Source organism: Zea mays, chromosome 3 (assembly GCF_902167145.1).
Source record: "Zea mays cultivar B73 chromosome 3, Zm-B73-REFERENCE-NAM-5.0, whole genome shotgun sequence".
Taxonomy (NCBI): domain Eukaryota; kingdom Viridiplantae; phylum Streptophyta; class Magnoliopsida; order Poales; family Poaceae; genus Zea; species Zea mays.
The window spans coordinates 154290081-154362169 of record NC_050098.1 but is presented as its reverse complement, the minus strand read 5'-3'; the positions used below and the strand labels follow the sequence as shown (position 1 = coordinate 154362169).

General features: G+C 46.6%; 1 protein-coding gene and 1 long non-coding RNA gene across 2 annotated transcripts; one reads left to right on the top strand and one right to left on the bottom strand.

The window, feature by feature from the left end:
* Window positions 1-49054: 49054 nt before the first annotated feature.
* On the bottom strand, window positions 49055-56390 carry LOC103650766 (uncharacterized). The gene is made up of 4 exons (XR_564373.4): window positions 55871-56390; window positions 55648-55742; window positions 50805-50841; window positions 49055-50651 (listed from the first exon to the last, which is right to left on the bottom strand). It is a non-coding gene; the product is annotated as an uncharacterized lncRNA (long non-coding RNA).
* On the top strand, window positions 54721-57511 carry LOC542507 (cytokinin oxidase 2). The gene is made up of 5 exons (NM_001112056.2): window positions 54721-55521; window positions 55629-55756; window positions 55847-56107; window positions 56181-56443; window positions 56543-57511. The coding sequence occupies exons 1-5, from the start codon at window positions 54939-54941 to the stop codon at window positions 56865-56867; spliced, it is 1560 nt and encodes a 519-aa protein (NP_001105526.1). The 5' UTR covers window positions 54721-54938; the 3' UTR covers window positions 56868-57511.
* Window positions 57512-72089: the final 14578 nt, after the last annotated feature.

Here is a 72089-nt window from a genome sequence, read left to right as displayed (position 1 = left end):
GGCAGTTCAAGCCATCGGTCAGACTCTGACCGCCATTCAGCAGCAGCAGCAGCAGCAGGCCCCACCTCAGCCTCAGATGCCTCAGATGCCCAGAGACAAGCGTGCTGAATTTATGAGAGGTCATCCACCAACGTTTGCTCATTCTTCTGACCCCATGGATGCTGAAGACTGGCTGCGCACTGTGGAGCGGGAGTTGCATACCGCTCAGTGCGATGACAGAGAGAAAGTTATGTATGGTCCCCGTCTGTTGAGAGGAGCAGCTCAGTCCTGGTGGGAGTCTTATCTCGCCACCCATGCCAACCCCGACACTATCACTTGGGAAGAGTTCAGAGGAAGCTTTCGTCAGTACCATGTGCCTGCAGGTCTGATGACAGTGAAGAAGGAGGAGTTCCTGGCCCTTAAGCAAGGGTCAATGTCAGTCAGTGAGTATCGAGACAGGTTTCTGCAATTGTCTCGCTATGCTCCTGAAGATGTCAACACCGACGCCAAGCGACAATACCGTTTCTTGAGAGGCTTGGTTGACCCTCTGCACTATCAGCTGATGAATCACACCTTCCCGACATTCTAGCACCTGATTGACAGAGCAATCATGACAGAGAGGAAGCGTAAGGAGATGGAGGATCGTAAGCGCAAGATAAGTGGACCCCAGCCTGGAAGCAGCAGTCGCCCTCGTTTCTCAAGCAATCAACCTCAGCAGTTCAGGCAAAACCAGCGTCCACCTCAGTAGCATCAGCAGTTCCAAAGGCAGTATCCTCAGCACCAGTATCAGAATCGTCAGAACAATCAGTCAAGAGGAGGTCAGTTCCATAGGCAGAATCAGCAAGTACCCCGTCTTCCTGCCCCAGCAAACCAGCAGAACAGTCAGGCAGCACCAGCTCAGGTTGGAAACAGAGCATGTTTCCACTGTGGAGAGCAAGGCCATTGGGTGATGCAATGTCCGAAGAAGGCAGCCCAGCAGCAGTCAGGCCCCAATGCCCCAGCAAAGCAGAATGTGTCTCAGCCTAGAGCAGGCAACCACTCTCAGCCGCGTTATAATCATGGGAGACTGAACACTTGGAGGCTGAAGCAGTCCAGGAGACCCCCGGCATGATAGTAGGTATGTTCCCAGTCGACTCCCATATTGCAGAAGTGTTATTTGATACTGGAGCAACGCATTCTTTCATTACTGCATCATGGGTAGAAGCACATAATCTTCCAATAACTACCATGTCAACCCCCATTCAGATTGACTCAGCCGGTGGTAGAATTCGAGCCAATAGCATTTGTTTGAATATAAGTGTGGAAATAAGGGGGATAGCGTTTCCCGCTAACCTTATAGTAATGGGTACTCAGGGAATAGATGTCATCCTAGGAATGAATTGGCTAGATAAGTATCAGGCAGTTATCAGTTGTGATAAGAGGACAATCAAGTTGGTGTCCCCACTAGGAGAGGAAATGGTGACCGAGTTAGTCCCGCCTGAGCCAAAGAAAGGAAGTTGTTATTAGATGGCCATTGATAGCAGTGAAGCAGACCCAATTGAGAGTATCAAGATTGTGTCTGAGTTCCCAGACGTGTTCCCAAAAGACTTACCAGGTATGCCACCAGAGCGGAAAGTTGAGTTTGCTATAGAGCTTCTTCCTGGAACCGCCCCCATCTTCAAGAGAGCTTACAGAATATCCGGACCAGAGTTAGTTGAACTTAAGAAGCAGATTGATGAGATGTCAGAGAAAGGTTACATCTGGCCAAGCACCTCGCCTTGGGCCGCCCCTGTCCTATTTGTGGAAAAGAAATATGGCACCAAAATGATGTGTATCGATTATCGGGCCCTGAATGAAGTCACAATTAAGAACAAGTACCCCTTGCCCAGAATAGAAGATCAGTTCGACCAGTTGAGAGGAGCCAGTGTGTTCTCTAAGATTGATCTGAGGTCAGGTTATCATCAGCTCAGGATCCGACCTTCGGACATTCCGAAGACGGCATTCATTACCAAGTATGGGTTGTATGAGTTCACCGTGATGTCTTTTGGTTTGACCAATGCGCCAGCCTTCTTCATGAACTTGATGAACAGCGTATTCATGGACTATCTTGATAAGTTTGTGGTGGTATTCATCGATGACATTCTGGTTTATTCTCAAAGCGAAGAAGAGCATGCAGATCATTTGAGGATGGTATTGCAGAGATTGCGAGAGCACCAGTTGTATGCAAAGTTGAGCAAGTGTGAATTCTGGATCAGTGAAGTCCTGTTTTTGGGTCACATAATCAACAAAGAAGGATTGGCTGTGGATCCGAAGAAAGTGGCAGACATTCTGAACTGGAAAGCGCCAACAGATGCTCGAGGGATCAAGAGCTTCATTGGAATGGCCGGATATTATCGGCGATTCATTGAAGGGTTTTCGAAGATTGCGAAACCAATGACAGCGTTGCTAGGCAACAAGGTCGAGTTCAAGTGGACCCAGAAATGTCAAGAGGCCTTTGAAGCGCTGAAAGAGAAGTTGACTACCGCGCCTGTCTTAGTCTTGCCTGATGTGCACAAGCCCTTCTCGGTGTATTGCGATGCTTGTTACATGGGTTTGGGATGCGTGTTGATGCAAGAGGGAAAAGTTGTGGCTTACTCGTCCCGACAGCTGAAGGTTCATGAGCAGAATTACCCAATCCATGATCTAGAGTTGGCAGCAGTGGTTCACGCACTGAAGACATGGAGGCACTATCTGTATGGACAGAAATGTGATGTTTACACAGACCACAAGAGTCTGAAGTACATATTCACTCAGTCAGAGTTGAATATGAGGCAACGAAGATGGTTAGAGCTGATCAAAGACTATGAGTTGGAGATCCATTACCATCCAGGTAAAGCGAACATAGTGGCAGATGCTTTGAGCAGGAAGAGTCAAGTCAATCTGATGGTCGCTCATCCGATGCCCTATGAGTTGGCCAAGGAGTTTGACAGGTTAAGTCTCGGATTTCTGAACAATTCGCGAGGAGTCACACTTGAGTTGGAACCTACCTGGAGTGGGAAATCAAAGAAGCGCAGAAGAATGATGAGAAGATCAGTGAGATTCGGCGACTGATTCTAGATGGCAGAGGCATAGATTTTCGGGAAGATGTAGAAGGTGTGATATGGTTCAAAGACCGCTTGTGTGTTCCCAATGTCCAATCCATTCGGGAGTTGATCCTCAAGGAAGCTCATGAGACAGCCTATTCGATTCACCCTGGTAGTGAGAAGATGTATCAGGATCTGAAGAAGAAATTCTGGTGGTACGGAATGAAGAGGGAAATCGCAGAGTATGTGGCTATGTGTGATAGTTGTCGACGGATCAAGGCAGAGCACCAGAGACCAGCTGGATTGTTGCAACCGTTGCAAATTCCTCAGTGGAAATGGGATGAAATCGGCATGGATTTCATAGTCGGATTGCCTCGCACTCAAGCCGGCTACGACTCCATTTGGGTAGTGGTGGATCGTTTGACCAAGTCAGCCCACTTCATGCCTGTCAAGACCAACTACAGCAGTGCAGTATTGGCAGAGTTGTACATGTCTCGGATCGTTTGTCTTCACGGTGTGCCAAAGAAGATAGTGTCAGACAGAGGAACGCAGTTCACCTCTCATTTCTGGCAGCAGTTGCATGAAGCCTTGGGCACACATCTGAATTTCAGTTCAGCATATCATCCGCAGATAGATGGTCAGACCGAAAGGACCAATCAAATTCTTGAGGACATGTTGAGAGCCTGTGCATTGCAAGATCAGTCCGGATGGGACAACAGATTGCCTTATGCAGAGTTTTCCTATAACAACAGTTACCAGGCCAGTTTGAAGATGTCACCATTTCAAGCGCTCTATGGAAGGAGTTGTAGGACTCCGTTGCAATGGGATCAGCCTGGAGAAAAGCAAGTATTCGGGCCAGACATTCTGCTTGAAGCTGAAGAGAACATCAAGATGGTCCAAGAAAATTTGAAGATAGCGCAATCAAGGCAGCGAAGCTATGCAGACACAAGAAGAAGAGAGCTGAGTTTCGAAGTTGGAGACTTTGTCTATCTGAAAGTGTCACCGATCAGAGGAGTCAGAAGATTCGGAGTCAAAGGCAAGCTAGCACCCCGCTACATTGGCACGTATCAAATTCTCGCCAGGCGTGGAGAAGTGGCTTACCAGCTCAGTCTGCCAGAGAATTTGTCTGCCGTGCATGATGTCTTTCATGTGTCTCAGTTGAAGAAGTGTCTGCGAGTGCCAGAGGAGCAGTTGCCAGTGGAAGGTCTTGAAGTCCAGGAGGACTTGACCTACACAGAGAAGCCAGCGCAAATCCTTGAGATTGCAGACAGAGTCACCCGAAGGAAGACCATCAGAATGTGCAAAGTCAGATGGACTCATCACTCAGAGGAAGAAGCAACCTGGGAGCGTGAAGATGATCTGATGGCTAAATACCCTGAGCTCTTTGCTAGCCAACCCTGAATCTCGAGGGCGAGATTCTTTTAAGGGGGATAGGTTTGTAACGCCCTGAATTTGGGGTAGAATTTTTTTTCTTCTTTTCTCTCACCAAATTCGGGCATTACCCTTTCCTTTTCCCTTTTCTCCTCGCTAAGCCTTGATCTTTTCCAAAGTTATAGCGGGTTTTGGCTTTAGATCTCGTGTAAAGCAAAACCCTAAAATGCTTTATTTTGCTTGCCGCACCATGCCGAACTATGCATTTATTTTGATTGGTTGAAATTGTGGAAATCATTCATCTAAAATTAAAGAAAAGGAAAAACCTTTTCCTCTCTCCCCTCCCCCCTCCTTCCCCATTTCGGCCCAGCTAGCGGTCCAGCCGCCCCCCCCCCTTCCCCCCCTTCCCGCGTGGGCCCCGCGGCGGCCCAGCCGTGCCTCCCTCCCCCTTTGGGCCCAAGCGGCCCAGCCGCCCCCCCTCCCTTTTCTTTTTCCAAAATTTCCCTCCCCGTGGGCCCCGCCCGTCATTCTCCCTCCCTCCCTCTCCCTAAACCCTAACCGTCGCCGCCGCCCTAGCGCCGCCGCCACCGCCCCTTCCCCCGCGCCGCCCCCACCCCGGTGAGGCCTCCCCTCTCCTTCCCCCTTCTCCCTCCTCCTTCCTCGCCCGCCCGGCCGCCCCCAGCGTCCCCCGTCCCGCGCCCGGCCGCCCCGCGCCGTCCTCAGCCGGCCCCGCCGCGCCCGGCCCCAGCTCGGCCGTCCCGCGCCGGCCCCGCCCTGCCCCGTCCCTGACCTCGGCCCCCCATCCCCGACCTCGGCCAGCCCCGCCTTGGCTCGGCCGCCCCGGCTCGGCCGTCCCCGCGCCGCCCCGCCCCGACCCTGCCCTGTCCCGGCGAGCCGCCCCTCCGGCGAGCCCGCCCCGCCCCGTGCTCGGCCCCCTCCGGCGAGCCGCCCCGCCCCTCCCCCGCCCCCCGGCGACCCGCCCGCCCCTGTGCCCCAGCTCGGCCGCCCCCCCCCCCCCCCCCCGGCGACCCGCCCGCCCCCGTGCCCCGGCTCGGCCGCCCCGCCGCGCCCGTCCCCGGCGAGCCCCGGCCCGGCTGCCCCCGCCGCGCCCCGGCTCGGCCGCCCTCGCCCGCCCGTGTCCTCGCCCGCCCGTGTCCTCACTCGCCCGTGCTCGCTTGCCCCGGCGTGCTTGCCCGCTCGCCCCGCCGTGCCTTGCTCGCGTCGTGACGGTCTCGGCGTGGCCTCGAGCTCTGCCCAGCGTGCCTATGGCGCGCGACCTTGAGCTCGGCTAGCGCGTGGCCCCGACGTGCGCATGGTTAGCTCACGGCGCGTGCGTGCGACCTCGCGCGCGTGCCCGCGTGATGCGCAGTGCCTTGGCACGGCCGTCGTGCCCGCGTCTACCCCCAGACGCCCCCGTCTACCCCCCCCCCCCCCCGTATCCTATGCGCGCTAATCACGTTGTTTATATTAATAAGATAGGAGTCTCAATTTAGAAATTGGTTACGTTAGTTAATTTGTATAGCTAATCGTCTATCTCATTCAATGTTAATCTACAAAAAGTGGTCACGTTTACATTAGTGCATGTAACTAATCCTTATTATTGAAGCTAAGCAGAACTAGAGCACGTAACGTTTAGTTATTCGTTTACCCGTAGTGCGTCTCGGGCATAAGCTTTAACCCTCGCGAGACCTTTCCCCGCCTCTTTCTAACCATGGTAAATTCATTATCGTATGTGATATTCTATGCATATTTACTTTATTTGTTCTCTTGTATGGTGTACTGTTTGTTTCCTAATTTGAATGGATGGATGTATGTATGCTTGCAATCGCATAGAGAACGATTCGGTCGAGGAGCCCGAAGAACTAGCAGGAGAAGCCCCTGAGCAGCAGTCGGTTGGTGGAGGCAAGTGTCCCTTGACCTATCTCTGTCCTACTCATTCTTTAATTCACCTCCCACATTACACATTTATGCCTAAGGATTGACTAGCTTTGTTATCCATATCCTTGTTTACCTATTTGGGTTAGATTATTATTGTTTAGCTTTATGCTATTGCTTCACTCTAATCAATGAACATGATGAGATTATATATGATACGCTGTTTTCCCCCTTCTTATTATGATGTTGTACTTGTGGCCTTTAAGGGGGCTCGAGCGGTTTCTCGAGTGCCTCTCCGTAAGGACCTGTTCTATGGATGACCGCCCGGGAAAACAGTGCAACCATGAGGGTGGAGTGGGACGCCCTTAGCTGAATAATTAGAGGATCTGGGGTGTAGTTCGCTTAGCCGTTGTGCCGTCAATGGGGCTCGGTGTATGCGGCTCGCTCTGCCAAGGTTGATTTGTCCCTTGGGGAGGAGTGCGGTACATTTAGGAAACCTAACGGGCGGCTACAGCCCCGGGGAATCTTTGTAAAGGCTACGTAGTGATGCCCTGCTGGGTCACCTTGGTAGTGATCAATGGAGAGTCATGATCTTCGGGCAGAAAGGGAATCACAGCTTGTGGGTAAAGTGCACAACCTCTGCAGAGTGTTATGAAAAACTGATATATCAGTCGTGCTCACGGTTATGAGCGGCCAAGGGAGCTCTAGTGATTAGTGGTACTTGATTAGAGATGTTCGGATTACAGGTGGCAATGAGAATGATGGTTTTGGTATTTATTATGGTAATGGTAAGTGGTATTCTTTCCATTTGGAAAGGGTACGTTTGGGTTAATAACGTGGGTTAATTCTAAAACTTGGCTTTTCTCTACTAGTAATAATAATCTGATCAACTAAAAGCAACTGCTTGACTTACCCCCACATAAAGCTAGTCCACTACAGCCAAACGGGATACTTGCTGAGTATGTTGATGTGTACTCACCCTTGCTCTACACACCAAACTCCCCCCAGGTTGTTCGCATTGCAACCACTGCTCAGGAGAAGATGAAGCCGTGGAAGGAGACTTCCAGGAGTTCCAAGGCTACGACGAGTTCTAGGTGTGGGTTAGCGGCAAACCCCCAGTCGGCTGCCTGTGAAGGCCGCGTTTATCTACGTTTCTTTTCCGCACTTTGATTTATTGTAAAGACTATGTGGATGTCTCAGACATATGATGTAATCGACTATTATGTCCCTTTTTAATATTATTTGAGCACTGTGTGATGATGTCCATGTTATGTAACTGCTGTGTACGTGAATTGCTAATCCTGGCACGTACATGGTTCACATTCGGTTTGCCTTCTAAAACCGGGTGTGACAGTTAAGTTTGCAACGAGCTCAAGAACAAAGAGAATAGGAGAATCGAGATGAAAATGAAAGCGTGTTAGATCGAGTTCACCTTACACCAAGGATCCTTCAAGCGATTGAAGGAGATGTGATTGCAGGTGTGAAATGTAAAATGAATGCACTTGTTGAGAGTTTGGTCAGCCAAGATTTCATGGGAGGGGCTGAAGTAAATGAGAGAGAGAGTGTGAGGGGGTATATAAAAGATCCCCCAAAAGCTGGCAGCCGTTGGGAGAAAAGGAGTAAAAACCGGTTGAACCGGTTTTCAAACCAGTTGAACCGGTTTCTACCAGGGGGATCCCGGTTCACTATCCTACTCAGCCGAAGACTCGACCGGTTTCAAAACCGGTTGAGTAGGGGAAAATCCGGTTGAACCGGTTTTTCCAAAAGATCTGCAGTGACTTTTTCTGACAGCTCTGACTGACAGACAGGTCATAGCAGGGGTGGCAGAGGAGCAGTCCCAAAACCGGTTGAACCGGTTTCAGGACCGGTTGAACCGGTTTCTAGGGCTAAAACCAAATTTTGAGTGTTTTGAGGAGGACAACAGTGGAGTTTTTGTGGGAAGTAAAATTGGTCTTTCTCAAGGGCATTCATTGTTTGGAAAAAAATGTTCTCAAAGATGTTTTCAAAGGGTTTTGAACTTAGCTCATTGCATAACTTACTTAACCATTGCGGATCCCTCTTAATTGCACGGTGATTCCTATAACTCAAGAATTATAAAATGAGTACTGTCGTTGTTTTTTAAGCACTTGGAGCACGCCACTTGATGTAGAATTTTAAATCCGCTGTGCTTTCTATTTTTATGCTCGTAAGATTTGTGCTTCTCCTGTCTGTAGAATTGCTGCGTACATGCTAGGAGCAAACTTGTTAGAATCTCTGTTTGTTTTGTCATTTAATCACCAAAACCCTTAATTAGGGTTGATTGCACTTACAATCTCCCCTTTTTGGTGATTGATGCCAAAACAAACTAGAGTTGAGATAAAAATTTAAAAATTACGGGTACTTGCGAGATAAAAACATTTGTTTATGTGTAGCTCCCCCTAAATATGTGCATGAGTTTTGTGATATTAACATTGACATGATATGTCAATTTGCAACATATTTAGAGAGAGTGAACAATCAACACCATACACAAAACAATGAGGGATGAAACACAATTATGGAGTGTGATGATAGAAAGGGTAAAATTACACATACAAGCTCATTATTGCATAGCATATGATATGAAAAGTTACTACTGCTATTACAATAATGATATCACATCTCATCACATCATAAAAAAGTTTATGGCTTCAGAGCCATGCATGCATCACAAGATAGACTAATGATTATTACAGACCGATGTTCGTTACATAAATAGAAGGTACTACCAAGATAAGAAACCTTAATAAACCTTCTCACCCTTTTTGGCAACAAGAACCAAAAGAGGAGAGAGCCACCAACACAAAGATCACCAGTTAGGAGGAGGCTGATGAGGAGCAAAGAAGTGGTGCGCCAGGTGAGATGCGAAGTGTTCTTCCCCAGACTGATCCGGGGGAGGAGCACTTCCAGAAGGATCCTGGGGCGGAGGGTGAGAGGATGATTGACCCGGATCCCCATGGTAGGGAGGCGGGGCAAACTGCTCGCGATCATCAAAGTAGGTTTCTTCGTCATCTGCTGACATAAAGGGCACCCCGTAGGCCTGCTGGTGCCACTCATTGATCTCCGGGGGAGGAGGATGGAGAGGCACGTCAGGCGAGCGAGGGGCAAAGGACATACCCATAGTGGAAGCTTGACGACGAAGATTGTCGTCAGTCTCCCGCTGACGCCTTGCCAGCTCCTGTACATCAGCAGAAATGTTCCGGCACATAGAGAAAAATGCCGCAATCCCATGGGCCAAGCGGGCACCCATCCCTCGGCCACGACCTCGACCACGACCACGACCACGTGGCGTGGGACATCCGCGGCCAGGGGAGGGACGCGAGGCGCTGGCAGCAGCAGTAGGACCAGCAGACGGACCAGCAGAGGTATGTGCACGGGAGCTGGAAGGGGCTTTCCTTAAGCGCCCTGCTGGATTGTTGGGATCAATCCAGAAAGGGGTATATGATTGATGTCTTGTACTTTTATCATATCGAAACTGCGTCACAACTTCAATCATCTTCATGATAAAAGGTGCATGAAGACATCCCTTCAGTGGAAAGCAGGCAGCATGAATGATTTCCTGCCAGATCATATCAAAGACGTTGATACTCTCTGAGCTGCTGGGCTTCATGAATTAGAGCAAAACCTTTCTCTCTCCAAGAATATTCATCTGATTACCCCCTTTTGGAATGAGGGTCATCCTGCTGAGGGAGTTGATGTATCTGTAATACTTGTGAATGTTGGTGGACTCCCAATATTTCCCAGACTCAGAGAGATGAAGGTCTCTGGCTTCATCTCTAGTAGGTTGGCGGAAATCATGGATCTTGATCTTATCCCCAGAAATATCATTGTCAGTGAATCCAAGAATGTGAGCAAACCGACGGTAGCTCACCTTGTACCAGCTGCCCTCAATGTAGAAGTTAAGATAAGGATAGTTGTATGGACTTTCCTCATCCGCTAGCTTGACCCACAGAGTTGAGTAAAACTGGGCAATGACTTCATCATTCCAATCATATTGGAATGTCATTATATCTTTCATCTTCTTTCTTTCGCAGACCCTCAATGCCTGTGTCATCTCTGGGTCCCCAATTGCCTCACATCCTTCCCGGTTGATATAGCGTTGATGTAGTATGGGTTGATGTTTCTTGGGGAGGATCACTGAGTTGTAGAAATCCACATGGTGAAGCGTCCAAAAACGGTTCCCATCAATCCTGGCATCACGAATGCGTAATGCAGGATTCTGGAAATGGATGTCCTGCAGAAGAGCAGAACCTCCACTGGCAGTGAAATCAGTCACTGGCTCATTGCCAGCGCGACGGGCCTCCGCCCGATGGAGGACCAAACCTCGAATAACAGGGGCGTGGGCAGGGGGAAGATCAACCTCATCATCTTTCCCACCCTCGTCATCACTTGTTGCTTCCCATGCATGAGGATTTGTCGTGGGTCGGGACCGACCGGATGGATTCTGGGTCGTCCGACCGCGACCTCCATGAGACCCGGAGGCCTCACCACCCTGCATGACGTTGCCACTTCCTCGCCCACGCTTGGATCTGGAGCGTGGGGGAGTATCTCCATGAATCTCTTGGTCGTCAGAGGAGTCGGATTCAACCACAGAAGGATTCCTCCGACGCACCATCCTTAAAAAGAGAAGATAGAACCTATGATGAGCAAGGATCTTAACAAATACGTTTGAGTAGAGACGTGTATGATATTGAGCATGCACTTCAACCATTCATGCGAGCGGTTCAACTACAACGAACAATATCTAACCGCTAAACTCAAACAATGTTCGTGACAACTGAAGATAATCTAAGTGTTGCAAGCACTTAAACTAAAATGTACTCAACGAATGATACACTAGATAATCAAGAATGGGTGGGTTTGAGTAAAAAGAGATGAACTAGGACAATACCTCGATCCGGAGTTTGAATCAAGAAATCCCAACAAGATCGAGGGAGATGATGGAGAACGCCAAGATGAACGGATTTCCAACAAAACTTCCAAAGATTGGATGGCACAAGTGGGTTTTGGAGTGGTGAAAGTGTGGAGGAGAGAGAGAAAAAAAAGAGTAGGCAGCGTCAGCTGGGATAAGGAACTGAGAAGAAGATAAGAGAGGAAGGGGAGAGAAATAGGGGAGGCGCCGGCCGGTCAACAGACAGAAAACCGGTTCAACCGGTTATAAAACCGGTTCAACCGGTTTCTGGTCAGACTGCGCAATAAAAGCGCGCAGAAAAAGGGATTGACTGCACGGATTTTCTGGCAGACTGACGGCGCAGACTGCGGCGCTGACTGACAGCACGGACGCGGAGGTGGTCAAAACCGGTTCAACCGGTTTTTATACCGGTTCAACCGGTTTCCACCAGGGGAAAACCGGTTGAGTGACCTACTCAGCCGATTCAGTCGACCTGTTTTCATATATTGCCCGAAAAGGCTATAATAGCACTTAGCAAATTTGACATGAGTGATTTTAATGAAACAAATAGTATTTCTCATGACATATTGCGCAAACACTCAATTTATATCCATCAAATTTGATCAAAATTTTAGTTTTTTAAGACACGTTTCGAGAATCCAAGATATTTAGTTCACTCCTAAGAAAGCAAAACCTAGTCTCATCAAGGGGTTTTGTGAAGATATCGGCTAGTTGATTTTCGGTACTCACATGAAACAATTCGATATCTCCTTTGGCTTCGTGGTCTCTCAAGAAATGATGTCTAATGTCAATATGTTTGGTTCTAGAGTGTTGCACTGGATTGTTTGCAAGTTTTATGGCACTCTCATTGTCACACAATAGTGGAATCTTGTTAAACTCACAACCAAAATCTCTCAGGGTTTGCTTCATCCATAACAACTGTGAACAACATGCCCCAGCTGCTATGTACTCAGCTTCTGCAATGGAAAGTGCAACACAATTTTGTTTCTTGGAACTCCATGACACTAAGGACCGCCCAAGGAATTGGCAAGTCCCAGTAGTGCTTTTCGATCTACTTTGCAACCGGCATAATCTGAGTCAGAGTAGCCAAGCAAATCGAAAAGGGAGCCTTTAGGGTACCATAAGCCTAGGTTTTGGGTGTGCACTAAGTGTCTTAGGATTCTCTTAACGGCAACAAGATGGCAATCTTTAGGATTAGCTTGAAAGCGAGCACACATGCAAACACTCAACATTATATCAGGTCTAGATGCACACAAATAAAGTAGTGACCCTATCATTGACCTATATAACTTTTGATCTACAGGTTTACCTTCTTCATTTAGGTCGAGGTGTCCATTTGATGACATTGGAGTCTTGGCGTGCTTTGCCTTTTCCATGCCAAACTTCTTGAGCATATCTTGCGTATATTTAGTTTGGCATAGAAAAGTACCTTCCTTGAGTTGTTTGACTTGAAATCCCAGGAAGTATTTAAGCTCGCCCATCATAGACATCTCAAACATGTTCGTCATTACTTTGCTAAACTCTTCACAAAATTTTTCATTAGTACTACCAAATATAATGTCATCGACATATATTTGGCACACAAATAATTCATTGTCAACTTTGCGAGTAAATAATATAGAGTCAGCTTTTCCTATTGTAAACCCATTCTTAATTAAAAAATCTTTAAGGCAATCATACCAAGCTCTAGGGGCTTGTTTAAGCCCATAGAGTGCCTTGTGAAGTAGATAGACATGATTTGGCTTCGTTGGATCTTCAAAGCCCGGCGGTTGCTCCACATAGACCCTCTCTTGTAGTGGACCATTTAGAAACGCGCTCTTGACGTCCATTTGATATAACTTGAAATCATGGTTAGTAGCATAGGCAATTAATATTCTAATTGACTCTAACCTTGCTACCGGCGCATATGTTTCACCAAAATCAAGTCCTTCCACTTGAGTGTAGCCTTGGGCAACCAACTGTGCTTTATTTCTTGTAACCACGCCATGCTCATCTTGTTTGTTCCTAAAGACCCATTTTGTCCCAATCACATTTTGCTTGGGTCTTGGAACCAAGGACCAGACTTCATTCCGGGTGAAGTTGTTCAATTCTTCTTGCATGGCAATTATCCAATCCGGATCACCCAACGCTTCTTCAACCTTAAGTGGCTCAAGAGAGGAAACAAACGAGTAAAATTCACAAAAATTTGCTAAACGAGATCGAGTTGTTACCCCTCTCCTGATGCTACCCAGGATGTTGTCCACCGGATGATCTCTTTGAATAGTGTGATGAACTCGAGGATGAGGCACTGATGGTTGTCTTTGAATTTGTTCCTCCTCATCATCTACTTGATCAAGAGCCACTTCACCATCAGTACTTTCATGTTCATCTTCTACCACCGTTGGCATCCTTTGGGGTTGATGATTTTCTTCAAGACTTGGATGACTTGAGGTTGATGGGTTTGCTTGGGTGGAGGATTTGTCACCCACCACCTTTGCACCCACATCAACAACCTCATTGGTCATCCACAAAGTTCCTTCCTCATCATCCTTTTCTTGAGGTATCACTTCACCTATTGCAAGTTTCTTTATTGCCTCACAAGGTAGTTCTTCATTTACTGCAGTGCCATTAGAAACATGCCCTTGCGAGCCATTAGATTCATCAAATGTCACGTCTATCGCTATTTCAACAAGACCAGTGGTATTGTTGAAAACGCAATATCCATGCGCATTTGATGCATAACCAAGCAAGAAACCCTCGTCCACTCTAGGAGCAAACTTTGAGCTCTTAACTTTCTTGTTAAGAATAAAACACTTACAACCAAAAACTCTAAAATAATCAACTTTAGATTTGTTACCAGTGAGAAGCTCATAAGCAGTCTTTTTGTAGATCTTGTGAAGATAGAGACGGTTGATTGCATGGCAGGCGGTGTTGACCGCCTCTGCCCAAAAGTTGTTAGGTGTCTTGTACTCATCCAACATGGTTCTAGCTGCTTCAATTAAAGTTCGGTTCTTTCTTTCCACAACACCATTTTGTTGTGGAGTGTAAGGAACCGAGAACTCATGTTTGATTCCTTCTTCGACACCTGTGTTCTTGAATTCCGTCCCATTATCACTTCTCACTTTCTTGATTTTGAGCTCAAACTCATTTTGAGCTCTCCTCATAAATTTCTTCAATATTTCTTGAGTTTCACCTTTATCACTCAAAAAGAAAACCCAGGTGAAGCGAGAAAAATCATCAACAATGACTAAACCATACTTACTACCACCAATGTTAATGTAAGCCACAGGTCCGAAGAGGTCCATGTGAAGAAGCTCCAATGGCCTCTTTGTTGTGACCACATTCTTTGATTGATGTGGGACTCCATGTTGCTTTCCTGCTTGGCATGCGCCACAAACCCTATCTTTCTCAAATACAACATTTGTTAGTCCAATGATGTGATTATCCTTTTGAAGTTTGGCCAAATTCCTCATACCGACATGGGCTAGCCGGCGATGCCATAGCCAACCCTTGTCGGACTTTGCCACTAAACAAGTCTCAGGCGTCACTTTACTTGTTGTGAAATCAACATGATAAAGCTTGCCCTTCAAGCGACCCGTAAAGGCAACTGAGGAGTCCTCCCTTCTAAGGATCTTCACATCCACATCAGAAAATAAGCAATTATAACCCATTCCACAAAGTTGTGAAACGGACATCAAATTGTAGCTTAAATAATCTACCAATAAAACATTTGAAAGTGATTGTTGGTCAGAGATAGGAATTTTACCAATACCAATCACCTTACTCTTGCCACTATCCCCAAACACAATTTCTTGTGCTTCTTGAGTTAGTTGCAAGGAATGGAACATGTCTTTCTCCCCGGTCATGTGATTTGTGCATCCACTGTCAAGCACCCAACTTGACCCACCAGAGGAGTAGACCTGCAAAACAAATTTAGGCTATGCTTTTAGGTACCCAAATTGAATTGGGTCCTGCAGTGTTAGTTATAGCCTTGTGTACCCACACACTTCTTTTCATGACTTTTCTTTTAGTGTAGGCACCCACATATTTAACAACCAATTTCCCTAAATCTCAAGTCAACATATAGTCACAAAGATAAGAGTGAGAAATGGGAGCATTAAATTTTTCTCCACTTGTTGATGCCGCTTCCTTCATCTTACTCTTTGTGGAGCTCAAGTTTACCTTTACTTGAGTTGACTTGTCATTTGAGGAGTGAATCCTCCCCAAGGCATCATATAGGGTGGTTCCCTCTATGAACTTGGGGGATCTCCACCCCTTATGCACTGTGCTAGGGTTTTCCTTGGATGAGTTGAACCCAAGCCCCCTTCTTCCATTGTTTGGCTTTAGGGACTTGTACTTGGGTTCAACTTTCTTTAACCCATCATTGCTAGAGCATCTTTTCAATATTTCTTTGACCTTCACCTGTGGTCTATTCTTCCTTGCATGGTTAGTTAGACAACAAGAAGCATGATATTTGGCACAATGTTTGCAAAAAGTATTATTTGAGGAGCTAGACTTAGATTCAATCACTAAAGATGAGGCATTGATGTTCTTGCAATTTTCAAGTTGCACTTGAAGTTCTTGATTTTGAACATTCAAGCTTAGCATGCTTGATTCAAGTGCATTCTTTTCATTTGCAAGATTAGCTATAAAGGTTTTCATATTACTTACTTCCTTTTCTTTATCCTCTATAGTTATCTTGACTAAAGATACTTCCTTAGTTAGGACATCTAGCATTTCATCTTTATTGTGTAGCAATTCTTGAAGCTCTAGGTTTCTTTCCTTTTCAAGGACAAGCAAGTCTTCTTGAGCATCAAGAGTTGCTTTTCTTTTATCTAGCTTCTCCATTAATTTGATGATGACATTATATCCATTCATGCCAAATTCCTTAATCATTTTATTTTTCATAGCAATTTGTTCATCATCATTATCATTTGGAAAATCATTACTAAATAAAGTTACCTTATCTCCTTTTGCCATGAGGCAAGTTGGAGTGTAGAAGTCGTCTTGTAGGTTGGTGAAGAGTTGCGAGCTTGAAGTAGATTGGATGGCAACGTTTGCCACCACTTCCTCTTCTTCGGAGCTAGAACTCTCTTCATCGGAGTTCCATTCTTCACCAATATGGGCTTGACCATATTTCTTCTTCTTGAAATGTCCCTTGGTCTTGCCTCCCTTTTTGAACTTGTCCTTCTTGTATTCCTTCTTGGCTTCTTGTTCCTTTTTGTTAGGACAATCCGCTATGAAATGACCGATTTGGCCACATTCATAGCATTCCCTCTTCTTTCCTTTCCTTTGAAACTTGTCATTTTTCCTTACAAATTTCTTGAATGTTTTGATGAACATAGTTGTGTCTTCATCACTTGAGCTATCTTCATCACTTGATGTATCGACCACTTTCTTTGCCTTGTGGTCTTTGTTCTTCTTGGGGGTGTCTTGTTCATTTGTGATTAAGGCGTGAGAGTCTCTTGTCTTGACGGGGGCTTCTTCGGACTCGTGTTGTTGAATATTTGCAAATAACTGATGAGGCGTCATATCCTCATAGTCATCACGATCCCTTATCATCCTTGCTAGACTCTTATCCTTTTCTTTGTATGCTCTCATGAATAGTCTTGTGACCTTGGAGTCACTCCAATCTTCACTTCCAAGCACTCTTATTTTCTTTACTAACACCATTAATCGATCAAAGAGTGATTGAAGCGACTCACCCTTGATCCAGTCATATCTAGCAGGCTCACTTTCCAAAGCTTCAACTCTATGTCTCTTAGCTTTGGGATCTCCTTCATGTGACATTTTAAGAATGTTCCAAATGTCACGGGCATCTTCTCTTCCTTGAACTTTCCGGTATTCTTCAAGACAAAGACTTCCTTTAATTATACTCACCGCTTGAGCATTGCGAGGAACCTCTTGCATCATTTCCGGAGTCATCTCTTCTCCTTGGGCGGGCTTATACATACCTACATTAACAATCTCCCAAAGACTAGGATGTACACCGATTAAATGCAACTTCATCTTATCGGCTCACTCGTCATAGTTCAACTCACTAAGAGTTGGTAACTTTCCAAGTGGGGCGGAAGAGAAGTTGGGAATAAAATTTCTAGAGTAATCGAATTGAACTTTACTAAATTCGTTACCTTTGCTTTTGGTAGATGATCCTTCGGTGTTGAGACTTACCTTGCTCAACAACTTCGACACCAAAAAATCCACTAGGTCGTCATTGTAATCAAATTTTCCCTTACCTTTGTCTTCTTCGGCCTTTCTTCTTGATTCTTCTTCTTTGGCCTTTTTCTTAGCATCTTCCTCTTTCATCTTGAGGAACATCCTCTCGGCAATCTTCATGGCGAGGTCGAGGACCTTGGGGTCCACTTCCTCTCCGGAGGATGTGACGGGAATATCCTCGAGGATAGGATCCACATGGTCCCGTTGAGTAGACATAATCGTTTCCTCACGCGGTTAAGCGCAAAACAAGGTACGAACCTGGTTCTGATACCAATTGAAAGTAGCCTAGAGGGGGGTGAATAGGCTACACCTGAAATTTTTTCACTAAAAACTTCAAGAAAGGTTAAATTAAAGTTGCACTGGTGCAAACCGGTTCAGTTGATTTTGTTTACAACTGAACAAGTTTGAACCTGCTCAACTTAGATAAACAAATATTGCGAAGTAGTGAAAGATTTTGCTAATGACTTGCCCTACGCAAGATCTACTCAGAATAGATAATATGAACCAACCAACAAATTTAAAGTGCTTAACAAGAACACACAAGAACACACGATATAACCTGAGGTTCGGCAACCACCACAAAGGTGTCCTACTCCTCGTTGAGGAGCCCACAAAGGGCCGGGTCTTTTCCAACCCTAATCCTCCACAAACCGACCACAAAGGTCAAGGCAATCTCTTCTCAAATATGCTCAAAGAGCGGGTGATACAAACTTCTTGGGGTCGTCCACAAATTTGGAGACTCCTAAGCAACCTCTAACCGTCAAGGAACCCGAGGTTCCAAGAGTAACAAATCCGCACAAGGTTAAGTTTGCAACGAGCTCAAGAACAAAGAGAATAGGAGAATCGAGATAAAAATGACAGCGTGTTAGATTGAGTTCACCTCACACCAAGGATCCTTCAAGCGATTGAAGGAGATGTGATTGCGGGTGTGAAAGGTGAAATGAATGCACTTGTTGAGAGTTTGGTCAGCCAAGATTTCGTGGGAGGGGCAGAAGTAAATGAGAGAGAGAGTGTGATGGGGTATATAAAGGATCCCCCAAAAGCTGGCAGCCGTTGGGAGCAAAGGAGTAAAAACCGGTTGAACCGGTTTTCAAACCGGTTGAACCGGTTTCTACCAGGGGGATCCCGGTTCACTATCCTACTCAGCCGGAGACTCGACCGGTTTCAAAACCGGTTGAGTAGGGGGGAAATCCGGTTGAACCGGTTTTCCCAAAAGATCTGTAGTGACTTTTTCTGACAGCTCTGACTGACAGACAGGTCAGAGCAGGGGTGGCAGAGGAGCAGTCCCAAAACCGGTTGAACCGGTTTCAGGACCGGTTGAACCGGTTTCTAGGGCTGAAACCAAATTTTGAGTGTTTTGGGGAGGACAAAAGTGGAGTTTTTGTGGGAAGTAAAATTGGTCTTTCTCAAGGGCATTCATGATCTGGAAAAAAATGTTCTCAAAGATGTTTTCAAAGGGTTTTGAACTTAGCTCATTGCATAACTTACTTAACCATTGCGGATCCCTCTTAATTGCACGGCGATTCCTATAACTCAAGAATTATAAAATGAGTATTGCCGTTGTTTTTTAAGTACTTGGAGCACGCCACTTGATGTAGAATTTTAAATCCGTTGTGCTTTCTATTTTTATGCTCGTAAGATCTGTGCTTCTCCTGTCTGTAGAATTGCTGCGTACATGCTAGGAGCAAACTTGTTAGAATCTCTGTTTGTTTTGTCATTTAATCACCAAAACCCTTAATTAGGGTTGATTGCACTTACACTAGTATAGTTAAAAGCTCACCACTCAAATCGACACATGTTTACCAATGCACAGGATGACAGGATACAATTCATTTTACCTGCAAAATATTGGAAGAAATAATTCAAAGGTAGTTTTTCTTATCTTCTAGCTGTGAATCCTTTCAAGTCTTGACTTCTATGACATGCACTAGTATAAACATGCGGGCCACCGTTGGAAATTGTCAAAATTTGTCATAGATTCTTGTGATCATTTTCCTTGTGTTCTTTTATATTTTTGGTTATATATCAGATTTTAAATATTATTTTGATCATTTTCCTTGTATTTTGTTCACATGTGTGTTTTATTGATGTTATTCACGTGTGCCTGGGCGAACATAAACTTCTAGCAAGCTACTATCATTGTTCATTTTGGCCTGTAAAGCAGTTGACGCCACTATTCATTGCCAATCATACATGCGTGCTAGAAAGTGATAAATAGACCAATAGGCTTTGAGGCTCGGTAATGTAAATAAACTACTCCAAAACTCATAAAAAGACAATGCATTCAAGTTACTTTTGGGTTTTCTTCATGTTCGCTTGAAATATTCCCGTAGAAATCTCTCAGCCTGAGATGAATACTTTTCTCAGATGTTTGCATGGAGGCACTCCTGGTATGAGAAATCAATCCAAGCGCCATCTGTTCAAACTAGGGGTGGGCACTTTTTTACCATAAACCGAAAACCGAACCGAACCGTACCGAACCAAAATTTCGGTTTTTTTGGTAGTTCAGTTTGGTTTTGATTTTTGTATCTAAGAAGTTCGGTTTTCGGTATCATAATCGGTATTCACCGTATACCGAACCGAAATACCAAAAAATCGAATACCAAATTCTATCAATTCTCAAATCTGACTATTCAATTATGTGAACTAAATGTGTGATACAATTAAATTGTTATTCACTTGTTTGTATGTGATGTATGATGTATCTCTAAATATTTGTACCTATATAATTTTTACTTTTTAAAATTATGTGTAATATATGATGTAAACTTATTGTATGTATTGTGTTGAGTATAAGTTTGGTATTCGGTTTTTATCAAAAAACCAAAGTAAAAAACCAAAACCGAACTACTCGGTTTTTCATTTTCTAGAAAACCGATTGGTTTCTAATATCTGAAAAATCAAAGTTTTTAAAACTGAAAAACCGAACCAAAGTTTAGAAAAAAAACCGAATGCCCAGCCCTAGTTCAAACAATGAAGAGGCATCTTGACTTTCTGAACTCGGGGTGCCTATGAACCTTCAAGGAGAATCCAAGTTAAATGAATCGATCACATATACAGTTTTAGAATGTCTAATAATTTTTTTGTAATATATGTCAACCTTTTGCAATGAAGGGATAATTATGACAACAAAGTAAATTCGTTACGAATTGACAAACGAATTGCAATCATTTTTTTTGCCAAATGGCAACAACATTTTGCAATGAAAGGTAAGTTTATTGCAACAAAGAAAATATGTGACATAACGTCAACTAATCGCAGCAACTTTTCTAGTGGTAGCAATAACATCATTCTCTTGCAATGAAAGTCATGACTATCGCAATGCACAAAAACGGTGGAAAAAGGTGCATATATTGCAACTAGTTTTAAAGGGTGTGACAATAAATATACATAATGCAACAAATTTAGTGTTGTTGCAATATCCGGTGTGGCATTATGGTGCTTTTGCAATAATTTTTCTAGTGCTAGCAATAACGTCTTTCTCTTGCAACGAAAGTCATGATTATCGCAACACCCAAAAAGTGACAAAAAAGGTGCATATATTGTAACCACTTTAAAAGGTTATGGCAATAACTAACACCTAATGCTATTGTTCACTTGTTTTTGGTTGCTGTAAACCATAAAACAAGGCAACACAATTATTAAGCATTAAAGAACCTTCGTCCTTCGAAGCATTATTCCCTCTTGGGTATAATGAATCTTAGACGAAAGTTATGAATAACAAGTCTTCATCATTCGTAAATATAAAAATTTTACTTACAAGATATGAAATCAAGCCACACATTTATTTCATAATGAAGATATATATACAATCAAAATTGACATTACATTGATATCTTCAGCTTGCTAATTGATATTACATTGATATCTTCGGCTTGCTTGAAGACAATGACGCGAGAGCAATTACAATCCAGCATAAATAGTATGGGAGTACTGTTCACCTATTTATAGGCACGGGACACAGCCCGGATAAAAATACATTTGTCCCATACTGTTCACCTATTTATAGGCATGGGACACAGACCAGATAAAAATACATTTGTGGCCTTGACACATATACAGTCTTGAAACAAAACACCAGAGATTAACCGATCTTTTCCTCTTCAGCTTAATTAACATTATGGCACTTTACACATGCTTGTTGTACACATGCTCGTTGTAGCTTCGGCATTCAATCTTGTTGCCACCTTGAACCGAAGCTATCATCCTTCGGCGCTTTACACATGCTCGTTGTAGCTTCGACATTCAATCTTGTTGCTTATAGATAATTTCTCCACCTTCAGGACCTTCGGCACAGAAGGAGACCCTCAACAAATGCTACAACTTTAGTGTTGTTGCAATATCTAGTGTGTCACTAGGGTAACTTTGCAACAATTGTTCTAGTGATAGCAATAATATCTTTCTTTTGCAACGAAGTCATGATTATCGCAATGCACAAAAAAGTGGCAAAAAAGTTGCATATATTGCAACACTTTTAATGGTTGTGGCAATAACTAACCCCTAATGCTACAACTTTAGTGTTGTTGCAATATCCAGTGTGGCAATAGGGTAATTTTGCAACAGCTATTTTAGTGGTAGCAATAACACCTTTCTCTTGCAACGAAAGTCATGGTTATCACAATGCACAAAAAATAGTAGAAAAATGAACCATATATTGCAACAACTTTTAAAGGTTGTGGCAATAACTAACACCTAATGCAACAAAAATAGTGTTGTTGCAATATCCATCGTCACATTAGGGTGATTTTTTAGTAGTGCCTCTTGAAGTAGTTTTTTTCTTTGTTGCTTGTCTTTGTGTTCCATGTTATTTCCTCAAGTAATTGTTAATATTCTACCTCTGCTTGGTATTACTGAATTAGCATTGTCTATTGAGTGTGTAGGGGATTTGTTTCCCTGATTGCTTTGATGATAGTTGTTTACTGCCAAAGCTTCTTGTTAAGGCAACTATAAGTTGCATTGTTGAGATGTTGATGGTCTCCATTGAATTTATATTGCTTTGAAAATGATCATAGTTGAATGAGAATGTGAATTTGGGAGTGTTGTATTATTCCCATAATGCAAATGGCAATAAGTTGGATAATACAAAGCTTGGTCATGAATGACATCGATTGCTTTTAAGTGTGATGTTGCCTTTGTTTCTTCATATACTTCTTCGATGCTTTTCTTTATCTTTGGATAGATCTTTTATGTGTGCCTTGTTCCCTTTCTATGCACTAAATAGTACATGTCTTCACATTTTAGTGGTTTGTGAATGTTGGTTCTCTCACCTATCTGTCCTCTCTAATTTGATTCTTCCATGTTAGATGTTATGTTGTTATGGTAGTCCCTTTTTGGAGGTTGTTTGCATTTGTTGGGTTATTGTTGTCAATTTGGTTTATTTGATGGCATGCATTTGTAAAGATTAGAAAATATATTTTGGTGGTTCTCTCGCTAGTGTGTTGTGCATTGTCTCGTTCTGAGCCCCTTGATTGCTGATATAATAACTACATCATCTAGGATGTTAGGAACTTATGCTTTTTTGATATGAACTATTATGAGCCCTATTGGTTGAAATCCCTGAAAATCAATGAAGGGGTTTGTCGGTATTCTAAAAACATCGGCTAGTAATCTAAATGCTTTGCACGTCTGGTGTGGATGGTTGAAAGTCGCCTAGAGGGGGGTGAATAGGGCGAATCTGAAATTTACAAAGTCTAAGCACAACTACAAGCCGGGGTTAGCGTTAGAATTAAAAACGAGTCCGAGAGAGAGGGCGAAAAACAAATCACAAGCAAATGGAGAGTGTGACACGGTGATTTGTTTTACCGAGGTTCGGTTCTTGCAAACCTACTCCCCTTTGAGGTGGTCACAAAGATCGGGTCTCTTTCAACCCTTTCCCTCTCTCAAACGGTCACTTAGACCGAGTGAGCTTCTCTTCTCAATCAAACGGGACACAAAGTCCCCGCAAGGACCACCACACAATTGGTGTCTCTTGCCTCGGTTACAATTGAGTTGATCACAAGAAAGAATGAGAAAGAAAAGAAGCAATCCAAGCGCAAGAGCTCAAATGAACACAAGTCACTCTCACACTAGTCACTAATGGATTTGGAATGATCTTTGGACTTGGGAGAGGATTTGATCTCTTTGGTGTGTCTTGTATTGAATGCTATAGCTCTTGTAAGGTGTAGGAAGTCTGAAAACTTGGATGCAATGAATATGGGGTGGTTGGGGTATTTATAGCCCCACCCACCAAAAGTCGCCGTTGGGAGGCTGTCTGTCGCATGGCGCACCGGATAGTCCGGTGTGCCACCGGACACTGTCCGGTGCGCCAGCCACGTCACCCAACCGTTAGGGTTCGACCATTGGAGCTTCTGTCTTCTGGGTCACTGGAAAGTCCGGTGGCTCACCGGACAGTCACTGTATACTGTCTGGTGCGCCTTCTGACGCTGCTCTGACTCTGGCGCGCACTGTAGTGCATTGAATGCGTTCTGCAGTCGACCGTTGGCGCGAAGTAGCTGTTGCTCCGCTGGCACACCAGACAGTCCAGTGTAGCACCGGACAGTCTGGTGAATTTTAGCAGAGCGGCTCCCAGATTTCCCGAGACTGGCAAGTTTGGAGTTGGATTCCCTGGTGCACCGGACACTGTCCGGTGGCACACCGGATAGTCCGGTGCGCCAGACCAGGGCTGCCTTCGGTTTAACTTTGCTCCCATTGTTTGAACCCTTTCTTTTGACTTGTATTGGTTTATTGTGAACCTTTGGCACCTGTAGAACTCATAATCTAGAGCAAACTAGTTAGTCTAATAATTTGTGTTGGGCAATTCAACCACAAAAATTCTTATTGGAAAAGGTTTGACCCTATTTCCCTTTCAATCTCCCCCTTTTTGGTGATTGATGCCAACACAAACCAAAGCAAATATAAAAGTGCAGAATTGAACTAGTTTGCATAATGTAAGTGCAAAGGTTTCTTGGAGTTGAAACCAATATACTTATCTCAAATAGATGTGCATGGATTGTTTTCTTCTTTATTAAAATTTTGGACCACGTTTGCACCACGAGTTTTGTTTTGCAAATTCTTTGTAAAATTCTTTTCAAAAATCTTTTGCAATTTGTCAAAGGTACATAAATAAGATTGAAGAAGGCATTTTCAAGATTTGAAATTTTCTCCCCCTGTCTCAAATGCTTTTCCCTTGACTAAAACAAAATTCCCCCTAAATAAAATTCTCCTCTTAGTGTTCAAGAGGGTTTTGCAATTTTTGAAGATACTACTTTCTCCCCCTTTTGAACACAATAAGATCTCAAATTGAAAACTTCATTTTTAAATTTGGTGGTGATGCGGTCCTTTTGCTTTGGGCTCATACTTTCTCCCCCTTTGGCATGAATCGCCAAAAACGGATATTTGTGAGTGAGATATAAGCCCTTATTCAAACTTTCTCCTCCTTTGGCATACACAAAAATATGAGTGAAGATTATACCAAAGTGGAGAACGAAGTGGAGTACCGGCAAACACAATTGGAGTTGAGTGGAAGCGCCTTCTTTGCCGACTACTCCATTTCCCTTTCAATATACCTATGACTAAGCATAAGATGATACTTGAAAACACATTAGTCATAGAAATAAAGAGATATGATCGAAGGTATATAAATGAGCTATGTGTGCAAGAAATCAATCAAAATTCCTAGAATCAAGAATATTTAGCTCATTCCTAAGTTTGGTAAAGGATTGCTCATCTAAAGGCTTGGTAAAGATATCGGCCAATTGATCTTTGGTGTTTATATAGGCTATCTCGATATCCCCCTTTTGTTGGTGATCTCTCAGAAAGTGATACTGAATGGCTACGTGCTTAGTGCGGCTGTGTTCAACGGGATTATCCGCCATGCGGATTGCACTCTCATTGTCACATAGGAGAGGGACTTTGCTAAACTTGTAGCCATAGCCCCTAAGGGTTTGCCTCATCTAAAGCAATTGCGCGCAACAATGGCCTGCGGCAATATACTCGGCTTCGGTGGTAGAAAGAGCTACTGAGTTTTGTTTCTTTGAAGCCCAAGACACTAGGGATCTTCCCAGAAACTGACAAGTCCCTGATGTGCTCTTCCTGTTAATCTTACACCCTGCCCAATCAGCATCGGAATATCCTAATAAATCAAATGAGGATCCCTTGGGGTACCAAAGACCAAACTTAGGTGTTTGAACTAAATATCTCAAGATTCGCTTCATGGCCCTAAGGTGAACTTCCTTAGGGTCGACTTGGAACCTTGCACACATGCATACGGAAAGCATAATGTCCGGTCGAGAAGCACATAAATAGAGTAAAGAACCTATCATCGACCGGTATACCTTTTGATCTACAGATTTACCTCCCGTGTCGAGGTCGAGATGCCCATTGGTTCCCATGGGTGTCTTGATGGGCTTGGCATCCTTCATTCCAAACTTAGTGAGTATATCTTGAATGTACTTTATTTGGCTAATGAAGGTGCCCTCTTGGAGTTGCTTGACTTGAAATCCTAAGAAATACTTCAACTCCCCCATCATAGACATCTCGAATTTTTGAATTGTGATCCTACTAAATTCTTCACAAATAGATTTGTTAGTAGACCCAAATATAATATCATCAACATAAATTTGGCATACAAACAAATCATTTTTAATAGTTTTAGTGAATAGAGTAGGATCGGCTTTTACCGACTTTGAAGCCATTAGTGATAAGAAAATCTCTTAGGCATTCATACCATGCTCTTGGGGCTTGCTTGAGCCCATAAAGCGCCTTAGAGAGTTTGTAAACATGGCTAGGATACTCACTATCTTCAAAACCGGGAGGTTGCTCAACATAGACCTCTTCCTTGATGGGTCCGTTGAGGAAGGCACTCTTCACATCCATTTGGTAGAGCTTAAAGTCATGGTGAGTAGCATAGGCAAGTAATATTCGAATTGACTCAAGCCTAGCTACGGATGCATAGGTTTCACCGAAATCCAAACCTTCAACTTGTGAATACCCTTTGGTCACAAGTCGTGCCTTGTTCCTTGTCACCACACCATGCTCATCTTGTTTGTTGCGGAAGACCCACTTGGTTCCTACAACATTTTGGTTAGGACGTGGAACTAAATGCCATACCTCATTCCTTTTGAAATTGTTGAGCTTCTCTTGCATCGCCATCACCCAATCCGAATCTTGAAGTGCTTCCTCTACCCTGTGTGGCTCAATAGAGGAAACAAAAGAATAATGTTCACAAAAATGAGCAACACGAGATCGAGTGGTTACCCCCTTATGAATATCTCCTAGGATGGTGTTCACGGGGTGATCTCGTTGGATTGCTTGGTGGACTCTTGGGTGTGGCGGCCTTCGATTTTGCTCATCCTCCTTGTCTTGATCATTTGCATCTCCCCCTTGATCATTGTCGTCGTCTTGAGGTGGCTCATCTTCTTGATCTTCTCCTTCATCATTTTGAGCCTCATCCTCATCTTGTGTTGGTGGGGATGCTTGCATGGAGGAGGATGGTTGATCTTGTGCTTGAATGGGCTCTTCGGATTCCTTAAGACACACATCCCCAATGGACATGTTCCTTAGCGCGACGCATGGAGCCTCTTCATCATCTAATTCATCAAGATCAACTTGCTCCACTTGGGAGCCGTTAGTCTCATCAAACACAATGTCACAAGAAACTTCAACTAGTCCAGTGGACTTGTTAAAGACTCTATATGCCCTTGTGTTTGAATCATATCCTAGTAAAAAAGCCTTCTACAACCTTAGGAGCAAATTTGGATTTTCTGCCTCTTTTAACAAGAATGAAGCATTTGCTACCAAAGACTCTAAAATATGAAACATTTGGCTTTTTACCGGTGAGGAGTTCATATGATGTCTTCTTGAGGATCCTGTGTAGATACAACCGGTTGATGGCGTAGCAAGCGGTGTTGACCGCCTCGGCCCAAAACCGATCCGAAGTCTTGTACTCATCAAGCATTGTTCTTGCCATGTCCAATATAGTTCTATTCTTCCTCTCCACTACACCATTTTGTTGTGGCGTGTAGGGAGAAGAGAACTCATGCTTGATGCCCTCCTCCTCAAGGAAGCCTTCGATTTGAGAGTTCTTGAACTCCGTTCCGTTGTCCCTTCTAATTTTCTTGATCCTCAAGCCGAACTCATTTTGAGCCCGTCTCAAGAATCCCTTTAAGGTCTCTTGGGTTTGAGATTTATCCTGTAAGAAGAATACCCAAGTGAAGCGAGAATAATCATCCACAATAACTAGACAGTACTTACTCCCGTCGATGCTTATGTAAGCTATCGTGTCGAATAGGTCCATGTGGAGGAGTTCTAGTGGCCTGTCAGTCGTCATGATGTTCTTGTGTGGATGATGAACACCAACTTGCTTTCCTGCTTGGCATGCGCTACAAATCCTGTCTTTCTCAAAATGTACATTTGTTAGTCCTAAAATGTGCTCTCCCTTTAGAAGCTTGTGAAGATTCTTCATTCCAACGTGGGCTAGTCGGCGATGCCAGAGCCAACCCATGTTAGTCTTAGCGATTAAGTAAGTATCGAGTTCAGCTCTATTGAAATCCACTAAGTATAGCTGACCCTCTAATACTCCCTTAAAAGCTACTGAATCATCACTTCTTCTAAAGACAGTAACACCTGTATCCGTAAAAAGACAGTTGTAGCCCATTTTACATAATTGAGAAACGGAAAGCAAGTTGTAATCTAAAGAATCTACAAGAAAAACATTGGAAATAGAATGGTCAGGTGATATAGCAATTTTACCCAATCCTTTGACCAAACCTTGATTTCCATCCCCGAATGTGATAGCTCGTTGGGGATCTTGGTTTTTCTCGTAGGAGGAGAACATTCTTTTCTCCCCAGTCATATGGTTTGTGCACCCGCTGTCGATGATCCAACTTGAGCCCCCGGATGCATAAACCTACAAAACAAATTTAGTTCTTGATTTTAGGTACCCAAACAGTTTTGGGTCCTTTGACATTAGATACAAGAACTTTGGGTACCCAAACATAAGTCTTTGATCCCTTGTTTTTGCCCCCAACATACTTGGCAACAACCTTGCCTGGTTTGTTAGTTAGCACATAAGAAGTATCAAAAGTTTTGAATGAAACATTGTGATCATTTGATGCAGCAGGAGTTTTCTTCTTAGGCAATTTAGCATGAGTTGATTGCCTAGAACTAGATGCCTCACTCTTATACATAAAAGCATGATTAGGGCCAGAGTGAGACTTCCTAGAGTGAATTCTCCTAATCTTGTGTTCAGGATAACCGGCAGGGTATAAAATGTAACCCTCGTTATCCTGAACCATGGGAGCTTTGCCCTTAACAAAATTGGACAATCTTTTAGGTGGGGCATTAAGCTTGACATTGTCTCCATGTTGGAAGCCAATGCCATCCTTAATGCCAGGGCGCCTCCCACTATAGAGCATGCTTCTAGCAAATTTTAAATTTTTCATTTTCTAAGTCATGCTCAGTGATTTTGGCATTAAGTTGAGCTATGTGATCATTTTGTTGTTTAATTAAAGCTAGGTGATCATGAATAGCATCAACATCAATATCTCTACATCTAGTACAAATAGTAACATGCTCAACGGAAGATGTAGAGGGTTTGCAAGTATTTAATTCGACAATCTTAGCATGCAAAATATCATTCTCATCTCTAAGATTGGAAATAGAAGCATTGCAAACATCTAGTTCCTTAGCCTTAGCAATTAATTTTTCATTTTCAATCTTAAGGCTAGAAAGAGAAGCATTCAATTTGTCAATCTTAGCAATTAAGTTAGCATTATCATTTCTAAGACTAACAATTGAATCATCACAAACATCAAGCTTCCCAACCTTAGCAATTAAATTGGCATTCTCATTTCTAAGGTTGGAAACAATATCATGGCAAGTGCTTAGCTCACTAGTTAATTTTTCACATTTTTCAACTTCTAGAGCATAAGCATTTTTTACCTTAACATGCTTCTTGTTTTCTTTAATTAGGAAGTCCTCTTGGCTATCCAAGATTTCATCCTTATCATGAATAGCACTAATTAATTCATTTAATTTTTTCCTTTTGTTGCATGTTTAAGTTGGCAAAAAGAGTAAACAAGTCATCCTCATTATCACTAGAATTAGCCTCATCACTAGATGTTGCATATTTAGTGGAGGATTTGGATTTCACCTTTTTCTTTTTGTCGTCCTTTGCCATGAGGCACTTGTGGCCGACGTTGGGGAAGAGGAGCCCTTTGTTGACGGCGATGTTGGCGGCGTCCTCGTCGGAGGAGGAGTCGGTGGAGATCTCGTCGGAGTCCCACTCCCGGCAAACATGGGCATCACCGCCCTTCTTCTTGTAATACCTCTTCTTTTCTCTCCTCTTTCCCTTCTTGTCGTCGCCCCTGTCACTATCACTAGATAATGGACATTTAGCAATGAAATGACTGGGCTTACCACATTTGTAGCACACCTTCTTGGAACGGGGCTTGTAATCTTTCCCCTTCCTTTGTTTGAGGATTTGACGGAAGCTCTTGATGATGAGCGCCATCTCCTCATTGTCGAGTTTGGAGGCGTCGATAGGGATTCTACTTGGAGTAGAATCTTCTTTCTTCTCCGTTGCTTTGAATGCAACGGGTTGTGCTTTGGGTACGGAGCAGGATGCGCCTTGCTCGATGATCTTTTTGGAGACTTTGATCATTAGCTCAAAGCTCACAAATTTACCTATCACTTCCTTGGGAGACATTATTTTGTATCTAGGATCACCACGAATTAATTGTACTTGAGTAGGATTAAGAAAAACTAGTGATCTTAGAATAACCTTGACCATCTCATGGTCATCCCATTTGGTGCTCCCGAGGTTGCGCACTTGGTTCACCAAGGTCTTGAGCCGGTTGTACATCACTTGTGGCTCCTCCCCTTGGTGAAGCATGAATTGACCTAGCTCCCCCTCGATCGTCTCCCTTTTGGTGATCTTGGTCACCTCATCTCCTTCGTGCGCCGTTTTGAGTACGTCCCAAATCGCTTTGGCGCTCTTCAACCCATGCACCTTGTTATACTCCTCTCGACTAAGAGAGGCGAGGAGTATAGTGGTGGCTTGGGAGTTGAAGTGCCGAATTTGGGCAACTTCATCCGAATCGTAGTCCTCATCCCCTACGGATGGTACCTGTACACCAAACTCAACAACGTTCTAAATACTAGTGTGGAGTGAGGTTAGGTGATGCCTCATTTTGTCACTCCACAAGTTATAATCTTCACCGTCAAAAACTGGTAGTTTGCCTAATGGAACGGAAAGTAATGGAGTACGTTTAGAGATTCGAGGGTAGTGTAGAGGAATCTTACTAAACTTCTTGCGCTCATGGCGCTTAGAAGTTATGGACGGCGCGTCGGAGCCAGAGGTGGATGGCGATGAAGAATCGGTCTCGTAGTAGACCACCTTCCTCATCTTCTTCTTTTCGCCACTCCGATGCTACTTGTGTGAAGGGGATTCCTTCTCCTTCCCCTTGTTGCGGGACTCCCCCGATGGAGCCATCCCGTGGCTTGTAGCGGGCTTGTCGCTGGTCACCATCTCCTTCTTGGCGTGATCTTCCGACATCACTTCGAGCGGTTAGGCTCTAATGAAGCATCGGGCTCTGATACCAATTGAAAGTCGCCTAGAGGGAGGGTGACTAGGGCGAATCTGAAATTTACAAAGTTTAAGCACAACTCCAAGCCGGGGTTAGCGTTAGAATTAAAAACGAGTCCGAGAGAGAGGGCGAAAAACAAATCACAAGCAAATGGAGAGTGTGACACGGTGATTTGTTTTACCGAGGTTTGGTTCTTGCAAACCTACTCCCCGTTGAGGTGGTCACAAAGACCGGGTCTCTTTCAACCCTTTCCCTCTCTCAAACGGTCACTTAGACCGAGTGAGCTTCTCTTCTCAATCAAACGGGACACAAAGTCCCCGCAAGGACCACTGAAAGGGAATTAGGCTTACACCTAGTTCCTAAATAATTTTGGTGGTTGAATTGCCCAACACAAATAATTGGACTAACTAGTTTGCCCAAGTGTATAGATTATACAGGTGTAAAAGGTTCACCCTCAGCCAATAAAAAGACCAAGTTTTGGATTCAATAAAGGAGCAAAGGGGCAACCGAAGGCACCCCTGGTCTGGCGCACCGGACTGTCCGGTGTGCCACCGGACAGTGAACAGTACCTGTCCGGTGTACCAGGGGACTCAGACTCAAACTCTTCGCCCTCGGGAATTCTCGGAAGCCGGCGCGCTATAATTCACCGGACTGTCCGGTGTGCACCGGACATGTCCGGTGCTCCAAGGAAGCACGGTCTCCGGAACTCGCCAGCCTCGGGTTTGCGCGGCAGCCGCTCCGCTAAAATTCACCGGACTGTCCGGTGTGCACCGGACTGTCCGGTGCGCCTCCGAAGCAACGGTCATCTCCGCGCCAACGGCTCCCTGCGGTGCATTTAATGCGCGCGCAGCGCGCGCAGACGTCAGGCACGCCCATACTGGTGCACCGGACATCAAACAGTACATGTCCGGTGTGCACCGGACACCCAGGCGGGCCCACAAGTCAGAAGCTCCAACGGTCAGAATCCAACGGCAGTGATGACGTGGCAGGGGCACCGGACTGTCCGGTGTGCACCGGACTGTCCGGTGCGCCATCGAGCAGACGCCTCCAGCCAACGGTCAAGTTTGGTGGTTGGGGCTATAAATACCCCAACCACCCCACCATTCATTGCATCCAAGTTTTCCACTTCTCAACTACTACAAGAGCTCTAGCATTCAATTCTAGACACACTAAAGAGATCAAATCCTCTCCAATTCCACACAAAGCCCTAGTGACTAGTGAGAGTGATTTGCCGTGTTCATTTGAGCTCTTGCGCTTGGATTGCTTCTTTTCTTTCTCACTTGATTCTTGAGATCACAACTCCATTGTAATCAAGGCAAGAGGCACCAATTGTGTGGTGGCCCTTGCGGGGAAGTTTTGTTCCCGGCTTTGATTAGAGAAGAGAAGCTCACTCGGTCCGAGGGACCGTTTGAGAGAGGGAAGGGTTGAAAGAGACCCGGCCTTTGTGGCCTCCTCAACGGGGAGTAGGTTTGCAAGAACCGAACCTCGGTAAAACAAATCTCCGTGTCTCACTTGCTTATTCGCTTGGGATTTGTTTTGCGCCCTCTCTCTCGGACTCGTTTATATTTCTAACGCTAACCCGGCTTGTAGTTGTGTTTATATTTGTAAATTTCAGTTTCGCCCTATTCACCCCCCCCCCTCTAGGCGACTATCAATTGGTATCGGAGCCCGGTGCTTCATTAGAGCCTAACCGCTCGAAGTGATGTCGGGAGATCACGCCAAGAAGGAGATGGAGACCGGCGAAAAGCCCACTACAAGCCACGGGAGCACTTCATCGGAAGAGTCCCGCACCAAAAGGAGGGAGAAGAAGAAGAGCTCCTCCAACAAAGGGAAGGAGAAGAAATCTTCTTCTCACCACAAAGAGAAGAAGGAAAAATCTTCTTCCCACAAGCCGCATCGGAAAGGCGACAAGCACAAGAGGATGAGGAAGGTGGTCTACTACGAGACCGACACTTCATCAACATCGACCTCCGACTCCGATGCGCCCTCCGTCACTTCTAAGCGCCAAGAGCGCAAGAAGTATAGTAAGATCCCCCTACGCTACCCTCGCATTTCCAAACATACACCTTTACTTTCCGTCCCATTAGGCAAACCACCAACTTTTGATGGTGAAGATTACGCTAGGTGGAGCGATTTAATGCGATTTCATCTAACCTCGCTCCACAAAAGCATATGGGATGTTGTTGAGTTTGGTGCGCAGGTACCATCCGTAGGGGATGAAAACTATGATGAGGATGAGGTGGCCCAAATCGAGCACTTCAACTCTCAAGCAACAACAATACTCCTAGCCTCTTTAAGTAGAGAGGAGTATAACAAAGTTCAAGGGTTGAAGAACGCAAAGGAGATTTGGGATTTACTCAAGACCGCGCATGAAGGTGATGAGCTCACCAAGATCACCAAGCGGGAAACGATTGAGGGGGAGCTCGGTCGGTTCCGGCTTCGCAAAGGGGAGGAGCCACAACACATGTACAATCGGCTCAAGACCTTGGTGAACCAAGCGCGCAACCTCGGGAGCGTAAAGTGGGATGACCACGAGGTGGTTAAGGTTATTCTAAGATCACTTATTTTCCTTAACCCTACACAAGTTCAATTAATCCGTGGTAATCCTAGATATACCAAAATGACCCCCGAGGAAGTTATCGGGAATTTTGTGAGTTTTGAATGCATGATCGAAGGATCGAGGAAGATCAACGAGCTTGATGATGCCACCACATCCGAAGCTCAACCCGTTGCATTCAAAGCAACAGAGGAGAAGAAGGAGGAGTCTACACCAAGTCGACAACCAATCGACGCCTCCAAGCTTGACAATGAGGAGATGGCGCTCGTCATCAAGAGCTTCCGCCAAATCCTCAAACAAAGGAGGGGGAAAGACTACAAGTCCCGCTCCAAGAAGGTTTGCTACAAATGTGGTAAGCCCGGTCATTTTATTGCTAAATGTCCTATATCTAGTGACAGTGACCGAGGCGACGACAAGAAGGGGAGAAGAAAGGAGAAGAAAAGATACTACAAGAAGAAGGGCGGCGATGCCCATGTTTGTCGGGAATGGGATTCCGACGAGAGCTCAAGCGACTCCTCCGACGACGAGGACGCCGCCAACATCGCCGTCACCAAGGGACTCCTCTTCCCCAACGTCGGCCACAAGTGCCTCATGGCAAAGGACGGCAAAAAGAAGGTTAAATCTAACTCCTCCACTAAATATGAGTCTTCTAGTGATGATAATGCTAGTGATGAGGAAGATAATTTGCGTTCCCTTTTTGCCAACCTTAACATAGCTCAAAAGGAAAAATTGAATGAATTGGTTAGTGCTATTCATGAAAAAGATGACCTTTTGGACTCCCAAGAGGATTGTCTAATTAAAGAAAACAAGAAACATGTTAAGGTTAAAAAGGCTTATGCTCTAGAAGTAGAAAAATGTGAAAAATTATCTAGTGAGCTAAGCACTTGTCGTGAGATAATTGACAACCTTAGGAATGAAAATGCTAGTTTAAATGCTAAGGTTGATTCTCATGTTTGCAATGTTTCAATTCCCAATCCTAGAGATAATGATGATGATTTGCTTGCTAGGATTGAAGAATTAAACATTTCTCTTGCTAGCCTTAGATTAGAGAATAAAAATTTAATTGCTAAGGCTAAAGATTTTGATGTTTGCAATGCTACTATTTCCGACCTTAGAACTAAAAATGACATATTACAAGCTAAGGTTGTAGAATCAAAATCTTGCAAACCCTCTACATCTATTGTTGAACATGTATCTATTTGTACTAGATGTAGAAATGTTGATATTGATGCTATTCATGATCATATGGCTTTAATTAAACAACAAAATGATCATATAGCAAAACTAGATGCTAAAATTGCCGAGCACAACCTAGAGAATGAGAAATTTAAATTTGCTCGTAGCATGCTTTATAATGGGAGACGCCCTGGCATTAAGGATGGCATTGGCTTCCAAAGGGGAGACAATGTCAAACTTAATGCCCCTCCTAAAAATTTGTCTAACTTTGTTAAGGGCAAGGCTCCCATGCCTCAGGATAACGAGGGTTACATTTTGTACCCTGCCGGTTATCCCGAGAGCAAAATTAGGAAAATTCATTCTAGGAAGTCTCACTCTGGCCCTAATCATGCTTTTATGTATAAGGGTGAGACATCTAGCTCTAGGCAACCAACCCGTGCCAAGTTGCCTAGAAAGAAAACTTCTAATGCATCAAATGAACATAGCATTTCATTTAAGACTTTTGATGCATCATATGTTTTGACTAACAAATCCGGCAAAATAGTTGCCAAATATGTTGGGGGCAAGCACAAGGGGTCAAGGACTTGTGTTTGGGTACCCAAAGTTCTTGTGTCTAATGCCAAAGGACCCAAAACCATTTGGGTACCTAAAGTCAAGAACTAAAATTGTTTTGTAGGTTTATGCATCCGGGGGCTCAAGTTGGATACTCGACAGCGGGTGCACAAACCACATGACAGGGGAGAAAAGGATGTTCTCCTCATATGAGAAAAACCAAGATCCCCAACGAGCTATCACATTCGGGGATGGAAATCAAGGTTTGGTCAAAGGATTGGGTAAAATTGCTATATCTCCTGACCATTCTATTTCCAATGTTTTTCTTGTAGATTCTTTAGATTACAACTTGCTTTCTGTTTCACAATTATGTCAAATGGGCTACAACTGTCTTTTTACTGATATAGGTGTCACTGTCTTTAGAAGAAGTGATGATTCAATAGCTTTTAAGGGAGTGTTAGTGGGTCAGCTATACTTGGTAGATTTTGATAGAGCTGAGCTCGACACATGCTTAATTGCTAAGACTAACATGGGTTGGCTCTGGCACCGCCGACTAGCCCATGTTGGGATGAAGAATCTTCATAAGCTTCTAAAGGGAGAGCACATTTTAGGATTAACAAATGTTCATTTTGAGAAAGACAGGATTTGTAGCGCATGCCAGGCGGGGAAGCAAGTTGGAGTCCATCATCCACACAAGAACATCATGACGACCGACAGGCCGCTTGAGCTACTCCACATGGATTTATTCGGCCCGATTGCTTACATAAGCATCGGCGGGAGTAAGTATTGTCTTGTAATAGTGGATGATTATTCTCGTTTCACTTGAGTATTCTTTTTACAGGAAAAATCTCAAACCCAAGAGACTTTAAAGGGATTCTTGAGACGGGCTCAAAATGAGTTCGGCTTAAGGATCAAGAAAATTAGAAGCGACAACGGGACGGAGTTCAAGAACTCTCAAATTGAAAGCTTCCTTGAGGAGGAGGGCATCAAGCATGAGTTTTCTTCTCCCTACACACCTCAACAAAATGGTGTAGTGGAGAGGAAGAATCGAACTCTATTGGACATGGCAAGAACCATGCTTGATGAGTACAAGACACCGGACCGGTTTTGGGCCGAAGCGGTCAACACCGCCTGCTACGCCATCAACCGGTTATATCTTCACCGAATCCTCAAGAAGACATCATATGAACTCCTAACCGGTAAAAAGCCCAACATTTCATACTTTAGAGTTTTTGGTAGCAAATGCTTTATTCTTGTTAAAAGAGGTAGAAAATATAAATTTGCTCCTAAAACTGTAGAAGGCTTTTTACTTGGTTATGACTCAAACACAAGGGCATATAGGGTCTTTAACAAGTCCACTGGACTAGTTGAAGTCTCATGTGACGTTGTGTTTGATGAAACTAACGGCTCTCAAGTAGAGCAAGTTGATCTTGATGAGATAGGTGAAGAACAGGCTCCATGCATAGCGCTAAGGAACATGCCCATTGGGGATGTGTGTCCTAGGGAATCCGAAGAGCCTCCAAATGCACAAGATCAACCGTCCTCCTCCATGCAAGCATCTCCACCAACTCAAAATGAGAATGAGACTCAAGTTGATGAAGGGCAAAATCAAGAAGATGAGCCACCTCAAGATGATGGCAATGATCAAGGGGGAGATGCAAATAATCAAGAAAAGGAGGATGAGGAAGAACCAAGGCCGCCACACCCAAGAGTCCACCAAGCAATACAAAGAGATCACCCCGTCGACACCATCCTCGGCGACATTCATAAGGGGGTAACTACTCGATCTCGGGTTGCACATTTCTGTGAGCATTACTCTTTCGTTTCCTCTATTGAGCCACACAGGGTGGAGGAAGCACTTCAAGATTCGGATTGGGTGGTGGCGATGCAAGAGGAGCTCAACAATTTCACGAGGAATGAGGTATGGCATTTAGTTCCACGTCCTAACCAAAATGTTGTAGGAACCAAATGGGTCTTCCGCAACAAGCAAGATGAGCATGGTGTGGTGACAAGGAACTAAGCTCGACTCGTGGCCAAAGGGTATTCACAAGTCGAAGGTTTGGATTTCGGTGAAACCTATGCACCCGTAGCTAGGCTTGAGTCAATTCGCATACTATTGGCCTATGCTACTTACCATGGCTTTAAGCTCTATCAAATGGACGTGAAAAGTGCCTTCCTCAACGGACCAATCAAGGAAGAGGTCTATGTTGAGCAACCTCCCGGCTTTGAAGACAGTGAGTACCCTAATCATGTCTATAGGCTCTCTAAGGCGCTTTATGGGCTCAAGCAAGCCCCAAGAGTATGGTATGAATGCCTAAGAGATTTCCTTATTTCTAATGGCTTCAAAGTTGGCAAGGCCGATCCTACACTCTTTACTAAAACTCTTGAAAATGACTTGTTTGTATGCCAAATTTATGTTGATGATATTATATTTGGGTCTACTAACGAGTCTACATGTGAAGAGTTTAGTAGGATCATGACACAGAAATTCGAGATGTCGATGATGGGGGAGTTGAAGTATTTTCTAGGATTCCAAGTCAAGCAACTCCAAGAGGGCACCTTCATTAGCCAAACGAAGTACACTCAAGACATTCTAACCAAGTTTGGAATGAAGGATGCCAAGCCCATCAAGACTCCCATGGGAACCAATGGGCATCTCGACCTCGACACAGGAGGTAAGTCCGTGGATCAAAAGGTATACCGGTCGATGATTGGTTCATTGCTTTATTTATGTGCATCTCGACCGGACATTATGCTTTCCGTATGCATGTGTGCAAGATTCCAATCCGACCCTAAGGAATCCCACCTTACGGCCGTAAAACGAATCTTGAGATACTTGGCTTATACACCTAAGTTTGGGCTTTGGTACCCTCGGGGATCCACATTTGATTTGATTGGTTATTCGGATGCCGATTGGGCGGGGTGCAAAATCAATAGGAAGAGCACATCGGGGACTTGCCAGTTCTTGGGAAGATCCTTGGTGTCATGGGCTTCAAAGAAGCAAAATTCGGTCGCTCTTTCTACCGCCGAAGCCGAGTATATTGCCGCAGGCCATTGTTGCGCGCAATTACTTTGGATGAGGCAGACCCTGCGGGACTATGGTTACAAATTAACCAAAGTCCCTTTGCTATGTGATAATGAGAGTGCAATCAAAATGGCCGACAATCCCGTCGAGCATAGCCGCACTAAGCACATAGCCATTCGGTATCATTTTCTTAGGGATCACCAACAAAAGGGAGATATCGAGATTTCTTACATTAACACTAAAGATCAATTAGCCGATATCTTTACCAAGCCTCTTGATGAACAATCTTTTACCAGACTTAGGCATGAGCTCAATATTCTTGATTCTAGAAATTTCTTTTGCTAGCTTGCACACATAGCTCATTTGAATACCTTTGATCATATCTCTGTTATATGCTATGACTAATGTGTTTTCAAGTCTATTTCAAACCAAGTCATAGGTATATTGAAAGGGAATTGGAGTCTTCGGCGAAGACAAAGGCTTCCACTCCGTAACTCATCCTTCGCCATAGCTCCAAGAAAAGGACCTTGTCTTTGGGGGAGAAAGTAAAAGCCCAAAGCAAAAGGACCGGATTTCGTCTTTGGTATAATCTTAACTCATTTACTTATGACCAAAGGGGAAGAAATTACTTCGAGGGCTCTAATGATTCCGTTTTTGGCGATTCATGCCAAAAAGGGGGAGAAATGAGCCCAAAGCAAAAGGACCGCACCACCACCACCAAATTCAAAAACTTAGTGTTTTCCAAAAGTATTTATCAATTGTTATCCTATTATGTTCAAAAGGGGGATTTCAAAAATCTTACTTCAAAACCCTCTTGAACACTAAGAGGAGGATTTAATTTAGGGGGAGTTTTGTTTAGTCAAAGGAAAAGCATTTGAAACAGAGGGAGAAAATTTCAAATCTTGAAAATGCTTTGCAAACTCTTATTCATTTACCTTTGACTATTTGCAAACGATCTTTGAAATGAATTTACAAAAAATTTGCAAAAACAAAACATGTGGTGCAAACGTGGTCCAAAATACTAAATAAGAAAGAAACATTCCATGCATATCTTGTAAGTAGTTATATTGGCTCAATTCCAAGCAACCTTTACACTTACATTATGCAAACTAGTTCAATTATGCATATCTCTGTTTGCTTTGGTTTGTGTTGGCATCAATCACCAAAAAGGGGGAGATTGAAAGGGAATTAGGCTTACACCTAGTTCCTAAATAATTTTGGTGGTTGAATTGCCCAACACAAATAATTGGACTAACTAGTTTGCCCAAGTGTATAGATTATACAGGTGTAAAAGGTTCACCCTCAGCCAATAAAAAGACCAAGTTTTGGATTCAATAAAGGAGCAAAGGGGCAACCGAAGGCACCCCTGGTCTGGCGCACCGGACTGTCCGGTGTGCCACCGGACAGTGAACAGTACCTGTCCGGTGTACCAGGGGACTCAGACTCAAACTCTTCGCCCTCGGGAATTCTCGGAAGCCGGCGCGCTATAATTCACCGGACTGTCCGGTGTGCACCGGACATGTCCGGTGCTCCAAGGAAGCACGGTCTCCGGAACTCGCCAGCCTCGGGTTCGCGCGGCAGCCGCTCCGCTAAAATTCACCGGACTGTCCGGTGTGCACCGGACTGTCCGGTGCGCCTCCGAAGCAACGGTCATCTCCGCGCCAACGGCTCCCTGCGGTGCATTTAATGCGCGCGCAGACGTCAGGCACGCCCATACTGGTGCACCGGACATCAAACAGTACATGTCCGGTGTGCACCGGACACCCAGGCGGGCCCACAAGTCAGAAGCTCCAACGGTCAGAATCCAACGGCAGTGATGACGTGGCAGGTGCACCGGACTGTCCGGTGCGCCATCGAGCAGACGCCTCCAGCCAACGGTCAAGTTTGGTGGTTGGGGCTATAAATACCCCAACCACCCCACCATTCATTGCATCCAAGTTTTCCACTTCTCAACTACTACAAGAGCTCTAGCATTCAATTCTAGACACACTAAAGAGATCAAATCCTCTCCAATTCCACACAAAGCCCTAGTGACTAGTGAGAGTGATTTGCCGTGTTCATTTGAGCTCTTGCGCTTGGATTGCTTCTTTTCTTTCTCACTTGATTCTTGAGATCACAACTCCATTGTAATCAAGGCAAGAGGCACCAATTGTGTGGTGGCCCTTGCGGGGAAGTTTTGTTCCCGGCTTTGATTAGAGAAGAGAAGCTCACTCGGTCCGAGGGACCGTTTGAGAGAGGGAAGGGTTGAAAGAGACCCGGCCTTTGTGGCCTCCTCAACGGGGAGTAGGTTTGCAAGAACCGAACCTCGGTAAAACAAATCTCCGTGTCTCACTTGCTTATTCGCTTGGGATTTGTTTTGCGCCCTCTCTCTCGGACTCGTTTATATTTCTAACGCTAACCCGGCTTGTAGTTGTGTTTATATTTGTAAATTTCAGTTTCGCCCTATTCACCCCCCCCCCCCTCTAGGCGACTATCAACCACCACACAATTGGTGTCTCTTGCCTCGGTTACAATTGAGTTGATCACAAGAAAGAAAGAGAAAGAAAAGAAGCAATCCAAGCGCAAGAGCTCAAATGAACACAAGTCACTCTCACACTAGTCACTAATTGATTTGGAATGATCTTTGGACTTGGGAGAGGATTTGATCTCTTTGGTGTGTCTTGTATTGAATGTTATAGCTCTTGTAAGGTGTAGGAAGTCTGAAAACTTGGATGCAATGAATGTGGGGTGGTTGGGGTATTTATAGCCCCACCCACCAAAAGTGGTCGTTGGGAGGCTGTCTGTCGCATGGCGCACCGGACAGTCCGGTGCGCCACCGGACACTATGCGGTGCGCCAGCCACGTCACCCGACCGTTAGGGTTCGACCGTTAGAGCTTCTGTCTTCTGGGTCATCAGACAGTCTGGTGGCTCACCAGACAGTCACTGTACACTGTCCGGTGCGCCTTCTGACGTTGCTCTGACTATGGCGCGCACTGTAGCGCATTGAATGTGTTCTGCAGTCGACCGTTGGCGCGAAGTAGCCATTGCTCCGCTGGCACACCGGACTGTCCGGTGTAGCACCGGACAGTCCGGTGAATTTTAGCGGAGCGGCTCCCAGATTTCCTAAGACTGGTAGGTTTGGATTTGATTCCCTAGTGCACCAGACACTGTCCGGTGGCACACCGGACAGTTCGGTGCGCCAGATCAGGGCTGCCTTCGGTTTAACTTTGCTCCCTTTGTTTGAACCCTTTCTTTTGACTTGTATTGGTTTGTTGTGAACCTTTGGCACCTGTAGAACTCATAATCTAGAGCAAACTAGTTAGTCCAATAATTTGTGTTGGGCAATTCAACCACCAAAATTCTTATTGGAAAAGGTTTGACCCTATTTCCCTTTTAATGGTGTATGAGGGAGACACAAGAATTTTATACTAATTCGAGCAAAATGTCCCTATGTCCAGTTGGTAACTTGTGTACCCTGCATTATATCTGTAATAGAGATGGATTACAAACTTGGTCGAGGGAGAGCTCGATTTCTCGGCCTCTACTGAGTGTGAGTGGAATGAAGTGCTTGAGGGAATTACATGTGTTGGATACTTGTGCTGGCTTGTTGCTTGTGTCCTTCGATTGTGGTCCTCCACGTCCTTTTATAGACCAAGGAGAGAGGTGGCCTTATTACATGAATCTATCGTTTGGACTGGGTGGACAAGAGCCCAATCTTGTCCTATTACTTTCTTGTCTTCCAGAATACATCATGTTACTGTGGCCATGCATGCCTCGCTAGATTTATCCTTTGGGTCATGGGGTGGTTCAGCGATGGTCAGCTTTCATATAGTTGAAGCTTGTTTGTTCATACTTTTCCTGGAATGGTCATTCAAACAGTCCTAATGTCAGAGCCCTCATGATCGATACTTTAACTCTTGTGCTGCTATGCAAACTACACGCCTCTCTGAGTCTGGCTCTTTTATACCATATCTTGAGGTGGTCATTGATACGATCCTGGGGTCAGGCGAGGAGGTCTCTATAGGGCGTGATTTCGTACACTGACCCCTTGGTCAGTTAGAGGTCAGGCTAGACGGAGACCAAAAGTTAGTCCATCCTGTCCTCAGTCTACGAGGGTCGGGGTCGATCAAGGCAGAGACACGAAGTGGTACTATGCACGGGAGTCGAGAATTGGATAAGACACTTTATTCAGGGTTTATGTTGTACTTGGGTTATTTATCCTCGACATGTATTTCGATTGACCCTAGGGTTGAATTAATTTTGCATGTAATGATGATTATTGTGCACATCATTTGATTGCCATGATGAGTGATTTTGCTAAGGTAGCTTCGCCACCTCCCTTGCAGTTACTACTACTTCAAAGCTCATCAAGTGGATGGAAAGAGTCTCGCGTAGTCTTTGTGAGTGAGCGAGTGGGCGAGGCTTCGTGTGGAGACTTCATCAACGAAGCTTCATATTGATTCTTTGATATTGGATTCAAGATTGCTTCATTTGCTTTCTTCGACGAAGTTAGCCCTAGAAACGAATACCAAAACATAAATATTGGTTGTTAGCTTGGAAGGACATGTTTTATCTTTAAGAATGACAGTTGTTTGTCTGGTTACCGCATAAGTATGTCGTGTGGAAAATGGCGACATTTTAGTTGATTCACTATAGTAAAACAGGGAATTTCCGACGGCCAAAGCCGTCGGAGATAAGCCCCAAACCGTCAAAAATAAGCTATTTCCGAGGGCCAAAGGCTTATGTCCGACGGTACCCGTCCCTCGACCGTAAAGGGTCGGAAATAGACTTATTTCTGACGGCGCCCGTCGGACATAAGCTATGTCCGCGGCCACTTTCAACCGTCGGCGATTATACTCATTAATGGTCTTAACGACCATCGGCGGGGCTCACGCCGATTATGTCCGACGGCCTAAGGGAAACCGTCGAACATACGGGTCGTCGGACATAATGCTTCCTTATGTTCGACGGCTTCCCTTATACCGTCTGAGAATGAATTTCAGCAGTTGCAAAAAATCTATTTTTGTAAATTTCTGACATTTACAGAAAAAGCCACAGATTTCATATATATACACAGATTTCATATACAACCACATATTCACAATCACAAATACATTCACAAACATCAATTCACATAAGTATTCACATTCACAAACATCACCTCACATTCACAAACATATAGTTGCAACAAGTCTTTTACATCAACATATAGTTCCAAATTAAACACTGACATAATTCGACACAAAGTCTTTGACATGAACAGTGACATAGTTACAAATCAAACACATTTGATGAACTGTCACTCATATCTGTCACCTGGTTGGTTCGAGTTATAGCCACTTTCTCCAGCTGGACTCTGGGTGTTGAAAAGGTTGTTGACCCAAAATTCGATGCGTCGTCTTGACTAGACACATCTCCAGATGCGGCAACTAAAGCAGGAGGTGTATGAAATCCCTATAACACACGCACATGAAATATTAACCACTAAGTTTTTTATTTTAACACATAAGGCATCTATGAACATGTCACACACGCATATGTGAACATACCACAAGGAATTGTGGTGGAGGCGAAGGTGGAGGCGACAACATTGGTATAGGCAGTGCAAAGTCTGGAGGCAACATCACATATATCGGCATCGGGACGCCCGCTTGTTGTGCTAGTTGCTACAAATTATATACAAGCCATTGTTAAGAAAATAAGGTACACATCATGTGTTTTTAGTTGTTACGAACAAAATGTTACTTCAACTTACCGAGAGTAGAGCTTGATTATGGGCCTAGAGGTTTGAATAATACTCGTCCTTCTTCTTCTGGTACCCAGCTTGCTGCCTCTGGTACTCCATTTGTTGCCTCAAAACTGATTGATGATACTCTGCCTGCTGACGCAACACTGCAATCTCTATCTCTTGGGCGGATGATCGAGAACAGGATGACTGGGAAGACAAGGATGTGGACTGTCGTCCATGGCGTCTCAGCTCACTAGAATCAATCGTAGAATCAAAAATACCCATCCTACAAGACTGAACCATGCACTTAGTAGAGTAAACCATGGACTCAGCTCAATTGCAAGCATATGGGGATAAATTTGAAATTCAAATCAAATAATCTCACCGTCCATGGGCTTGTCCTCTTGTGCTAACATATGCTGCCTGAGGGTTGATTGGTTTGCTCCTCCAATCGTAGTCCTGTCCATGGCGCTGAACCATCTCTTGTCCATACAAAGCCTAGAGGCAAGCATACCAAATATAAGTGCATCACCAAGTTGATGCACAAACACATAATAGAGTACCAAAAACTCACTAGACGAACGGTGGCAGTCTGAGTGCATAAAACATCAGGATTTTGAGGATTAGAACCCCTATGCCCTTGCATATACACCTCCACATCTGTGGACGTATGGCCAGATTTGACTTTCTATACATACAAGTTAGAATGACACATTTCTATGTAATTTGAAGTTACAACATACTATGACATACCATTCGCTTAGCCAAGCGCACATGTCCATCGCCGACGTAGTTGTGGAACGGCTCAGTACCACGGTTTCCCATGTTCCCTTCGGAAATGGCACGAAACTCAGGGGAAGCCCACCACCTGCACAAGGCCCGATAACCCTTTGATCGGGTCGCTATCCACGGCACAGACACCTACATGAAAGGTTTTTCAATCAAGCAAATAGATGGATTAACATGTACCCAAAACAAGAATCAGCAAAAAACAATATAAGATGCAACAACTTGTTTACCTCAAGGTATTGCTCCTCCATAAGGTAAATTGATGACCACTCTGCCTTGGTATTCGGTATCGGCCGATTATCAGCACTTGCTCTGTACCATGCCTTTATAGCCTGAATTCGTGCATAGTACATTGCATCTACAACAACATCGTTCGTGTTATACTCAAACACATAACGAGCATTCATATCATATGACCCATCTTCTGGCAACTTGTACCATTTCTACAAAAAATAGTGTTATCATACAAGCAACCATATATGGGATAACTAAATTAGTAAAAACAATTCATACCCAGAATGCATCGCAAACTAGTGCCTATGTGTTGCCAAACGTTTTACAGACACCATAGCGATAATGCTCCCAAGTGGTGGCGAGGACAGACTCGCCACTAGGCAAAGTCACAAGACCAGGCCAGTGGAGACGAACAAGATTACCAAGGACCATGTTCACCTGCCTGTAGTGTCCTGTGCCTGTGAACGAATCGTCGATCCAAGTCCTACAAACAGAAAACAATGTAGAAATAAAGACATCACTTTCGATAACAATTAAGCAAAGATATGTCACTCACTTTCCACTTGGCTTTATCAAAACCCGAGATTCGGGTGGAAGCTTTGGAGGTGGTCCAACAAAATGCAGCTTCCTTGTTCTCCTAACTCAAGAAGTTCCAGACCCAGCTGCGGAATCTCCACCAGCACCAGAATCCACGCCTGCAGAATACCCACCAGCATCGTCTCCAGCATCATCTCCACCATCATCTCCACCATCATCTTCATCATCATCTATCGCATGGTCCTCTACCACCGCCCCAACTGCAACATCTTCTCTCGACTGTCACTCGATTTCAGCATCCTATGAAACAAGTAACTTACATCATACAACATAAGTAACTTACATAATGTAATTTAACAACTAACTTACATCGTCTGGAGGCAAATGTTCTGCCAACGCTCTGCGTCTGCTCATGGTAGAACATGTGCCCTAAAAAACTGAAACCTCACTCCTCGAGCTGCTCCTCGAGCTGCTCCTTGTCCCAAGCAAACTACGAGCATAAGACCTCATTTTATTTGACATCTTGTTTTAACAAAAACAAGTTAGTACATAAATCGAAAACAAAATAATGAAACAAAGTAAAAAAATATAAAACATACAATAAAATAATGATCCATACTCGTCAATCGTAATCATAATCAAAAGCAGGATCTAGTTGCTTTCGTCGATTCAATGGACGCCAAGTAGCTTTCTTCTTTCTCGACACTTATTTTCTTTTTGGATGAACCTCTACATCATTTTGATTGCCTAATAAAGATTCTTCCAACATTTCAGTTTGTATTTGAATTCTTATTACCAACCATTGCACGTAGCTTCTTTAGTGTCCTTTCAATGTGATACATCCATCTATACTGCACAGGACCACCTACCTTAGCTTCGTATGGTAGGTGAACAAGTAAATGTTTCATCGGATTGAAGAAACCTAGAGGAAATATTTTTTTTAAGTTTGCATACCAAAACCGGTATTTGTTGCTCAAGCTCCTCCATCATCTCTTTCTTTATTTCTTTAGCACAAAGATGTCTATAAAAGTAGCTTAGCTCTGCTAATGCTTTCTAGACATCATTTTTTTATAAAACCATGGAACATAATAGGAACGAGTCTTTCCATTATTATGTGGTAGTCATGACTCTTCAACCTGAAAAACTTGCTCGTCTTCAAATTCACAGACCTTCTAAAGCCCGCGACTAACCATCTGGAAACTTTTAAGTTTTTCAACCATTTCATCAATTGTTTCTTCCTTTTATGTTTAAGACTGAAAGGAGCACATGGCTTCTTCTGGTTCTCTCCTATCTCCAGAGTTGGTCGTCTACAAATTAAGGCTAAGTCTTTTCTAGCCTTAGGATTATCTTTTGTTTTGTTAGTGATATTTAGGCAAGTGTTGATAATGCTTTCACCCATATTTTGTTCCTGGTGCATCACATCGATGTTATGTAGTAGGATTAAGGCTTTCATATAAGGGAGTTCCCATAGACCACATTTGTGAGTCCAATTATGTTCGGTTCCATAACCTTCAAAACGATTTCCATGTTCGTTTAGTTTCAAATCATTAAGTCTCACGAGAATCTCTGGACCACTAAGACGCTTGGGTGCTCCCCTCGTCACAATTGTGTCCTTTTTAAAAGCATTCCTATCGAACCTGAACGGGTGATCCTCTGGCAAAAAACATCTATGGCAATTGAAGTAGCATATCTTTCTACCAAACTTCAGTCGGAAGCATGAAGTGTCTTCAACGCATATCAGACATGTCAAAATCCAATGAGAACTCCATCCAGCAAAGATACCATAAGCCATAAAATCGTGAATAGACCACAAAAATGTTGCTCTTGGGTTGAACTTCTGTTTCTTGTAACAATCGTACGCCTCGACTCCTTCCCACAAACTTTCCAATTCTTCAATCAAGGGTCTCATCATCACATCTATCTTTGTTCTAGGATGATCCGGACCAGGTATTACAAGACACAAGAAAATAAATCCATATTTCATGCAAAGAGCTAGCGGAAGGTTGTATGGAACAGCAAAGATGGGCCAGCATGAGTAGGACGGTGCAGTTAGATTGAAAGGAGAGAAACCATCTGTTACCAAAACGAAGCGGACATTCCGCACTTCAACAGCAAAGCTAGAATCTAAGTCATCTAGTGCCTTCCATGCATCTGTATTAGCTGGGTGTGCCATGACATCTGGATTCTCACGTACCCCTTCTTTGTGCCACCCCATGTGTCTGCCTGTATTCTTGGAGAAGAACAAATGTTCCAACCGAGGTATAAGAGGCATGTAACGAAGCTGCTTGCGTGCAATCTCCGTCGCCACGGTCAAACCATCATCGTTTTCAACCTCTACGAATCTATGCTCACCATATACTGTACACTTCTTCTCACTCGTGGTCTTCTTCCAGAAAAGCATACAGTTATTGTCACATACATCGATTTTTCGTAGTCCATACCGAGACTAGAGAGCAACTTCTTGTACTGATACATGTCCTTTGGCATCTTGTGATTCTCCAGAAGTACATCACTGATCAAGTTCAAAAGCTCCTTGTAGCAGTTGTTTGAGAATGCAAACTCAAACTTAATAGCCATAAGTCGAGTCACAAACACAAGGACGGTCACTTTCGTGTGCTCGTGCAACGACTCTTCGGCGGCTTTAAGGAGCTCGAAGAACTTCTGAACCTCAGGCGTAGGAGGATCCTTATAATCGGAGGGTTGACCAGGGTTCTCCGAATCAACGGGTAGAAGCTAATGGCGTACATCGTCAAGCATCTCTTCCATCCTATCGTAGTCCCCATCTTCATGTGACTGAACTTCCGATACAGTACAAGGAGGTGGGTCCTCACCGTGGTGCACCCACATCTCATAGCCTGGCATATAACCGTTCTTACAAAAATCTATCGACATAGTCCTCCTATCAAGAAAATAAATGTTCCGACACTTGCTACAGGGGCACCTAACATCGGTTCCAGTCTCTGACCGAGCAAAAGCATGGTCGAGAAACGCGTCAGTCTTGGGAACCCACTCACTTGATAGAGCACCTCTTTTCTTCCAACCTTCATACATCCATCGACGATCCTCCTCCATGAGGTAACTCGATAACGTTAACTTGATTAGTTAAGTAAATCGCCTCTCTATATCTACAAGAAAGGATAAGTAAACTACATAGTTCAACTAATAAACTACCACTAAGTAAACTAAAACATTGTCACGAGTTCAACTAATAAACTGCCACAATAATATATACGAAATAACATATAATATATACGAAATAACATTGTCACGAGTGACAAATTAGATAAAATAACCTTATTTCTGAGGGCATAATAATTACCCTCAGAAATTAAAGGTTTAAATTATCTAAACACCACTAAGTGAACTAAAACAAAATAAATTTATTACATAATCAAATTTCGGTCATCGGACATAACAAGCTAAACAATATTAAACATACAAAAAATTTAATACTGAAAAAAGACAACTAAAAAACAATATATACATTGACACAATTATACTAAAAATTAAAAATACTCACTTAGCGGCTTGGCGGCGGGACGGTCATCGCGTGGGCGGGGGACGAGTCGGGGACGCCGACGTCGGAGCAGGTGCCGGGGCGGCGGTGGTGGGCACCGGGGCGGTTGACGACGGTGGGAGCGGGCAGCGCGGTGGCGGTGGGAGCGGGTACGGTGGCGGTGGGAGCAGCAGCGCGGCGGCGGCGGCGAGCGAGCTTGGGCGGTGCCTGGCCACGGCGGCGGGAGAGATGATTGTGGGCAGCGCGCGGTGGAACTGAAACGGCGGTGCCTGGCCACGCGCGTGGAAATCGCTTAAGTCCGACGGTTGGCCATCAAACATAAGGTTAAATCCAATGGCTATCACTCGGATAAATCCAACGGCTATCACTCGGACCGTCGGATATAAGTTAGATAAGCCGTCGGACATGAGCTATTATATCCGACGGTCACCAGAGGTCCTCGGACATAAGATTACGTCCGACGGTAGCATAGAAAGCTGTCGGATATTGAATGGTCGTCGGATGTGAGTTGTTTTACTATAGTGATTTGATCGATAGTTTTAATATTAATTCTATTTGCTAGTCTTTTATGTCAGTGGTTTTTTTTACTTTGCAGCTGACGTCGAAAGCTAGCGATACAATAATGTTCAAAGATGCCGGCAATATGATGACACGAACAAAGCGAAGAACAGTGCGTGAGGATTAACTGCTGTCTACCTAAACACTGGACAATTATCAGGTGGTCTGGCTGCTGCCTGCTGGTTAAAGTAGTTAAAAAAAAGAAATCATGCCAAGTGCAGCGCTAGCTAGTTGCCGTCTTAGATGGTTAGACCGCCTTTTAGGGTTGGTTCTCATGGCATCTAGCTTTTGACTACTGCATGCATTGCAATTGCACACAAGAAGATATTAGCACTGCACTGTATTAGTGCATTGCAATTGCATATATGCTACATGCATCGACATGGGAATGCATCCGCATACAAAAGACAATGTAGTTTTCATACTTTGTCACTGTTTTCAGAGCTTGATCATATAGACCAACGCACTAGCCAGATGAGATCGATGGGTTATTTTCCATACGTTGGTTCAGTGAACGTCCAATTCGGTCGCTCTCTGCCATCACACACACTCCCTCTTCCGCATGCATGCATCTGGCACTACCGATCCGATGAAAACCGGTCAAAGGGAGTTGGAAAATAAAGGAGGTTGCCGCGCGCCCCTGCGTAGCTCGACACGAACGCTGATGTACATAGGTTCACGTTGGCACACAACTGAGATGACAGAGAAAGAAAGCACGTACGTGGCGCTTTGGACCAGAGCTTGTGGTGCACAACAGTTTTTCAGACCAGACACGGCACACGCATCTGAAACATGCCAACGTAGGTCAGCATACTGTCCATAAATATCTATACCAGTCAAGTTCACTAGTTGTAATCATGTATTTTTGTTGTCTTTTTTTCTTCTTTCTAAAGCCCAAGTGTGGTGAAGGTGAAGCCATGTATTGAAGAATTGCGATCGTCCGATGGTCGAGGTTGTACCTGCTAATGAACACCCACCCTCTTATAATTAAATTCTAAAAACTTGGGAATATAATGGTTTCCCGAGCTTGGTTCAACGGTACCTGCAAAAATAGTACGGAGTCTTCATACTGTCTTCATACTGTTCAGGAGTAAGGAAGTTAGGCATATGATGCCATATCCATATTCACTAGAGAAAAAAAATACCCCCACTACTCGTACCCACTACGATATTTTGGTACAAAATTACTCCATACCTATATACACCGCTGGTAGCAAGTATCCATCGAGTACCTATAACCACCAATATTCCAATAGACATGATCATTTTAATAGTGAAAGTATCAGATAGATACAAAATATTGAAGCTCCATATCTCATCAATAAAATATACTAAAATAGTATATTATCTTTGTGTCTCACAAATTCATTGAAACCAACATAACTTCACCATAAATTCAACAACATTCAACATTAAATAACGCCATCATGTCGTCCGATTACACAAGATATAGCACTCATAGCCCAAAAGAAAATTCTCAAAGACAACATACAACATTATGATAGTATTCTAATTGTTCGGTACACATTACTTAATACTTAAATATTTAAGGTGTGTAAGTTGTGGGAGCTTAAGGGTCATCCTTCGTACCTTTTCTTCTAATTTTATATAGAACATTTCTAATAATCTGACACATATGTCATAGATTAGCGGATTTTCTATCGGGTGACGGATATAGGACGAGAGAACATACACATGCCCACCATATCCAATGAGTATAGTAAAGTGCCCAATAAAATACATGTGAGTATCAAAATTCATCATATTCATGTCCTAACAAAGTTTTTACCTATCTAGTATCGGGTACCTATTGCCATCTCTATACAGGAGTTTCCAAAAATCGTAGAAACTGCAATTGGATGACACCCACTAGTCTGACAAAACTATTGTGTAGAATCCTTTAGCTGTACAGCTAACTATCTACCAAACTCATTTTTGGTGGAATTTATGGCTGGAAAGAAATAACAGAATTTTCCAAAGTTAGCATAGAAGCGTTGAACAAGTGTCTCTTGCAGTCAACGGATATTGCTAGTAGCTGAGGTCTTGTTGGTCTGGACTAGTGGGTTTTTGTTCTCTTTTTAAGTTCTTTTAACTCTTTTTAACTTTTTTATTTTTTCTTTCTTATCCTCTTCCCTTCAGTGGCTTGGGTTTTGTATTATCCTTTCCTTTCTTCTCTAATCTAATATATCGGAGCGACAAGTCTTTTGCCCCTTCCATTCAAAAAAAACTATCTACCAAACTCAAGACTTGGATTCCAAGGGCAAGAGTGAACGTGGTACAACGTTACCACTATATCATAAACTCATGAGGCTGTCTACCTGGCAACTGCCATCCTCATGCAGATGAGACGGAGAGAAGATGAGAAAAGTACAAGATCCCAGAAGCAAGCAGCAGGATGGGGCCATCCCCCCCCCCCCCCACTGGGCCCCACGGGCCGAAAGCCACCGGCGAAAATGTCCAGAAGGCCACGTGGGGCATGGGTCCCCGGAGTCCACTTCCGCGCGATCTCGAGGCCGGGCCGCACCGGCAATCGCTCTCCGGCCACCTCCCTGCTTCCTCAGGTCCGGTCTCCCATAGTCCAATGCATGCATGCACGAGCATCCCCTCAGAACGCTGGCAGTGAGTGTCTTGCTCGCACATCAGCTTGGCCAGTCAGTGCGAGAACACAGCAGCAACAACAACAACAACACCTGTGCACAATGGCGTCTATCATTGGTACCATCTCAATCGGCTGACTTGTCTATAACTACTGTTAACGGAGGTCCCTTGTGCATCATGCAGTTTTAGAAGAGCACCTCGATCGCAAGCGCCTCATTATTATCATCATTCTCTTAAACTGGTCAGAAAACTGACCATCAGCTAAAGTGATACTGACATACTGTATCTTTGTAGATAATTAAATGGAGAAAAATCTCCTTCTGTTCCGTCTGGCCGTTAAATGCCGAATCCATGCATATATAAATCTGTACGTAGGCTCAAAGCACAGTGTGCATTTTGGCTTTCCAGCTAGCATACATACATGTGACTGCTGACGATGAATTGTGTGGACCACATTGGCACAACGGTGCATTGCAACGGACGGGCGCCGTCAAGGTCAAACGCATAAAAGGCTGTCATTTGGCAACACAATGAATCAGTGGCGCCACGCCATCCGTCCACGATCCACCGTTCTTGGTGTAGTGGTTGGTCCCAGCGCTTGAAGGCCAGGCCGAGGCCGTGTTCTGGAAGGTGGCCTGTGGTGAGCACTAAACATGTGTGTGCTTTTGCCTTTCCAAGCCAGAGGGCCGGTCTCTTAATATACATAACATACACACCACTTTTTCATTTTGTTCATTATTACGGTCTAATGCAAACAAAGCCATTTGCAGAATGTGCTACATAGCAGGTATGTTTCTCTTTTTTTCCCTGTAAAATTTGTAGACTTATCACAAGAATAAGTTTAACCATTACTAGAATAGTTCCTCACATGTTTGTTTACCATCGGGGCGGGAACAGCTTGCATTGCAAAAGCTGCGCAAGTATTAGGGCCCTCTAGATTTTTTTAATAGTAGTAGTATATATAATATATAGGTGTTACTATTTGAGTTGTTAGGCCATCTGCGGCAGATTTTCTATGACATCCCTTATTTCAAACTTTATTTTGCAAACAGTTGTCATATACCCTATTTTAGGCGAATCACTGAAGACAGGTAAGTTTTGGCACGGATGAGGTGGAGAGTGGACAAGAATCTCCGTTGTGGAGTCTGCCTACCAGTACCAGGCAAAGTAATGCATGCGCGCGGACAGGATGGACGGTCGAAGTGGCCTCCCTGCCTCCACCCCGACGACGACGCATGGGCTCCGTCCCCTTCGCTTGCTTCCTGCTCCAGCTAGCTCCATCGCCTAGTGCTCCGCTCCGCCGCACAGGAACGGAACGGAACGGACCGAACCACTTGGTCGCATCCCGATGCGTTGCCGTCTGCCGGTGTCCATCGTGTCGGTTTCACCTCTGCACTAGCATAAATTCCTTGACACCAACAGCGAGCGACATCATCGGCTCAGCCCTACAAGTCACGAGTGTTCTGACTGACCAGCTAGCAATAGCAATCTGCTGCTCTGCTTGACTTGCTCGGACGATCCGCCGCTGCTTGCGTTCGGCTCCAGTAGGCTATCCTCCGCGACGTCGTCGATCTGGACTCCATGGCGTCCACACAGAATCGACACGAGCTTGGTGTGCCGCGTACGCATGTGTGCGTATGTATGCCTCGTCTTCCACATGCAAACATACGCAGAGGAAGGGGAAAGGCGGCAGCAAACGCGACGGTCCAAGTCGTACCACAGAAGTGGTCGCGCATGTGTGCCCAAGTTGCCATCACCCGGATGCTATTAGATTTCCAGAAACTAACTTGTGAGGACCCCTGGTGTCTGCTAGCTGCTCTCCAACTCCAACCTGTCAATCAATTCCCAGACGGACAAGCTGAGCTCACAGCTCAAGCTCAACAACGATGGCCGGCCGGGTCACCATGGAACTGATCCTCTACAGTACAGGCATGGGAAAATGGAGGAGGAGAGCAGGGCAGTGAGGCCACAGAATCAGAGGCTGATTAGTGTTGGTGAGCTCCAATCCAACAGCATATGACCAGCGAGCAGAACATAGGGATGTCCTGTGGGCTTGCCCAGGGACAGACGCATGCAAGCCATGTGACTGTCCGGAGAGAGAGCCGGTGATACTGGAACAGAGGATCCGATCCTGCCCCCCTTCTTTTGCCTCTCCCTCTCTCACACACACAGTCTCACCTATATGTGGCTATGTCGTCTCCATTAGGCTGTTAACTAGCCAACACATGTTCCCCCGTTGCTTAAGACAGCAGCTACAAAGCGAGAACATCATGCTCTAAAAAGAAACTTCCGCAATGCACCACTAGCACATGTCTGCGCCTCAATTCGCAACCGGCAAGCAAGCAAGCCGGCAAGCAGACAGTCGCCATACGGTTTTTACCAAACAGCTAGCGCCCACAGCTGACTAGCTGACCACCGCACCACCCACACTCCTCCTCGCGAGTCGCGAGGCAAGCCGCAAGCTCCTATATAGAGAGGCCCCCTCCCTCCCCTGCATGGACAGCCACCGCCTTCTTCAACCCTCCTTCCGTCTTCCTCCTCTAGTCTTACCTCGTTGCACCTCAAGAAACTTGGCGCGCAACCAGGAAACCCCCTCTTCTCTCTCTCTCTCTCTCTCTCTCTCTCTGCCTTCTGATTCCAAGCTCCCCAACTGCCCAGCACCAACCTGCCGAACTCCCCTCCTTTTTGTTGGTTTGTCGAATTATAAATTGAGCCCGGCCGGCTGACTACCATGAAGCCGCCATCACTGGTGCACTGCTTCAAGCTGCTGGTCCTGCTGGCGCTCGCCAGGCTGACCATGCACGTCCCCGACGAGGACATGCTATCGCCCCTCGGCGCGCTGCGCCTCGACGGTCATTTCAGCTTCCATGACGTCTCCGCCATGGCGCGGGACTTCGGCAACCAGTGCAGCTTCCTGCCGGCCGCCGTGCTCCACCCAGGCTCGGTCTCCGATATCGCCGCCACCGTGAGGCACGTCTTCTCCCTGGGCGAGGGCTCGCCGCTCACCGTCGCGGCGCGCGGGCATGGACACTCCCTCATGGGTCAGTCCCAGGCCGCCCAGGGGATCGTGGTCAGGATGGAGTCGCTCCGGGGCGCTAGGCTCCAGGTCCACGACGGCTTTGTCGATGCCCCCGGAGGAGAGCTCTGGATCAATGTCCTGCGTGAGACGCTGAAGCACGGCCTGGCACCCAAGTCGTGGACGGACTATCTCCATCTCACGGTCGGTGGCACCTTGTCTAATGCGGGGGTCAGCGGCCAGGCGTTCCGCCACGGACCGCAGGTCAGCAATGTCAATCAACTGGAGATTGTGACAGGTCTCAAACGAACTCACAAAGCATTCAATCAACTAGCTTGGAGCATACATAACGAAACATAAAAAAAAACAGTCGCTGATCGTAATAATCGTAAAAACCAAATGCAGGAAGGGGAGACGTCGTTACCTGCTCACCCGAGGATAACTCTGATCTCTTCTATGCTGCTCTCGGCGGTCTTGGTCAGTTCGGGATCATAACCAGAGCAAGGATTGCACTTGAGCCTGCTCCAGAGATGGTAAGTCATCAGACAAGCGATTCAGTTAAATGAAATCTCCAGACAGCATGCAGTCATTTAGTAAATGGATGTATATATATACAATGACAGGTGAGGTGGATAAGAGTTCTTTACTCGGATTTTGAAAGCTTCACCGAAGACCAGGAGATGTTGATCATGGCAGAGAACTCCTTTGACTACATTGAAGGTTTTGTCATCATAAACAGGACAGGCATCCTCAACAACTGGAGGGCGTCCTTCAAGCCACAGGACCCAGTCCAAGCAAGCCATTTCCAGTCAGATGGAAGAGTGCTATACTGCCTCGAACTAACCAAGAACTTCAATAGTGGCGACACTGATACCATGGAACAGGTGAGCCTGTTATTTCACTTTGCACCAAGATATTAGACTCCAATGATAATAACTGTAAATTTTATGTTTACAGGAAGTTGCTGTACTGCTATCTCGGCTTAGATTCATACAGTCTACTCTATTCCACACCGATGTCACGTACCTGGAGTTTTTGGACAGGGTGCACACCTCTGAGCTGAAGCTGAGGGCACAAAGCCTCTGGGAAGTTCCACACCCTTGGTTGAATCTTCTGATACCGAGGAGCTCAATCCGCAGATTTGCTACGGAAGTCTTTGGCAGGATCCTGAAAGATAGCAACAATGGTCCTATATTGCTTTATCCAGTGAACAAATCAAAGTAACTTCCTTCACTTGCAAAAATTACTGTCACAAATAATAAGTTAATCTAGTTGCGCACGGTTAAGGTAGCTCAATTCGTCTGTTCGTTCTGATGCAGGTGGGACAACAAAACGTCAGTGGTCATACCAGATGAGGAAATTTTCTACCTAGTGGGATTCCTTTCTTCAGCACCGTCTCTCTCAGGTCACGGCAGCATTGCACATGCGATGAGCCTGAACAGCCAAATAGTAGAGTTCTGTGAAGAGGCTGATATTGGGATGAAACAGTATCTAGCACACTACACCACACAGGAGCAGTGGAAAACCCACTTTGGAGCAAGGTGGGAGACATTTGAACGGAGGAAACACAGATATGATCCCCTAGCCATCCTAGCACCAGGACAGAGAATATTCCCAAAGGCGTCACTCCCATTGTCTTTGTGACGGTTCCTGCTATTTAAAGGCTTCTGTAGAGCATACATTGTACAAAAGTGTAGGTAAAAGTATCCCCTGTAAAGACAATATCTACGGAAGGTAGCTAGCCTGAAGAACACAGCATAGCGACTTTTTCAGTGGCCAAAGATACCTCAAAGCAGTACTTCAATGTGGAGCAACGTCACCTGAACCCTGAAGGTGGTGAGTGCAACTTTGGAGGCAATCACTGGTAGTGGAGCCTGGAGGGTTGTAGCGGTCCAAGGAACCTGTCTGTTGTTACAGCGTTGAGATGAGCTGTGCTGATCAACTGATCACTAACCAGTGTCCCGAGGAAATCATGTTGGTCTGTATGTATTTTCCGTTAACAACAGTGCAGAAGTTTGCATGAGGGTAGTGCATTGATTAGCAAATAGCACTGCCTGTTATTTCACTTGTAACTGGCATCTCATCTCAAGGAGAGCCTGCGTAACTGTAGCAGGTTATATTGTTTTCCATGAGTCAGAAACTCAGAATATTAATGCTCGTGCAAAAACAGTGTAGTCGCTTATCAATCATGGTGTTCAGAAACAGAAAAACTCTTGGAATTCTCTCAACTTGTTCATTAAATGTTAGCAACCTATAGTGTGAGCTTGGATAACAAATAAGAAATCAAGAGCGCAAATATTGAAACTGAATAAATGTTAAATGATAATTTTCTAAAGTCCAATCAAGCAGAATTATAAGTTTGCAAGATAACTTGATAACTGACATCTCAGTTTTTTGTATCAAGCAAATGTGCTGTCAAAAACAAAAGCAAATACACCATTTCAGTTAGTGGGCCATACTGTGTCTTAATCAGACCTTTGTTTCCGCAATAAGGTGTTCATGGAACTGCATGTGCGATACAGCTTCTGCTCATGATACAACCAACATAAGATCTCAATAGAGAAGTATTCATATCCCGTAACAGCGCAATGTTCAAAGATATTTGCCTGGTTCAAATACGGGCATGCAGTTCTTCACGATCGTGGTATCATTCCACCAACATGTTGACTCAAAACCAATATTGTCCAAATGAATTCAAGTTTGTAAAAAGCCAGGTGAAAAATCAACCAAGCGACAAAATAGAGTTGTAATCTAGCATCTGTTTTGGTTACGAAAATGCTTGTGAAGTACTTAGAAGATAACATTGATGTTTAGGATCAGGCAATAGAAGGTAACATAATAAGAGCAGTGTGAGGCCATATATTGAGGTGAACCACAATTCAACAACAGTGTACTTATTACAGAGTGGAATATAAAACAACTCATGCATTCATGAAAAAACATAAACATGTTAATTTGGAATACACAAAAGGGAAGCATAATACTATAAGAAGGTGACTTGTCCAGATTCTCAAAGGTGAAAAACTAATTGAAACCTAAGATAAGCATACTATAAAGTAGACTATTCCAAACAGAGAGAAATGTTGCTAGGTCTGTTGGAACTTGCTCTCCGGGTGCAAGTTGATCCAACGGGGGAGTGTAGCAACGCAAACAGGGTTTTTGCACGGGATGACAATAGCTCTGTTAATCTAGCCTCTCAAGGGCACTGTGCGGGGGTATTTATAGGTATCTGAGTGTCCAGCGTCCAGTGTTAAGGACGCATGTGCCCTCAGGCACCTAGGTTATCCCCCGGAATATTCCCATAAAGCAGGGTTACAGACCGTAATTATAGGGAGACCTTTACAAATTAGGCCCGTAATGCGCAGCGGCCACGTAGGGTCTGTTACAATGGGCCGGATCACACGTGGGCCTCCAAGTTGGACGAGGTCGCAAGATGAGACGACCTCGTCACAGGTCTTCGTCTGGCGACGTGTGGGACGAAGGGTGAGTCTGCCCGTCGTCTTGCCTCCGTTGGTGCAGCGAGGTCGACGAAGGCATCGAGCGAAGGGTGGCGTCTTCGCCTTCGCCCCAACATTTGCCCTCCGAGGAACCAGTTCGACTAAGTCATCTGGTGTCGAAGACGTCGCTAGATGGTGGAGACGTTGCCCTCGCTCGAAGTGGTTCCGCGGGGGTTTATGACATGACCGTTGATTGACGCCGTACTGTTGGATTGCGGGTTTCCCGAAGCGTCGCGCTCTGTGTATAAAAGGGGGCGGGGGGCGGCGCGTTTTGAACTTTATCTTTCCGCGCTCCGCGAAAACCCTAATCGCCTTTTCAAACCGCTCGCTGCTCGTCTGCCCTCCTTGCTCTTGCTCGTCGGAGATCTGGCCCATGTGAAGCAGACCGCCCGCCGCCGCCGACGGTACGTAGCGATGTCGTCCTCTTCCTCTTCTGCTGCCGCTACACCGCCGGCCGACGCGTCGTCTGAGGAGACGCTGAGCAATGTGGCGGCGGAGGAGTTGCGCGCCGGCGACACAGTGGAGTTCGGCGTGTCGCGGATGTCCTCGGTCCGCGTGCAAGACATGCAACAGCTTGGTTATTTTGGCGGCGGAGTGGCACGTGTCCCGGGGGCGGAGGAGGTCCCCGAGCCAGAAGGCAAGTTGGTTGTCTTCGAGGCTTTCTTCGCCGCTGGCCTTCGTCTGCCCGCGCATCGATTCGTGGGAGAAGTTCTGCGTAGATTCAACGTCCAGGTCCACCAGCTGACACCGAATGTCGTGGTGGCCCTGTCAAAATATGTCTGGGCAACGACTTCGTACGGCGGGCAGCCATCGGTCGAAGTCTTCGCGAAGTATTATTGTCTGCATTGGCAGAAAAGGATGATCGGAAATAAGATTGCCCAATTTGGGTCTTGTACATTTACACCGAAGACCGGCAAGACTTCGATGGAAGTCGTGGAGTTGGTTCCCTGCGCCCGCAATAAATGGGGCAACCGGTGGGAGTTTTGGTTCTACGTTGCCGAGGGTACAGTCGAAGACCATCTGGGGCTCCCCGTGGCCGAGATGTGCTCGCATTATTACCCAGCGTACCCGCAGTTTGAAGTGGCGGAGGAGGATGCAGACGAAGGGGCCCTGCGGTGCGCGGCCGGCATGAGTAGCTGGCGCGATCTGGTTGAGGAGTTTGTCGCATATGGGGTGTGGCCCTTGGCGCGTGGCTGGGCGCTGGGCGAAGTATGCCCTCGCCAGATGCCTTCCCGTGGCGGGATGCAGGTGCGGAGTCCCGCCTTCGCACTGGATTTGCATGGCCGAGATCCCGCCGCATTCGTGCGTGAGGTGGAGGATGGGGCAGTGCGGATTGTTGGTCGCTATGTGCCAAAGACGGAGGCACAGCGTAGTTGGGATATACGCGGATCCAACGATCGCTTGAATAGGGTCTTCGAGTTGAACTGTCTGCCGTATGGCGGTTATCCCGGTCAAGACGTTGTCGACCGCCGCGGGAAAAAAACCGGCGGTGGAGACTGAAGACGACTCCGCGCCGGCGGCCGCCCCGTCCTCCAAGAAGAGGAAGCTAGGTACTGCGAAGGGAGGACTTGGGGTCTCCGATAGTTTTGCTATGGAGTTGATGGGGACATGCGCGGCCCCCGGGGGAAGGATGTCTTCGCCCGAGCTCCGAGAGTCTTCGGCGCGGATGTTGAAGGTTACCGGGGGTTGGTGGCCTAAGAACGTTCCTATCCCCCGCGCGGTCGGCGAAGATTTTTTTACATCTCGCATGGTTCGTGATATGAGTGTTTCCTTATGGACGGAATATTGCTGCTGTTGTGTCGGCAGTGATGGACAAGGATCGTCAGGAGGCTGCGCAGAAGCGTCGGGCGGTCATCAGGCTGCCCGAGGCTAGGCCGAAGAGGGCGCGGGGGACTGCGAAGTCTGCCGCTCCCGGCGGTAGCCAGTCGACGCTGGCGGCGAAATCGGCCGCCCCTGGGTCCAGCAAGGTGCCGGAGGTTGCGAAGGCAACCGGAGCCGGCGGAACCAAGTCCGCCTTGGCCGGATCCGCGAAGGCCCGAGAATTGCCTTCGCCGGGGAAGCGCGTTGCCGACTTCGGCACCGATATTAGTGTGGACGATTATCTCGTTGGTAAGTCGTTAGCCCGATTTTTTTTTGACTGTTGATACGTTGCAGGATCGGGCGAGGGGCAACTTGTTGTTGTTCCGCCTGCGGCGGCGACCGCGGTGTCTGTCGCGGTGCCCGGGGCGAAGGGTAGCGCTCTCAGCGCTGGCGGTGAGGTTCCGGCGCTCGCTGCCGTCAAGGACGAGGCGGGCGCTGTGTCCCGCCGGCTGAAGGAGGCGTCGCAGCGGCTAAGTCAGGTAAGTTGAGCTAGACTTCGGTTTTTACCGGTTTCGTGGGGATTGTGGTCTTATGTGTCTTTTAGGCGGCTGACTTCGCTGACCGCGTGGCGTCGAGGGCCCTTATGGCAGTTGTGTCTGCCGAAGTCGAGAGACTTCGGGCGCAGCATGCTGACGTCGTCCGGGAAAAGTCGGCCGCCGATAGCAAGTGTCGCAAGCTGGCGGAGAAGGTGGCCGCGCTGGAGGGCGAGAGGACTGACCTCCGGCGCCAGCTGGCGGAGGAGAGGAGGGAGGCTAATCAGGCCCTCGCCAAGGCGCAGTCTGCGCAGGCGGAGGCTAATTTGGCGCGGGTGGAGGGTAGCCTCGCCAGCCAGCGCGCCGAGGAATGGGAGGGGCGGTTCAACGCTCTGCAGGCCCGCATGGAGAGGGCCGAGGCTTCTACGCGCTCGGAAGTTGAGCGGACGCGCAAGCAGCTTATGGACTCATACCACGAGCTGGGCGCGCGGACCGCTGACTTCGAAGTGCCCGACCAAGAGTCGGGCCTTCGCTGCCTCAAGTGGCTGCAAGATGAGTTGCTGGCGCTCCCGACCATTGTGGAGGGTTTTATGTCTTTTGCCTCCCTCGTCACCTGCGAAGGGGCGATGAACGCGCTGTCCCGCGAAGGGTGCCGCCACTATGAGGTCTTTGACCGATCTGATGAAGATTTTGAGCGTGAGATTTATAAGGTCGAGGACCCGGTGGTGAAGGAGTCCGCGGGGGCCCTCTTTGACCGGATGTGGGGCCCTCACGGTCGGGAGGTGGTTAGGGAGCGGTCCGACCGGGCAAGGGGTCAGGTAATGTTCGTCTTTTGTTTAGTGTTGTTGGATGTGGGTTATACGTGGGCTTGCTGAATCGGTGTGCTGTGTTTTAGGCGGCGCGTGCCGAGCCCGTGTAGGACTTCGGATCTTTGAACAACGCGCGGCCCGAAGCCGAGGCGAACCCGGTGGCGGCCGGTGCTGAGGTCGTCCCGGCGCCGCCCCCGGAGACCGGCGAAGGCTCCCTTGCTGCCCCTGCGGCTACTGCGTCCGGCGGTGGCTCGTCGCCAACCGCTGTGCCGAGGGCTGAGGATCCCCCGAAGACGGCGACGGAGCCAGCAGCGGAGGATCCCACGGCGGCTGGGCCTTCGCAGGTGGCTTAGTGGGTGTGGGTAGTTAGAGGATTTTGTCTATGTTGCTGAACCTTGGTTGCTGCGCAGGTTCAAGATTTTGGGCCTACACACGCAACCGCTACTGCTAATTTTGTGGCGGCTTCGACCGTGGATGCTGGGAATGAATCGGATGAGTCTGCTTCTAAGTTTTCTGATTTTGGTGACTCTGGGAGTTCGGTTGAGTGGACGGAAGAGTCGTCGGATGAGGACTTGGATTACTTTGCGGCCTTGGATGTGGCAGCGGCGGAGGCTTCGCCGCGTGCTGCGGATGCTGAAGTTGTGCCTGGTCCGAGTGCTGGGCGTAGGCGGCGAAGGGCGGTTGCGAAGCGTAGAGTGAGTGAGGCGAACGGTGGTCGGCTTCGTGTGGGCAGGGCTGGCAAGCAGGAATTGTTGTCCTCGCCGGCTGTTGCGAGTGTAGGTGAGGGGGAGCTGCGAAGTCTTTTTGAAGGTGAGGAGCTGAGGATAATGCTATTTAACTATAGGGAGATGGGAATCATTCCGAAGGTTGAACCGATGTAAGGTGTGATGCCCTCGTTGTACATATGTAACTATAGCTTGTATGATGAGGTTGTGCGCCTTCGCGCATTCGGCTATGCTCATAAAGGCGTTGCGCACTTGGTCTAGTGTGTTTATTACGTCAGCCCGGCGCGCCTGTAGTCGGTCTTTGCGCGGACAGTTTGGTGTAGGGTTTAGCACGGCTAGTCTTTTTGAGGAAGACTTCGATTTTTCGCACTTGTTGTGCTTAGTCCGGCTGCACCCTTAGGCGACTTTTGCACGGATAGTCTTTTTGAGGAAGACTTCGATTTTTCGCACTTGTTGTGCTAGTCCGGCTGCACCCTTAGGCGACTTTCGCACGGATAGTCTTTTTGAGGAAGACTTCGATTTTTCGCACTTGTTGTGCTAGTCCGGCTGCACCCTTAGGCGACTTTTGCACGGATAGTCTTTTTGAGGAAGACTTCGATTTTTCGCACTTGTTGTGCTAGTCCGGCTGCACCCTTAGGCGACTTTCGCACGGATAGTCTTTTTGAGGAAGACTTCGATTTTTCGCACTTGTTGTGCTAGTCCGGCTGCACCCTTAGGCGACTTTCGCACAGATAGTCTTTTTGAGGAAGATTTCGATTTTTCGCACTTGTTGTGCTAGTCCGACTGCACCCTTAGGCGACTTTTGCGCGGAGTGTCGCACGCGAGGGTAGCTAGCGCTGCCCCTCGCGGTGACTTTGTATTGGCCGAATGTTAAAGACCGTCGACACGGTCTTTTTTCGACGTAGATTTTTGCGGGGGATTTTTCACTTGTATATTACATGACTCCGCCTCGTTAAAAACCTCACCCTCCGGGAGGTAAAGAGTGCGGGCCAGAATAAAATTGTTTTTGCGAATTACAAGGGCGAGCTGGCCCTGATGAGTCAAACAAAAAATTTACAGAGATTATCAATGTTCCAGGAATGCTCCAAGTCCTCGCCGGATGGCGTTGCGAGCCTGTATGCGCTGGAGGATGCCTTCGTCTTGACGATGAAAGGGCCCTCTCACTTGGGCTCCAGCTTGCCCCTGGACTCTGTCCGAGCTGTTCGGACGAGTACGAGGTCTCTTTCGCTGAATTCCCTCGGGATGACTGCGTGGTCACGCCATGCTTTTGTTTGGGCTTGATATTTATTTAGAGCCTGTAGGGCGAAGACGCGGTCTCCATCGATGAGATCCTTCGAAGTGGGTTCGTCCACGTCGGGGACAGCTGACAAGACTGTCCGTGGGGACCTATGTTTTATTTCTTGCGGGGTCATGGCCTTCGATCCATATAAAAGGCGGAAAGGGGTGAACCCAGTCGCCCTGCACTCAGTCGTGTTTAGCGCCCAGACCGCTTCAGGTAACAAATCGGCCCACTTGCCCTTTTTCTCGTCGAGGGGCATCTTCTTGACAGCTATGAAAATTTTGCCATTTGCGCGTTCCACAACTCCGTTAGACTGCGGGTGGTATACTAAGGCGAAGGCAAGCTTTGTGCCAATGGAGAAGCAGAAATCCTTGAAGTCTTGGCTGTCAAACTGCTTGCCGTTGTCAACTGTGAGTTCGGACGGTACTCCGAAGCGGCAAACAATGTTTTGCCAGAAGAATTTCTGTGCAGTCTTTGATGTTATTATGGATACAGCCCTCGCCTCGATCCATTTGGTAAAATACTCGACAGCGACGAAGGTGAACTTGAGGTTCCCCTGAGCCGTGGGCAGGGGCCCGACAATGTCCAGGCCCCAGCGCTGGAGAGGCCATGTGTGGGCGATTAGTTTCGTGAATTGCGAAGGGTTGCCTGATCGAGGAGAAAACTTCTGGCAGGCTTCGCAGGACCTTGTGACCCGATTTGCGGCGCAGATCATTGCGGGCCAGTAGAAACCTTGACGGATCACCTTTGCGGCTAGGGCCCTTGGCCCTGCGTGAGAGCCGCAAGTACCTCTGTGGACTTCGCGCAGGATTTGGACGCCTTCGGTCTCGGTGACACATTTAAGCATTGGCTGACTGACCCCCTTCTTGTAAAGCTGGCCTTCAATCAGTGTGAAGTCCCGGCTTCGATGTTTGAGGCGCTTGGCCTCGTTGATGTCGGTTGGGTGGTAGTTCCCCTGTAGAAACAGAGTTATTGGTGCCCGCCAGTCTTCGGTCATAATAAGGTTGACTATGCGGTGGCCCTCGCTGTCATTGGTTATTTGGAGCCCTTCGGGGCTCCGGATGGCTGGCGTGCCGATAACATGGTAGAACACGTCGGAGGGCAGGGACTCGCCTCTGGCGGCAGCCTTGGCCAATGCGTCGGCCTCCTCATTCTTGGCCCGGTCCACATGCTGCAAGGTTAAACCCTTGAATTGTCTCTCGAGACTACGGATGGCCACGAGGTATTGCATAAGTGCGGGGTCCTTTGCTGCGTAGTCTTTCTCGACTTGGCCGGCGACTACCATGGAATCTGTTCTAATAATGCAGGTGGTGACACCAAGGGTCCTTAGTTTGCGGAGGCCGAGGATGACAGCTTCGTATTCTGCTATGTTGTTTGTGCATCTGTCAGATTCCAGAGCGAAGCTGAGGTGTGCCGTGTATCTGTGCTTGACTCCGGTGGGTGAGGTAATGACTACAACAGCGCCTGCCCCCACATGGCACCATGCGTCGTCGCAATGGATTGTCCAAACCTTCTCTGCGGACGGGTCCGGCTGTGTTATTGGCCCAGTCCAGTCGACGACGAAGTCTGCCAGAACTTGTGACTTGATGGCTGTCCTGGGCTCGAATGTGATGTGGTAGCCAGAGAGTTCGGCCGCCCATTTGGCGATCCGTACCGATGCCTACGGGTTCCTGAACAATTCGCCGAGTCCCCTATCTGAGGTGACTCGGACCTTGAATGCTTTAAAATAGTGGCGCAATTTGCGCGAAGACATAACAACTGCATAGGCAATCTTTTCCAGTTCCGTCATATTACATTTTGATGGTGTGAGCACTTCGGAGACGTAATAAACTGGACACTGCCTGATCACGCCCTCTACTGTCTGCTCCTGAACCAGTGCCGCGCTGACCGCATGCGGCGAAGCCGCAACATAAAGCAACAGGGGTAGCGAAGAGTCGGGGCTTGTAAGAACTGTCAATTCCGATAGGTACTGTTTCAATGAGGCGAAGGCCGCCGCCTGCTCTGGTCCCCAAGCGAAGTCTTTTGCGCCGCGTAGAGTTTTGAGGAAGGGGAGACTTCGCTCTGCGGATTTGGAGATGAATCTGTTGAGGGCGGCCAATCTGCCTGTCAGGCGCAGGACGTCTCTGGCTGACTGCGGGGGCGTCATGTTGATGATGGCCTAAATTTTGGTTGGGTTGGCCTCGATTCCGCGGTGTGACACCAGGTAGCCCAATATTTTCCCCTGGCGAACGCCGAAGACGCACTTTTCGGGGTTTAGGCGAAGTCGTGTGTCCCGCATTTTCGCAAACGTTTCGGCGAGGTCAGCAAGATGGTCCTCCTTGCTCCTGCTGGCAACGACGATGTCGTCCACATACGTGAATATATTTCTGCCGACTTGCCCCTCGAGCACCGTTTTGGTAAGCCGTGAGAAAGTGGACCCGGCGTTCTTGAGTCCCTCCGGCATTCTGATGAAGCAATACGTGCCGAAGGGTGTTATGAAGCTGGTGCTGGCCTTGTCCTCCTTCATGTATATTTGATGGTAACCGGAGAAGCAGTCGAGGAGTGACATGACTTCGCACCCGGCCGCGCTATCGACTATTTTGTCGATCCGAGGCAGCGGGAAGTTGTCCTTTGGGCAGGCCTTGTTGAGACTGGTGAAGTCGATGCACATCCGCCATTTGCCGCTCTTTTTCTGCACCATCAAAACGTTGGCGAGCCACGTGGGGTAGGCCACTGGCTCGATAAATTTGGCCTCCAGGAGGCGATGTACCTCGGCCTTAGCGGCTTCTGTCTTCTCATCAGACATTTTGCGGAGCCACTGTTTTTTCGGTCTCACCGAAGGGTCGATTCCCAAGATGTGCTCAATGATGGATCGGCTGACCCCGACCAGGTCGAGGGCGGACCAGGCGAAGACGTCTTTGTTCTTGGACAAATAGTAGAGGAGTTTCTCCTCGTCATGTGAAGTGAGGTCTTCGCTGATGGTGACCGTCTGTTTGGGCGTGGCCTGGTCGAGGGGGACAGTCTTGGTCCCGTCGTTGCTCTGTAGCTGTGCTTTGTCGTGTTCTTTGTCAGTTGGGCTGGCGGACGCGGGGACCTCGCGCTGGGCCGTGAGGCAGTGCACGTTTCTTTGCCCGGGGACGAAGTCCCGCTCTATGTTTCGCGCGGTCCGCTGGTTGCCGTAGACCGTGATGGCGCCTAGCGGACCTGTTATCTTCATGCATAGGTAAAGTCCATGAATGGCTGCCTCAAACTTGTTGATGGAGCCCCGGCCCATAATGGCGTTGTACGGATACACCATATCGACGATATCGAAGGTCACTTGCTCACTTCGGGCATTGGGTGCTACACCGAAGGAGAGGGGCAACTCTATTTTGCCGACGGGAAACGTGCCCTTGCCGCCGAAGCCATACAGTGGGTTGTCCGAAGGCTTGAGCAGGCTGTGGCTTATGCCCATGCGGTCGAAGGCATGGAGGAAAATGATGTCTGCTTGGCTGCCATTGTCGACTAGGACTTTGTGCAGGTCACAGCCTGCCACGCTGCAGTTGATAACCATGGCGTCGATGTGGGGGGCGCTGCGCAGATCGATGTCTCGGGCGTCGAAGGTTAGCGGCACATGGGACCACTTCGTCTGCACGACCGGACCGGTGATGGCGACGTGGTTGATGCTGCGGTAGTTGTCCCGCTTCTGCCGCTTCGTGTCGAAGTCGGCGTTGGACCCCCCAGTGATCATATGAATGACTCCGCGATACGGCTGATCGGCGAAGTCCTCTTGCTTTGGGGCATGGGGGTGGTGGATGTTTTGTTGTTGCTGGTGTGGAGGTGGGGGTGGGGGAGGTACGATTTGTACTTCCTGGTGGTGTTGGTATGCGTGGTGCGGTGGATGCGGAGCGGGGGCGTGGATATATGGCGGAGGGGGTTGCTGATATGTGTGCGCGACAACTCTAGGGTTGTCGGCTGGTTGTGCCCGTGCCTTCCTGTCTCTGATGGCCTTCGTCTCTGGGCAGTCTCTGGTTTGGTGGGCGTAGTCTTCGCCGTGGAACAGGCAGTAAAATCGGCGCGGCTGCTGCGCACGTCCCCGGCCCCGACCGCGAGTTCCGTTCCCGCGGCCCTGGGGGGGATATTCCTAGCGGCGAGGGGCCTCGCCAGCGGGGTGCTGGTTGGCGATGTTGTGCACTTGCTGCTGATTGCGGCCGTCCCGACAGGAGTCTAGCTGCGAAGGCCGCGTCCACGTGCGGCTGGACTGTGGAGTGTCTTTGGGTTTCCTCTGAGACTCGAGTTTGCGCTGGTGGAGCTCTTCGGATCTGGCATATTTTTCAAATAGCTGATACAACTCCTGGAGGTTCTTAGGCGGATCCCTGATGCAGTGGCTGTAAAGGACGCCGGCCCGAAGGCCACTGATGGCGTAGTGGATGGCGATTTGGTCATCGACCGAAGGCAGCTGTGACTTGAGGGTCAGAAACTTGCGGTAGTACTCCCGCAGAGTCTCTTTTTCCAGCTGCCTGCAGAGTGAAAGCTCAGCCAAGGCGTCGGTGTCTGGGCGGTACCCTTGGAAGTTGAGCAGGAATTTGTCCCGGAGGCTTCTCCAGGAGTCGATGGACAACGGGGGCAACCTAGAGTACCAGATGAGAGCTGGGCATTCGAGGGCGATGATGAAGGACTTGGCCATCGTGGTGTCGTCCCCTCCGGAAGATGCAACGGCGACCTGATAACTCATGATGTACTGTGCTAGGTCAGTGCTGCCGTTGTACTTGGGATAGGTCCCTGCCCGGAAGTTGGCAGGCCAAGGTGTCACTTGCAGGTGTGGCGCCAGGGGACTTCGCTCATCGAGGTAGTTGACACCTTAGAATGCCGCGGCGTGTGGGATGGCGTGGTCGCGCTAGGGGAAGTGTAGGTCTTCGACTTGTGCGCGCTGTTGCAGGGGTGGACCGTGTTGCAGGCCGAGGTGGCCTTCGCGCTGCATTAGAGCGATCTCCTGCTCGAGCTCCTGGGCCTTCTGCTCTTCGTCGCGTATCATTTGCCGCACCTTGGCTTGTGCAAACACACGTTGGCGCTTGGCCTCAAGTATCTCTTTTTGCTTCTGGAGATTGCGGTTCTTGATACGCAAGGCGCGCAGCTGTAGCTGTTCTTCCGCTGAGACACCGATGACTTCGCCGTCCTCGGTGACGTCCGCGCCCTCCGGTGGAGCGAAGCCTAGGGGAGGTTGCGGCTGTCCTTCAGAGCCGCAGGTGCGGAGAGCGTCGTCTTCAGTGGCCTCTTGGTGGGTGGTGTGGGTGAGGGCGAGGGCCTTGCCCTTTTTTGCGGCCAGCAGTGCTGCCTTCGCAGCCTCGTCAGCCTTCGAGCTAGCTTTCTTGAGTGCCATCGCGGGTGGTTTTTTTGTAGCACGAACGGTGGGCGCCAAATGTTGGAACTTGCTCTCCGGGTGCAAGTTGATCCAACGGGGGAGTGTAGCAATGCAAACAGGGTTTTTGCACGAGATGGCAATAGCTCTGTTAATCTAGCCTCTCAAGGGCACTGTGCGAGGGTATTTATAGGTATCTGAGTGCCCAGCGTCCAGTGTTAATGACGCATGTGCCCTCAGGCACCTAGGTTATCCCCCGGAATATTCCCATAAAGCAGGGTTACAGACCGTAATTACAGGGAGACCTTTACAAATTAGGCCCGTAATGCGCAGCGGCCACGCAGGGCCTGTTACAATGGGCCGGATCACACGTGGGCCTCCAAGTTGGACGAGGTCGCAAGATGAGACGACCTCGTCACAGGTCTTCGTCTGGCGACGTGTGGGACGAAGGGTGAGTCTGCCTGTCGTCTTGCCTCCGTTGGTGTAGCGAAGTCGGCGAAGGCATCGAGCGAAGGGTGGCGTCTTCGCCTTCGCCCCAACAAGGTCCTTGAAAGAATCAGCTACCAATTTAATACACAAAAAATAAACATGTATGAGTGTTACGGAAACTACAACAAAGCCTGGTCAGTAGTTTACATATATGATATATCTGACTTAAAATCTGCATTAGTACGCTATCAGCCTTGACTGAATCAAAAACAATTTTTACTAGTGTTCCACTTTCACATGTACCATTAGTATAGTCATTTGTCAATGTTCATAGTACCGAATTTTTTGTTTTTTAGCCCCTTTTGTGACACAAATTTACATTTGGACCCCCAGAAATTTTATTTGCACGTTTGGACCCGATGCTCGGCGCCATAGGCTGTGGCACCGAGGTAACACAGCTCGGCGCCACAGCCTATGGCGCCGAGCTATGACGTGGCAGCAACGGCTACCTGCGCCTAGGGCTGACCTGTCGCCGACGTGGTGGCGACGCGGCCTCGTAGCTCGGCGCCACAGATCTTGGCGCCGAGCTACGAATGCCTATAAAAACGGCCGCGCGGCTGGCCGAGAGCAGCACATTTCCTCTCATTTCCAAACTTCGTCAAAATTTGCTGGATTCAAAGATTTGAGTTGGTTCACTTCGTAGACCAAGGTATGGTGCCCAACTGATTCGTTTTGTATATTGGGTTGTTAGTTTCATAGTTGCTCATAGTTTAATAGTTTGTTTTTTTTTGACAACGGGAAACCCCCTATTTCATTAAGAAATAGAAACCGATCGCAGTTCTTACAAAATCCCCGACTAAACCAACAGCCGCAAGCCGATAAGCCTACCACATTATCAGCTACGCAGTGTTATAAAATCCAACTGAAGGAACATAGCAAACCAGAAGTAATCTGAAAGACTAACAGTCATCTATAGAGATCAACTAGGGACAATTCCCAAAAGCAGCCTGGACACGCCAATACCAGCGACGACTAAAGCTAGTTTTTATCTACCAAAGCAGATAAGCTGAATACATCCAAGAACAAAAAGATGCATAAGCAGCAGCAAAATATAGTTTAATAGTTTGTATAAACCTATTATATTATCATTTCGATTATTAGTTTGTGTAAACTTATTATAAAGCATATTAGGTACAAGTGATAATTATAATCGTTTATTAGATGAAAGACATGTACCGAGAGGAGTTGTGGCAGAAGAGAGGTCGTCCTCGGGAGTTATATCCGGACGTATCTAGTAAGGATGCTCATGTTCCTCCTGAATTCCCCGTGCCTAACTGTGACTGTGGCAGACTGGCTTGGGTACATCAATCACAACATCCAGACACGGCTGCTCGCTGCTACTACCTTTGTGGCGGTTTGGACGTACGTAGCTTATGACTTGTCACTTAATTTTGTTCGCATTCATTATTTTGTAGATGTGTAATAGTGCTTCCTTTCCATTATTTTAGGGGCATCAGAGGTGTTTCTTTTTCCAGTGGATCGACGATCCTGATAAATTTGACCCTCGATATCTTCTTTTCGTTAATTGGTTGAGTGGAAGGACTAGTCATGAGCGTTTTAAGCGTTGGGTACCTCCTCCCCCGAATCCTCCACCAATGACGGATGCGGAGAAGGAGGTAGCAACAGAAAGACGGATGGACTCACCGCCTCGATGCGATTGTGGAGACCGTGCTGTCATCGATGAAGACTATGAGACTATGAGACTGTATTGTCTAGGTTTACCACAACCGCACGAGAATGCATCAAGTAACACGACATGTGTCCTCGAAGGTCGCACCTCACCGTCGGAAGTTATGCCGCCTAGTGTTGTTACCTCGTATTTACCCAACTCCTCATCAAAGCATTGTACCTCATGTCTATGGGCACGTTCCTTTGCATTATTAAGGTGTGATGTTGGTTTAGGTGCCCATCTATGCATTCCCTCAGCAATCCAGCAATCCAGTTCTTACCTTCAGCATTTGTTGCATCTTCTAGTTCCTTCAACTTATCCTCGAAAAACGAAACCTCCAATTGTCGACATACCTCCTCAAAAAGGGGGAAGTTAGCCTTGCTATGATCCTTTCGAAGAAGATTTTCTGCTAGATGTCGAGTGCACCATCTGTGGTGCATGGGTGTGTAGCCAGGAATCTGCTCTTGCACTGCATTAAGAATACCTTGGTGTCTGTCAGATATGACACCAACCTCGCGTCCAGGGCCTACGACATGGATGCGTACAAGCCGCAAGAACCAAGACCAACTATCTCTGTTCTCTCTCTCCACCAAAGCAAATGCCAAAGGAACCAGTGCGTTGTCTGCGTCGCATGATATGGCAACCAACAATGTGCCCTTATACTTGCCAAGCAGAAAAGTACCATCAATAGAGAGCACGGGACGACAATGCCTGAAGGCCTCTACGCACTACGAGAAACACCAGAAAG

Bases quoted from the DNA above. Each gene is read 5' to 3' on its own strand.
- LOC542507 (NM_001112056.2), top strand. From the start codon at position 54,939: ATGAAGCCGCCATCACTGGTGCACTGCTTCAAGCTGCTGGTCCTGCTG. The intron at 56,108-56,180 runs GTGAGCCTGTTA...TTATGTTTACAG, and splicing joins ACACTGATACCATGGAACAG to GAAGTTGCTGTACTGCTATC. The intron at 56,444-56,542 runs GTAACTTCCTTC...GTTCTGATGCAG, and splicing joins TATCCAGTGAACAAATCAAA to GTGGGACAACAAAACGTCAG.